This window comes from Elaeis guineensis, chromosome 7 (assembly GCF_000442705.2).
Source record: "Elaeis guineensis isolate ETL-2024a chromosome 7, EG11, whole genome shotgun sequence".
NCBI classification, from domain to species: domain Eukaryota; kingdom Viridiplantae; phylum Streptophyta; class Magnoliopsida; order Arecales; family Arecaceae; genus Elaeis; species Elaeis guineensis.
The window spans coordinates 91,188,607-91,260,695 of record NC_025999.2 but is presented as its reverse complement, the minus strand read 5'-3'; the positions used below and the strand labels follow the sequence as shown (position 1 = coordinate 91,260,695).

At 37.6% G+C, this 72,089-nt stretch overlaps 2 protein-coding genes across 3 annotated transcripts; both read left to right on the top strand.

Moving 5' to 3' along the window:
- Positions 1–22,546: 22,546 nt before the first annotated feature.
- Positions 22,547–45,988, top strand: LOC105048471 (DExH-box ATP-dependent RNA helicase DExH3). The gene is made up of 19 exons (XM_010927778.4): positions 22,547–23,142; positions 28,105–28,259; positions 28,344–28,431; positions 28,723–28,962; positions 30,574–30,669; positions 34,027–34,215; positions 34,328–34,487; positions 34,624–34,754; positions 37,096–37,263; positions 37,365–37,637; positions 41,309–41,503; positions 41,922–42,125; positions 42,423–42,492; positions 42,610–42,758; positions 43,465–43,773; positions 44,348–44,407; positions 44,556–44,708; positions 44,821–44,931; positions 45,226–45,988. The coding sequence occupies exons 1-19, from the start codon at positions 22,699–22,701 to the stop codon at positions 45,673–45,675; spliced, it is 3,645 nt and encodes a 1,214-aa protein (XP_010926080.1). The 5' UTR covers positions 22,547–22,698; the 3' UTR covers positions 45,676–45,988.
- A 9,589-nt stretch (positions 45,989–55,577) lies between these two features.
- Positions 55,578–67,110, top strand: LOC105048470 (CDP-diacylglycerol--serine O-phosphatidyltransferase 1-like). Of its 2 annotated transcripts, none has more exons than XM_073260171.1 (13): positions 55,578–55,756; positions 57,219–57,402; positions 59,794–59,859; positions 60,162–60,221; positions 60,902–60,992; positions 62,036–62,090; positions 62,188–62,267; positions 62,389–62,505; positions 62,602–62,686; positions 64,898–64,989; positions 66,007–66,260; positions 66,467–66,555; positions 66,661–67,110. In XM_073260171.1, exons 2-13 carry the CDS (start codon positions 57,239–57,241, stop codon positions 66,786–66,788), a joined length of 1,281 nt encoding a protein of 426 aa, XP_073116272.1. In that variant the 5' UTR covers positions 55,578–55,756; positions 57,219–57,238; the 3' UTR covers positions 66,789–67,110. The 2 variants fall into 2 exon arrangements, with proteins under 2 accessions (XP_073116272.1, XP_073116273.1); XM_073260172.1 differs by lacking the exon at positions 55,578–55,756 and adding an exon at positions 55,839–56,927.
- Positions 67,111–72,089: the final 4,979 nt, after the last annotated feature.

Sequence of the window (72,089 nt, the reverse complement as noted above, 5' to 3'; positions counted from 1 at the left end):
GATGTTTCGGGTCGACCGCTAGATGATGTTCCATGACTTCTGTGTCAATCCCCGGCATATCCGTCGGGACCCACGCGAAAACGTCCGCATTCCTTCGGAGGAAATCAACGAGACGCGTCCGCACCTCCTCCCCCAGGTTGGAGCCAATTAACACCACATGCTCCGTGTTCCCGTCATTCAAAGGGATCGGTACTAGATCTTCGATTGGACCGCCCCTCTCTTCAGCGAGGTCATCGCGAGTATCCAATCCATCGACCGGACAGAGGTCCGCTTGATCGCTTCTTTGCAAGGCGATGCTGTAGCAGTGTCTGGCCAGGGCTTGGTCTCTCCGGACCTCTCCGATCCCCTGGTTGGTGGGAAACTTCAATTTCAAATGGTAAGTTGAAACGACGGCTCTGAGGGCATTGAGGCCGGGTCGGCCAAGGATTGCATTGTAGGCTGATGGTGCCTTTACCACCAGAAAATTCATCAGAGCTTTGGACTGCTTTAGATACTGACCTGCGGTCACAGTCAGAGCTATCATTCCCTCCGTCAGAACGGCGTCACCGGTAAACCCTATCAAGGGGGAGCAAATCGGTCTCAGATGACCGCTAAGAGTGGACATTCTTGAAAAGGCGTCGTAGAACAAGATGTCGGCCGAACTTCCGTTGTCGACAAGAATGCGACGGACGTCGTAATTCGCTATGTTCAAGGAGACTACGACCGCGTCGTTATGAGGGAATTGGACTCTCTGGGCGTCCACTTCAGTGAAGGTTATGGGTTCTTCAACTTTTTGTCACTTGGGGGATGCAGCTGGTACGTTGGTTGCCTCCCGCCGGGATTCTCCCGAGACGGTATTGACGGAACCCGGCAGAGGCCGGTCACCCAGCCACTCCTCATCGGTGACCATAGCCGGAGGCAGTTGCGCAAAGACCTCGTGAGAAGGCATCAGATGAGGGGAGGAGGAGCGGGTGCCGGAAAAGATGGCCGGAAGCGGATCCGTTGAGCACTCCTTTAAGAACAAGGGTACTGCGAAGGTTCAGACCCTTCCTCTAGCGCCAATCCTGTTGGTGCGAAAATCTGCTTGCACCGGAGAAGCTGGAGTCGGGGAAGCCGCGGTCGCCGCCGGGACCTGCAAAGGAAGTCTAAACCGGAGGTGGGGTTGCTCCGGCAAGATCCTCCGACGCTCAAGTCAGTTCTCTGCCTCAACAAGAATGGAGTGCTCGAACAGAGAATTTAGCAGAGTTTTAAGATAATAAATGAGCTTAGAGAATAACGTATCTGGATCCCCCTTTTATAGACGGAGGAGGCAACGGATTGATGGCGACATTTGTAACCGTCTGGTAGTGGGCTGCCCATGGTCAGGGGAATTTATTGCGAAGGGTAGTGGAGTAGACCCGTGGCTATTGTCATGGCCTGCCACGTAGAGCCTGTTGCAGGTAGTGGAGCGACGTCCGTTGCCGCTAGTTGTCAGGGAGTAGTGGAGTCGCGCAGCACCTGCCGCAGGGAGCGGAGCAGAATCGTGGCCGTTGACACAGCCTGTCAGAGAGTAATGGGTCCGCCGCAGGGGGTGATGGAGCCGCACGAAATCCACTACAGGAAGTGGAACAGGATCATGGTTGTTATTGTGACCTGCCAGGGGGCGCGAATCTGTTGATTGAAGATCGACAGCGGTCGGAGTCCGACCTCTGTAGAGGTCCGGGAGGGGTCCTCCTTGCGGTTGGGGTCGTGGGTGGAGCCCGACTTCCGTGGGAGTCCGGGCAGAACCCTCTCGGAGCCGAAGTTGCGGGCGGAACCCGGCTCCCGTAGGAGTCCGGGCGGAGTCCTCCGCAATCGAAGTTAAAGGTGAAGTCCGGCTCCCGTAGGAGTCCGGACGGAGCTTACCAGCAGTTGATACCGAGAGCGGAGCCCGGCTCCCGTAGGAGTCCGGGCGGAGTCCTCTGCAATCAAAGTTAAAGGTGAAGTCCGGCTCCCGTAGGAGTCCGGGCGGAGCTTACCAGCAGTTGATACCGAGAGCGGAGCCCGGTTCCCATAGGAGTCCGGGCGGAGTCCTCTGCAATCAAAATTAAAGGTGAAGTCCGGCTCCCGTAGGAGTCCGGACGGAGCTTACCAGCAGTTGATACCGAGAGCGGAGCCTGGCTCCCGTAGGAGTCCGGGCGGAGTCCTCTGCAATCAAAGTTAAAGGTGAAGTCTGGCTCCCGTAGGAGTCCGGACGGAGCTTACCAGCAGTTGGTACTGAGAGCGGAGCCCGGCTCCCATAGGAGTCCGGGCGGAGTCCTCTGCAATCAAAGTTAAAGGTGAAGTCCGGCTCCCGTAGGAGTCCGGGCGGAGCTTACCAGCAGTTGATACCGAGAGCGGAGCCCGGCTCCCGTAGGAGTCCGGGCGGAGTCCTCTGCAATCAAAGTTAAAGGTGAAGTCCGGCTCCCGTAGGAGTCCGGACGAAGCTTACCAGCAGTTGATACCGAGAGCGGAGCCCAGCTCCCGTAGGAGTCCGGGCGGAGTCCTCTGCAATCAAAGTTAAAGGTGAAGTCCGGCTCCCGTAGGAGTCCGGACGGAGCTTACCAGCAGTTGATACCGAGAGCGGAGCCCGGCTCCCGTAGGAGTCCGGGCGGAGTCCTCTGCAATCAAAGTTAAAGGTGAAGTCCGGCTCCCGTAGGAGTCCGGACGGAGCTTACCAGCAGTTGGTACTGAGAGCGGAGCCCGGCTGTAGGAGTCCGGGCGGAGTCCTCTTGAGGTCGAAGTTGTCGACGGAGTCTGGCTCCCGTAGGAGTCCGGACGAAGTCTGTCTACAGTCGTTGGAGTCGTCGGCGGGGCCCGGCTCCCATAGGAGTCCGGACGGAGCTGTCTTGTAGCTGAAGTTGTTGGTCGTCGAGGATGAAGTCCGGCTCCCGTGGGAGCCCGGGCGGAGATTTCTTTTGAGGTTGGCCTTGTCGGCGGAGCCGTTGATTCTGTGGAGGACTTCGGCTGGGGGTATTTTATACCCAACAAGACTCATAATCAGCCATCTGATCAGAAAGGAACCACTAATATGTGTGACCCCGCAGGTTCGAACCTAAGCCGGTAGCACAGGAACCAATTCCTGTACTAATCGAAGTGACCATCTAGCAATGGTACCCGACGACCGGATAGGTCGAATAATCGCAATCGCAACATTCAGAACCTACGTGAATATGGTTACCGTATAATTCATCCCTTTTGACCCCTGTATTTAGGACGACTCAGGGTTAAACTGTCAACCTTGATGATATCATCCGAATCATGCTCAACTTAATTAGTCCTGTGACTCCTCACTAGGACTACCCTGGTCAAGGTTTTGCTAAATTGAAACACGACTGTACACAGCTCCTAAACTGGAGTGGTCAATTTCATCTTGACACACGCACCGACAAGTCAAGTACTTGACTACACCCAGCAGCCTTCCATCATTGAATTAGAAATTCAGGTAGTCCAGTGCCTAAGTGCAGTGAGTTGCTTGCAAGTCACCACGGCGGTCTCAGGTCGGAGGGACATTTATACCCATATCCCATCGGAGCAAATCTTGACAGCAGAAATAGCTCCAGAGTTGGTCACGTTCAGTGCAGATGTACCATTACATCTCACCTGTATGCCATAGGAGTGTCTCCACACTCTTTAGTTATGAGGACAACCAACCCATATTGCACACAACGACCTATGCTCGATAAACGTTGTCGTCCTTGGTAACAACGTATCATTTGGTCGCGAACATGTTTAAGGACTAAGCGACAAATCCTCCTTTGTCGAGTCTAAATAGTCCTAAGGACTTCACCACAACACAGGAGTTCATTAGAGGATGAAACATTTGTGATGAAAAAATACCAAAATAACTTTTATTTATTTATAATTCATGTACTAATACAAAAAGAGCACAACCGTCAACAGGCTGACGATTGACTTTGGGATACTATTCCCAACATCTCCCACTTGGCCTAAAGCCTATCGGTGCAGTATCTAATACCCATCTTCGACTTGTAGTCGTTGAACTCCTTCACCGCAATGGCTTTAGTGAATGGGTCAGCCAGGTTCTCCTTTCCGTCGATCTTCTGAAGGTCGACGTCACCTCGATCCACGATCTTTCGGATGAGATGGTAGCGGCGCAGAATATGCTTCGTCCGCTGGTGTGCCTTTGGTTCCTTCGCCTGAGCAATGGCTCCAGAGCTGTCGCAGTAGAGTAGAACTGGACCAACAAGGGAGGGTGCTACTCCGAGCTCGGTGATGAATTTTCTCAGCCACACCGCTTCTTTGGCAGCATCTGATGCAGCAATATACTCCGTCTCGCATACTGAATCAGCCACAGTGTGCTGCTTGAAACTCTTCCAGCAGGCAGCCCCACCATTAAGGGTAAAAATAAATCCTGACACACTCTTGCTATCATCGCGATCAGACTGAAAACTAGAGTCTGTAAATCCTATAAGTCTCAAGTCCGATTCACCATATATAAGCCACTGGTCCTTAGTATTTCTTAAATACTTCAGGATGGTTTTAACAACCTTCCAGTGATTCTCTCCTGGATCAGATTGGTATCTACTCACTACCCCTAGTGAGTATGCCACATCTGGTCGTGTACATGTCATGACGTACATGATAGATCCCACTGTCGAAGCATATGAAATCCTACCCATACGCTCTCTCTCTTGAGGTGTTGTCGGACAATCCCTCTTCGAGAGAGAATTTTCATGGCCTATCGGTAGATAGCCTTTCTTGAAATTTTCCATGCTGAACCTTTTTAGCATAGTATCAATGTACGTGGACTGGGATAAGCCAAGCAACTTTTTGGATCTATCCCTATAGATCCTCATCCCTAGGATGTAGGAAGCTTCTCCCAGATCCTTCTTGGAGAACTGTGACGATAGCCAAATCTTTATTTCCTGTAATGCAGGGACAACATTTTTGATTAAGAGAATGTCATCCACATACAATACAAGAAATACTACTACTGGACCATTAGCCCACTTATAAATGCAGGACTCTTCTCCGTTCTTAACGAAGCCATACGTTTTGATCGTCCTATCAAAATGTATGTTCCAACTCCGAGATGCCTGCTTAAGTCCATAAATGGACCTCTGTAGCTTGCACACTTTAGACTCATCTGTGGATGTGAACCCTTCAGGTTGTATCATATACACCTCTTCGTCCAGCTCTCCGTTTAGGAAAGCTGTCTTCACATCCATCTGTCAGATTTCATAGTCCAGATGGGCAGCTATCGCAAGCATAATCCGAATAGATTTGAGCATTGCCACAGGAGAAAATGTCTCGTCATAGTCTATACCATAACGTTGACGATATTCCTTGACAACCAGACGAGCTTTATAGGTCTCCACCTTTCCGTCTGCGCCCCTCTTCCTTTGGAAGACCCACTTACACCCTATGAGTTTTACTCCTTCGGGTGGGTCAACCAATGTCCACACATCGTTGACCTTCATGGACTCCATTTCAGATTTCATGGCCTCTAACCATTTCTCAGAGTCAGATCTCTACATTGCATCCATGTAGGTGATCGGATCCTCATCGTTTTCATCAAGTTCGACAGGATCACCATCTCGGACCAAGAAACCATAGTATCTGTCCGGTTGATGTGGTACTCTACCAGACCGCCTTAAGGGTGCATAATCAATGGGCTCCGGATTTGATCTAATCAAATCCGGTTCAGGTTCAGTAACATGTGTCAATTTTTTCACCTGTCGAACTTCGTCAAGTTCGACCTTAGAGGCAACAGTTTTTTTCACTAAGGAACTCCTTTTCTAAAAAAATTGCCTTAAGGCTGACAAACACCTTTTGCTCATCAGCAAGGTAGAAATAATACTCTTTGGTCTCTTTTGGGTACTCAATAAAATTACACTTGTCAGACCTAGGTCCAAGCTTGTCTGTAATTAAACGTTTAACATAAGCCGGAAACCCCCAAATCCTAAGGTACGAGAGTACTAGCTTACGTCCTATCCATATCTCATATGGCGTTTTGGCTACAGACTTACTCGAAACTCTATTTAGAAGGTAACAAGCCGATTCGAGCACATATCCCCAGAGGAAGATCGGCAGACCAGCAAACCCCATCATGGATCGAACCATGTCTAACAGGATCCGATTCCTCCTTTCAGACACACCATTATGCTGTGGTGTTCCAGGAGGAGTCCACTGAGAGAGAATCTCATTCTCTCCTAGATACGTCAGAAACTCATTGGAAAGGTATTCACCTCCTCGATCAGATCGAAGAGTTTTAATACACTTCCCAGTTTGTTTTTCTACCTCATTTTGGAATAGTTTGAACATTTCAAATGATTCTGACTTATACTTCATTAAATAGACATACCCATACCTAGATAGATCGTCTGTGAAGGTTTTGAAGTAGAAAAATCCACCTCTTGCACTTGAGCTCATGGGTCCACATATATCAGAATGTACCAGACCTAAGAGTTCACTGGCTCGCTCACCTTTTCTAGTAAAAGGTGACTTGGTCATCTTTCCAAGAAGACAGGACTCACAGGTTGGAAGTGATTCACAATCACTAACTTCAAGAATTTTTTCTTGAGCCAACCTGTTTATTCTGTTCTTATTGATATGACCTAGCCTACAGTGCCAAAGGTAGACTTCTGACACATTATCTATTCTAGAGCATTTACCGAAGTTTTGAACCACATTAACAGACTGTGATAGTAAGTAAATTTTATTATTTAATTATCCAACAAATATTGTAACACCATTCAAAATGATATTGTAAATATTTTTTTTTATTAAAAAATCATAACCGTACATGACCAAAAGGCCTACAGAAATAATATTTAATAAAAAACTTGGACAATAGTGACATTCACTTAGAATTATATTACGAGAATTGATTACAAGACTCATGATTCTTAAAGCTAGAACTGAAACTTTGCTTCCATCTCCAACATTCAGGAACCTCTCGCCTTCATCAAATCTCCTACTGACCTGCAGACCCTGCATTGAATTATAAATATGATAAGGGCTTCCGGTATCCAATACCCAGGCAGTAGTATCACAAATCGAAAAGTTGCAAGAAGTTATCATATAATTACCTCGCTTCTTCTTTGGCCTGTTCGGATCCAGGGAGGCAATGTATTGAGGACAGTTCCTCTTTCAATGCCCCTGCTTCTTGCAAAAGAAGCACTCCGCTTGGCTCTGGTCGTGCTTGCGCTTCTTGGTCTGACCCTGTGCTACTGTCCCAGCATGAGATTGCACCTTCCTATTTTTCTTCTTCTTGTTCTTCTTTCTCTTCCCAAAGGGTTGACGACGAGAAGAAGACCCTCCCACTACATTCACCGACTCCTTATGGAGTTGGTGATCCTTCTCAAAGTTCTGCAGCAACCCCAACAATCCGTGGTAGTTTACTGTAGGCTTTATCATTCAAAAATGAGTAAGGAATGGGAGGAAGGACTTGGGCAAGGAATTAAGGATCGCATCCTTACCGAGCTACTCGTGCAGAGGAAAGCCCAATTTGCTTAGGCGCTCAATCATCTCGATCATGTATAGTACATGATCAGTGACTGAAGCCCCATCCCTCATCCGAGCATTGAAAATGGCACAACTAGTTTTGTGCCTTTCAACGTCGTCAGGCGTGCCAAAGGAGTCATTCAACATTTGAAGCATCTCCTGTGGCTGGGCGTTGTCAAACCTTCGACTGAACTCGTCATTCATTGCTGCCAGCATAATACATCGAACGGTGGTGCGGTCATTGAGCCACTTCAAGTAAGTGTCTCGGATCGCCTTACTAGCGTTCGGAGCTGGCTCCTCAGGTGCTGGATCCGTTACTACATAAAGGATCCGCTCATGCTCAAGGATGATTTTCAATTTTCAATACCAGCTATCGAAATTGGGTCCCATGAGCTTGTCATTATCTAATAATGATCGGAGCGACAGGGTAGTGGCCATAGCTGCATAAAGAAAAACGAGATCTCTATTAGTACATAAATTAATACTAAAGACTTAGACTTTAGTCTAAAGTTTTTTCCAATATTTTTACGAACTGGTAGCCTCATCCTCCAATTCGAAGAATTATTTTAATTTCTTAATGGGTACTAGAATCCACACAGACTACACACGAGCCCAACTTTGGTTGGTCAACCCATGTGCATCTATGGGTAGGTTCTTAACCAGTTGTTTCTCTAAACAACTTCTAGTAATTGATTTTGCCTCAGAACCTAATCAGTAGGCTTTGGCCTCCACTGAAAAGATCTGGTTAGGTCCAACCATTAACATGACTTAATTTAGTGAATCGGACCAATAAATGATCAGGCCCAACTTTGGCCGGCCAACCTAACCACCATCAGAAAGACTCAATCAAATTATCATATTATGAATAATAATTCCATTAGCCAATGAGCACCAGGCCTTTGGGCCTCCAATGATCATTGAACTAATGGACTCATTATCATTCACTTAATGGAAGGCTATGACTTAGTTATCATTATAACTTAATCATTTTAGGGACCTAATAATTTTGAGGATTTTATTAAAGAATAGTAGAAAAAAAATCATCCAGCCAATTTCAATCCTCCCACTGACTTTACCAAGTCAGATTAAAAAAAAAAGATTTAATTAAAGCTGGCATTAGGAGCACCTAAATCAGTCACACTGATTTACCTAATGACATGGGTGAGCTCTAATCACCAAGTGATCTAATCAAAATCTAACTTACCAGATTGGCCAGATAAGTGAGATCAGTGGTGGAGATTTGCCATTAACTCGTCAATGATCGAATCAATGCGAGTAGCTCCCACTTAAGAACCACTGGTCAAAACTGTCGAACTTACCTTAGACACCAACCGGTTCATTAGTTTTAATTTTGATCAACTTAGTAAATAGGGCTCCACCGCATAGCCATGAATTAAATCCATCTTGGTCTAGTTAAAGACATGGACCCATTCAACTACAACTATTGAAGTTGAGTCTAGAGTATCCTTGACCTAATCTAATTCAACTTTTGATTAGATTTGACCAATTACTCTATTTAGTCCATTTTTTAAGGTAACCTTAGGTCTAACCCAATTATGGACCTAATTCATCTAACCCATTGACCCACAAGTTTATGCAATTGTCTTAGGTCTTAATTCACAATTCTAGACCTACTAGACAATACTTAATTTTTTTAATTAAGTACTTGGGCTGATGGGTTAGGGTTTGGTATTTCGAAAATAATTTTCAAATTTTGAAAGATTTTATTTTTTGTTCACCAGATGTGTTGACTCATTTCACAAACGGGTCAGTACAATTCATAAACAGCAATCCTATTGCTCATTTCATAACAGAAAATAACTCAAAATAAATCATAAATTTTCTTTTAGATCTAATCTAACACATTCATGATAAATTTTATAATTAAGTCCTTTCGCTGCTTCATCGGCATGGGATATAATTGCATCGGCACCCCTACCACCATAGGAGACCCCATCGAATGGGAAGAGAGGGTCTTTAAACCCTACTTTTCTCCTATGACCGGACGACCATGGCAACCAACCCAATTAGATTACTTGCTACTTGGATCAAGTATATCTAAATATACCAATTTCAAAATTTAAATTTTGAATTTCAAATTTCAAATTTTAAATTTTAAATTTTAAATTTCAAATTTGAGATTTCAACCAAATTTCAAATTTTAAATTTTCAATATTTGAATTTTAAATTTTAAATTTTGAATTTCAAATTTCAAAATTTGAATTTCAAATTTCAAATTTCAAATTTGAGATTTCAACCAAATTTTAAATTTCAAATTTTGAATTTCAAATTTGAAACTTCTAACAAATTTCAAATTTCAAATTTCAAAATTTAATTTTTTTTTGAATTTCGAATTTTGAATTTTAAATTTTGAATTTTAAATTTAAACTTATAGATTATACCTTAATCTACGCATGCATATGTATATCATATTCTAGAACCATGCTCTGATACCATTTGTAGTGAAAATTTTATGCAGGGGTAAAATGATAATTTTAAAATTTTTTCAAAATTATTATTTTACAGCGAAATTATTAATTAATCTCATTAATTAATACTAATTAACCCTACACTAGGATCTAAATATGATACAACAGCATGCATTTAAATTTGAAATTTAAATTTGAATCAGTAAACCTTTTACAGTACTATGTTCAGAACACATCACCTTTTGTGGGTAGTCGATCACCGCAATCTGATCACTGTCGGGGGGCTCTAATCATCACGTCATAGTCACACAAGTGTCTGGCCTCTGCAGATCATCCACACGAAGCTCCCGTCTGATCAGCTCCTCACGAATGCTAGTTCGTGATTTCACCCTTTTGATGGCAGATGTTGATCAAACTCCTTCGATCAATGTGTGCCGACTCCTCGGATGCTCTGAATCGTTTGCACGATTGCTTGAGAGGCTGATGGATCTCTCCCTAAAATTTGATGGACTCACGACACTCGTGGCACACCAATCTCACTTCCCAAACTCTAGGTAGAAACCCTAGGGTACACACTAGAAATCCTACGCTCAATTTTCTTTCTTTTCTTTCTTTTTCTCTCGGAAGGTGTTGGACCTTCACCTTATGCACAAACTTTCCTCACACCCCAAAGTTTCTCTCCTAAAATTTCTACGCACGTCCCACCTTTCTCCTCTTTTTAAAACAACGTCGAACGTGTCTTATCCGCGTGAGAGGATAAAGATAAGTGGTTGCACATTTGAATTCAAATCAAATTTGAATTTAAATGTAAAACCAACTCATCCGTATCCACTTGTGTGTGAGAAGAGAAGGGGCGTGAGTTGATTTGTTCATAGAGAGTTTACACGAGAAACATTTTCTCATGTAAAATATGGGGTGCACAAGATAAGACCATGGCGCATGGATTAGTTGGTTGCTCATTCAAATTCAAACTTTCTTTTGAATTTGAATGACCAACCAACTTATTTTTATCCAGATATTTAGCGCACAAGGGTGGGCATGGGATGGCTTCTGCGTGGAGAAAATTCACGAGAAGTTGCTTCTCGTGAATTTAAATATGCACAGAAGAAGTGAGGTGGCGCATGGAGAAAAGTCAAGGTAGTTTGAACCTAATTGAGCCAACCTAATCTAAATAGGTTAAGCACAATTAGAATAAATTAAATCTAACTTAATTAGGCTTAATTAGGCTCAATAAAATCTTAATCAAATCAAAAATTAACTAAACCTAACCCCTGATCAAATCAGGGACTAAACCACCTTAGCGATTAGGTCAACATTTAACCTAATCAGGTCAATCCAAACTGAATCCAATTCAATTGGACTTGATCCAAAAATAATTACTCAATCAAATTGAGTTAATTAGCGATCAAATCACTAATTAAATCTCTCATAAATATTGAGTCCAAATTCGATGGGCAATCAGGCATCAGAGACCATCGATATGAAACCCTGATCAAAGAGTTCAAATTTCAAATTCAAAATTTAAAATTCAAAATTTTGACCCCGGTACCCAAAATGTGTGGAACTCATGATCAGAGAATCTTAATTCTTAATCATAGAGTTCCAGACTCATAAGACTCATAATCAGCCATCTGATCAGAAAAGAACCACTAATGTGTGTGACCCTGCAGGTTCGAACCTAAGCTGGTAGCACAGGAATCAATTCCTGTACTAATCGAAGTGACCATCTAGCAATGATACCCGATGATCGGATAGGTTGAATAATCGCAATCGCAACATTCAGAACCTACGTGAATATGGTTACCATATAATTCATCCCTTTTGACCCCTGTGTTTAGGATGACTCAGGGTTAAACTGTCAACCTTGATGATATCATCCGAATCGTGCTCAACTCAATTAGTCCTGTGACTCCTCACTAGGACTACTCTGGCCAAGGTTTTGCTAAATTGAAACATGACTGTACACAGCTCCTAAACTGGAGTGGTCAATCCCATCTTGACATACGCACCGACAAGTTAAGTACTTGACTACACCCAGCAGCCTTCCGTCATTGAATTAGAAATTCAGGTAGTCCAGTGCCTAAGTGCAGTGAGTTGCTTGCAAGTCATCGTGGCGGTCTCAAGTCGGAGGGACATTTATACCCATATCCCATCGGAGCAAATCTTGATAGCAGAAATAGCTCCGGAGTTGGTCACGTTCAGTGCAGATGTACCATTACATCTCACCTGTATGCCATAGGAGTGTCCCACACTCTTTAGTTATGAGGACAACCAACCCATATGGCACACAACGACCTATGCTCGATAAACGTTGTCGTCTTTGGTAACAACGTATCATTTGGTCACGAACATGTTTAAGGACTAAGCGACAAATCCTCCTTTGTCGAGTCTAAATAGTCCTAAGGACTTCACCACAACAAAGGAGTTCATTAGAAGATGAAACATTTGTGATGAAAAAATATCAAAATAACTTTTATTTATTTATAATTCATGTACTAATACAAAAAGAGCACAACCGTCAACAGGCTGACGATTGGCTTTGGGACATTATTCCTAACAGGCCCTTCACATAACGAAAATTTGACATACTTGGTCCTTTTCCTCCAGCATCTGGTTAAAGAAAGTTCATAGTGGTCGCTATTGATTACTTCACAAAATAGGTAGAAGCTGAACCTCTGGCATAGATCACTGAAAGTAAGATGGAAGATTTTATTCAGAAGTCAATCATATGCAGATTTGATCTACTATATACCATCATCACTGACAATGATCGACAATTCGACAATCAAAATTTTAAAGAGTTCTGTGCGAAATTTTACATTACGCACATGCTCACATCAGTCGGCCATCCACAATCCAACGGTGAAGTGAATGTGACAAATCGAACAATCTCGCATGGACTCAAAACTAGACTGAATGAAGCTAAATACCTCAGGGTGGAAGAACTATATCCGATCTTATGGATATATGGAACAACTCCTCGCATACCAACGGGAGAATCGCTATTTAATCTGACTTATGGAACAGAAACGATGATCCCACTTGAGATTGGATTACTATCAGTAAGGGTGGAACAATACAATGAGCCAAACAATTCAGAGTGTCAGAGAGCCGATCTAGACTTACTTTCAAAGATCCGACAGCAAGCTCAAGTCTAGATGGCAGCATATCGGTAAAGAGTAGTCCGGTATTATAACGCAAAAGTTAAGCCGAAGGTCTTTCATCCAGGAGATCTGGTCCTAAGGAAAGCAGAGGTTTCAAAACTTCTGGATCAGAGAAAATTATCTTCAAATTGAGAAGAACTCTATAGAATAATTGAGACACTTAGACCGGATGCATATTGGCTGGAAACTCTCGAGGAAACAGCAATTCTTCAAACGTAGAATGCTGACAACTTAAAGATGCATTATCAATAAAATTGTTCATATGTACAGTGCTCAGAATGAAATATTGAATTTCAGAATTACAAAAATTTCGATCAACTATAAAGTGACATTAGATCGATAAATGGACGGTCAATTTCTGTCGACTATATTTCGATTTTTCACTGAAAAAATCGATACATCAATTATATCTCGATTTTCACTGTAAAAGCTGATATACCGACTGTATCTCGGTACCGACTACATCTCGATTTTTTACTGTAAAAATTGACTCTAGTCGAATGACTATTTATGCTGACTTAGTTTTAACTAAGTGAAATGCTATGCCAATACGATCCAGATTGAATTAGAACTATACCGATTTGACTACGGTCAGTCGAAGGATATTTGGCTTGCCACTGTTTATCAAATAACTAGACATACTGACTTGACTACGGTCAGTCAATGGATATTCGGCTTATCACCATTTATCCTAATACCTAAAAGATAAAGTATGTCAATTGATATTTGACTAGCAAACAATTCTATAATTACTATTGAATGTTCGACTCGTCGATCGACATTCGGTAGTCAAACTATGATTCAACGATATTGCAGATACATAGAGAGGAAAGAGTTGGTACTTTAAATTTTTTTTTTCATTCATTATAAGGAAGTTACAAAATTGGACCAAAGATCCGATTACAAAATTTTTGATTACAAAAAGAAAAATAAAAATACTACACCAATCATCAATTGTTGTCTTCATCTCTTTGCTCTGACGCAGCATCGATGACTGGAACAGCTTCTGGTGCAATCAATGCATCATCTTCAGTCGGTGCAGTCCCTTCTTCGATAGCTTCATCTCTGAATAAGGAGAAATGATGCTGCTCAAGTCTAAGTTTGGGTATAATTTTTTGATTATATCTCGACCGTTCTTATATCCGATGCAATAGGAAGCATATCTGCCTTCAAAATTTTCTTCTTTGAATTCTTTAGAATTTTTGAAGTTCTTGACGGCCAGACTCAGAGCTTCCCTTGCCAACTCTGCTTTAGCTCTCACGGAGACCGACTCGGCATCGGCTAGTGGCAACCTTTCCAAGGTGGCCCGATGCCTTTCGCGCTCAGCTTCAAGTTCACCAATGCATCCATCCCTCTCTTACCTAAGCCAATAGATGGAGTGCTTCTTACTCTTGATTCACGACTCAAGAGATGAGATATTTTGACGAGCCAACTCAAGTTTGGCTCTAAAAGACTATAGGTCGGCCGTCATTTGGAAGATCTGCTCCAAAAGTTTCTTCTCTCATTCAGCTACTGCCTGGAGTTGTTTGATGGTAGTATTCTTTTTGACGGTGATAGCCGCCACTTTATCCATCCATGATCGATGAAAGTCGATAATCTTCCGATAGTCGCTTTCTAGATCGTGCATGTCATATGTCCACTGAAAGCAGAAGATAAATCAAGTCAAGTCAGATTAAAAAAATATTAGAAAACTTACTCCGAATATCATCGGCTAAACAGAAGAAAATATCTCAGCAACAGTTCGATTCTTCCTATTCTCCCGATCAGTCGAGAGAAGAGCAACTTTGATGAGCCGCTTGGCCAATACCGGATTGGCCAGGGCAAACTCATCCTCAGAGATTTGAATGTTGAAGAGAGTTCGGAGGCCTGCAGACGATCCGTCGTTGGCTGAAGCCACTGGTGCCTTCCTCCGATCGCCGATCGACAGTCCAGCGCTTGAGAACAGTGAAAAGTCGAAGCTCGACTGCATCCGAGAATGTTTCATCGGAGGAACAGCTGGTGCAGTCATAGACTGCTCAGGTTCGGCCACGACTCCTGCCCCAATCCGAACCTCTACTAATGGAGCCATCGATGATATTGTTGTAGCTCCATCCTCTCCCGCCATCCCATCTTCAGCAGACGGTACCTCAAAAAGCGTTGTTGGGGCCGACAATGTCAAGACTGGTTTGAAAATCATCTCTGATGGAATGTCGGATTCCCTCGCCAGTGGACTAGTGACCCAATCCTTCTTCGACGGTCGGGAGGGTCTAGCTTCAATTGCTGCCTTCTTTTTGACAGTGTGTGTGTGGATATCTGCAACCGACACTCATGCTTTTGGCTGCATAGCTACAATCAAAATAAAGAAATCAGTATAAAATTCAAAAACAGACAAGAAAAATAAAGTAATCAACTATGTTATACCTAAAGAAGTGACTGAACTAAGTCTGATATCATGCTTGTTCAGTCATCAGCTCTCGCTGTGGTGGAACTGTCATGTCCTTCAGTCGGAAGAAATCTTTTCGATCATCGACCTCCATCCGACTATTCTCATTGGGGTCAATCCTTGGATCACCCCAGTACGAAAAAAAGCTCCAGGGAGAAGAAAAAGAGACGAAGAAAAATTGATTCTTCCATCCATGAATGGACGATGGAAGATCGATGATAAAAGAAAGACCTTTCCTCAGGTTGAAGAACCACCAACCTTTAACCTTAGGATGAGGATAAAGGACCAAGAAAGTTTGAAAGAGAGAAGGACGAGGCTAGATCGATATAAGCTGACATAACAAAGTAAAGCTAATGATCAACCGGACGGAGTTCGGAGCCAGCTGAGCAGGACAGAGACCGTAATAGTCAAGAAGATTCTAGACGAACATCGAAATCGAAAATCAAAGATTGGTCCGAAGGTCCTCGACATAAAATATGACCTGGTCCAGATGAGGAGAGTTAATCCGACCATTTGTGTCAGGAGCAAAAAACTGATACTGCTTCGGGATACAGTACTGTTCCCGGAGCCATTCAATATTGGGTCCGGATAAGGAAGAAGCTTTCATTTTTAGATTCGATGGAGATTCATCAGTTAGATTTTCCGACCGACTGTCTCGAGAAGAAGAAGCCTTCTTACTGGCCATCAAAAATGAAAAACTAAAGAAGAGAAGAAAGCCTTAAAACAAAAACCTTAAGAGGAGAAGAACCCAAGGACAAAGATAAGAAAACTTGACCTAAAGCTAAAGAGGGGTGAAGAAGAAACTCAGAGCTTCTAGTACTTGGGTAGCCTTCCAGCAGAACTTTTCATTGCAGAGGATGGTGACAAATGCAAGAAAAAGTCTAGCTGAAAGCGATTTCATATATATAGGACCCCTCAACGGTCCAGATGAAATCCATCGAATCAAGATTCCTCCTGATGTCGATACGTGATGACATCAAGACTGATCATTGGTCGGATGGTTCGACGCACCTGCTTCTAAATCATGCCACCTCATCATTATCCGTATGAACAGTTCCGACCCAATGATTTTTGGACACATGGCTAATATCTACTAATCAAAATCAAATCGTCCGGATGTCCTGGACATCGAGTTATCTTACTAAAATGACAACCCAATAATGATTTCACAGCTATCGAAACAGCAAAACAGTCAAAGATCTCTCGTATTTCAAAAACTCTTTAATATCAGCAGCCAAGTCGGGGCTCGAGACGACATGTGACAACTCTCTTCGTCCAACATGATAAACGACGTGATAATATACACGTTTGACCATTTTGGACTTAAGAGTGGGGGACAACCGTTGGAACTATTTAACCGACCCCCGACTCTGACTCTACATCAACCTTATAAACATAATACTCTGACTAACAATCAGTTAACTGACCGACAGTCGGCTATTATCAACCAACAATGGACAACCACGATGACTCAGTTAAGATCCGACTGATGACCATCGACATATCAAAGTCACCGTCTGATGCTCATTCAGATCTCCACAACTACCGACCTATTACTATTATCGATATATAGTCAGTTTATCTTTCCACGATCACATAAGATCGGAATGTGCAGAACCTATATATCTAACCGTTATAAAAGGTTATCGATTACATATCACGGTCATTAGTAGGCATAAACAATCCATTAACTCTATAATTATGGTCTGATAATTTAGTGCCATAAAAAGTTGGACCACGTGCTCGACGGTTACATCAGAATCATTTATAAAAGGGAGATAAATGAATAGTATGGATGAGATAATTCTGGGCTAACACCTTACCATTTTGATTACTCTTTATCTGCGGTTCATCAACCCCCCACTAACTTAAGTATCGAAGGGTCTCCGTCGGACATAATTTCGGTTAGTGAGGACTTCTTTTGCAAGTGCTCTTCTCTAGCGATGGGCGCAACAGGAGATTGGCCGCAACAGTAATTTAGATTTATTTATTTTTAATATGCACTATACATAAATAGTAATTGAGCTAACTAAATTATACCTGCTAAGAATGAAAGAGCTTAAATATATAAAAAATTGAATGAAATAAATTTACATTATACATTATATATCATATATAGAATAACTAAATTATATGTTACATATTATATATCATACTTTTGGAAATGCATCATTGGGCCTACTACAAATATTTCAAGGAGTCTCAATGATGGCTAGTTGACAATAGAAATTTGTTTTCAAGAAAGATAGGCTCTACGTACACAACATCTATATAATTTTAATAATCATCCCACCAAACTTATGCATGCATGGAATGGATTCATAACTTTACTAGTGGCCAATATTGAAAGCAAGAGACTCATAACTTTATTAATTGTACATACATCGAACGAATTTAAAATTTTGATTTACCAGTAATGCTATTAACATCACTAAACAGGAAAAGAAGTTGTGTTTGTGGATGCAATATAAAACCACTTGAAAAATGCAGGATACACCAACCTAATAGTTAACTTCTTCAAAAAATAATAATATTTTATTATATTCTTTTCTTTATATTTTATATAATTTTGATAAACTCACTGACCAAATCTTTATTATACATGTATGTATGCATGCATGTGTAAATTTGTTCCTAGGTTTTAAGTTTTTATCAATCTTCCAAAAGAAATTGCTTATAAATAATGGTCTACATTATTGGTTATGATGTGCACATACCATTCTTATGATATCGGGTATTATGATATTACATATCTTCGCCTGTTTATACAAACATTGTTTATGGACAAAGTTTTACATAAAAAGTTATTTATTGGCAAAATTTATCAATATTAACTGGATTACATAAAGTTTATTAATTATGTGTATGGCTTAAAAAGTGCTCGAAGTTTGGAAGGGTATCCATACGAAGCATGCTGATGTCTTTGTCCAAGTGCAAACCTTAATGTATAAATGGTTTTTGACAATTAATTCTAAAAATCACTCTCCCATTCTCAAAGTTCTTGCTAAACTTAAAAACTAAGAATAAAATACTATTCACACAAAGAATTGGGATCTAGTTCAAAGCAAAATTTCAATTTTGTCCTCAAAGATTCATACATTTTAACTTGTTTGTTGTTATTGGATACATTGAGGCATGACTCTATCAATAAACGACCACATGCTGCAACATCTCAATCATTTTTAGCAAGTTTTGAGTAGAACATTAATCTAGAATCATGAGAATGATAATTTTGAATTTATGTGTTACTTGTTTCTCCTGTTTTCTAAATAGCATAATATTTTATATCAAGTTTTCTTTTCCTAAATTGTTGCTCTTTTGAGTTAATGAATGATTTCCATATTATCAACATGCATATTTCACTAAAAAAAAATTATTTTGCCTTACTTAACAATTAATATAGAAATATATTGCTAAATTTTACTACAATAGCGCACCATGCTACAAAATGAGAACAATAACTATCCAATGTCATACAAATATGAATTATGTTACTCATCTACTTATTTATTTGTGAAGTTTATATACCATTAATTAGGTGTATTATATTAATTTTAATTAACAGTCTATGAGGATATCTATTTTTATATTTAAGAGGCTTATTGTTTTGCAGTACCTGATGAGTTCCTTCTTTTTAATTGAAAAAAAAAGGAGAGAAATCGATGAAAATTTTCAAGAAAGTTATATTTACACCGCAAGTTAGTTTTAAACTATACAATCATATGTATACATTGGCAGATGTAAGTAGGAAATTGTGGGGTCAATTGACCCCACAAAAAAAAGAGCCCCATGTATATATATACTAGACTATTAGTATAAAAAGTCATTGATTAGTAAAAAAAAAGTTAAAATTGAACCCACAATATTAGATATAAATATATATATATATATATATATATATATATATATATATATATATATATATATATATATATATATATATATATATATATATATATATATTAGTAGAAAAAGTCAAAATTGATCCTATTAATTTTATAAATTGACTCTATATCTCATGTAAAGTCTTGAAGAAATAAAGAATAAAAAAGATTACATCAAAAGAGTAATTATGACCTATATTCTTTCTTTTTTATGACTCTCATATTCTACCTCTCATTTTCTCTCTCCTTCTCTCACACCATTTTGATCTCTCTTTATTTCTCCTTCTTTTTTATTCTTTATTAATTACTTCTTTATTTATCTTTTAAAATTCTACCCTAATCCTATCCATCCACCTTTTATATTTAAATCCTATATCAATTTATTTTTATATTCTAAAAGGATCATATCAAAAGATAAAATATAACATATATTTTTTTGCTTTAATGACTCACATATCCCATCTCTCTCCCTCTCTAAATGCTACTTTGACCTTTCTCCCTTTCTCTCTCATTCTTTCTCTTACTTTATTTATTACTTCTTTATTTATTTTTTAATACCCCCACCTCAATCCCATGGTCCCTATCTATCCATCCCTTACATTTAAAATCTACATCAATTTATTTTTTGTATCCCAATTATTGGTGCAAGAATTCATCTGGCATCGAGACACTAGAGTAGACAGTGGAAAGAGTCTTCTGCGGGCATGACCTGCAAAAAAGTCCTAATCAGAGATGGCTCCAATGAGGATCATTCGATGCTCAAGTCAAAACTCTCGTTCAACGGAAAGAGGAGCGTAAGAGACAAAATAATGACGTCTCCTTTATAGTGGAGAGTTGGAGCTTCAGTTGGTACGATCCCACATGATTAGGATGTGATTCGTAGGGCACGAGATTATCGTGCAAGATTTTCAGCATGCAACGATTGTAGTTGCCTTATCAGTCCAAAGATAGTTGTTGTCTGGTGGGCACGATATTTCAAATGAAGTTATCAATTGGAGACTGTCGAGAATTAGTTGGCGACGACTAGGGTCAGTCGCTTCAGGGTATTACTAGATGCTGTTGTTTAGAGACGCACGATTGGTTGGTTGACAAGGGGTCATCGATGATAATATGTAGGGATCGTTGAGTAGCTGTCAACGAGCTCTTGCTTGCTTGAGGGGTAAGGCTTATGTCAGGCAGTTGCAGAGAGCTAGCTCAGCAAAGGTAATAATCGATCTTGAGTCGGCACAGTGTTGCTGTTGACAGGCCTGTTTGGCGCAAACACTTTGGGTCCTAGGCCTTTTCATATAATCGGTCCCTGCAGAATTTCTCCCAACACCAATCAATACAAATGCAATAAAAAACTATATATTGTTATCTTTATTCTCAATTTGAATTAGATATGTTTCTTTTAGCTTCTTTTTATGGCAACATTCTTTGAGTTTTTTATGTCTTTTCATTTTTTTTACTCATATCAAAAATATATAATTAGAATAATTTTTAGTTAGTCATTACAATTTTAATATTTAATAATATTTAAGATTTTACTATGATACTTATTTATAATATTTTATTATAAAAAAATTAAGATATTACACATTATTATTTTTTATATATTTTTATTATTTTAAAAAATAATATTTATTATTATTTTTTTCTTTTTTCTCTCTCCATAGCTCCTCCATTTCTTTTATTATATTGATTCCACAAAGAAAAATTTTTGAATCCACTATTGCATGTATTTAAGCTATAGCAAAGAAAAATGATGAGGCTCAATTTTTTTTTGGTAAAAGATTAAGCCCAGTTAAACGTAAAGTTAATGCACTATTATCAAGCACCTGGTCAGAAATTTTTTTTTTCCCCTTATAATTTATTTACAAAATCAATGAAGCTATCATCAAAAGTACATTGAAAATGTAACCGTTAAAAATCTTATATCTTGGTCACCATCAATCGAGTGATGACGCACCCAAAACGATCCTTAAAAATTGGAATCAATGATCTTGAACTCCCGTTATAAAGACCAACCAGTTGGTCATATTACAACAAACCTAACCCAACGCATGGCGAGTAGGTCAAATTTGATCCGTAAATTTGATCATGCTTGTATAAATTGTAATGCAGGAACAGAATATTTTATTATAAAGAACATTCAAGATATTATATATTATTATTTTTTTTATATTTTATTATTTAACAAATAATATTTATTATTATTATTATTATTTTATAATTTTTTATTTTTTTATTATATTAAATTTATAAAAAAATTTTTTGGATCCGTTACTGTACATATATAAGCTATAGCAAAGAAAAATGATTAGGCTCAGTTTTTTTTTTTTGGATAAAAGATTAGGCCCAATTAAACATAAAGTGAATGCACTGTTACGAAGCACCCGGTCGGAGTTTTTTATTTTCCACCTTATAATTTGTTTACAAAATCAATGAAGCTATCATGAAAAGCACATTGAAAATGTAACCGCTAAAAACCCTGTGCCTTGATCACCATCCACCGAGTGACGACGCACCCAAAACGATCCCCAAAAGTTGGAATCAATGATCTTGAACTCCCCCTATAAAGACCAACTAGTTGGCCATGCTACAACAAACCTAACCCAACGCATGGTGAGTAGGTCAAACTTGATCCGTAAACCTGATCACGCTTGCGTAAATTGTACTGCAGGAACAGAATGGGCTGCCTCTCGTCCGACGAAGATCACGCATCGAGACTCAATTGCCTGGGTTTATGTCGCATCAACCGGTGTCCATTAAGGCCGTCGTGCCAACGCCACGAGCACCGGGCCCAGCCTCACGGCAACGGAAAAAACACAGCGGTAAACTTACGCCGTCCCGAGCGCATCCCAAAACCCGCCGCGCTCCCACATTCTTGCAATCCGAACCCTATCGTAACCGTCCGATCCGCGCTAACCGGCCTCCAAACCATCCCAAAGCGGTCCGATCGACCAAGCTTCTAAATTCCCACCTCCGCAGTCATCTCCTCGGACGTGCCCCCATCCATCCCCCTTCCACTCCCTGCATCTCATCACCCACCGTTTTCCAAACATAGAACATTCTTCTTAGCCACTACATGCTCGGCACGTCGACAATTTCAGCAGGCCCCATCCTGTTCACGCCTTCGAAAGCCCTCTTTCATGTCCTAACGAGAACAGCAGAAACACTCGTAGAGCCAACAAAACCCTAACTCCCCCATTTTCCCCCACGCCCAGTTCCAAGCTCTTCCTCGTCTCCGCCCCACCGCCACCACCTCCTCCCTTAAAAGGGAAATTCTAAAAGACATATTTTTGGTGGAGATATTTTCTTTCTCTCGGCGGCTATAAAAGGAGGGTGGAGTTCATGAGATGTAGGAGGGTATCATGCCTTACGCCGCGGTGCTGCGGGGCTGCCTCCGGACCCGCCCCCGCATGACCATGTCTCTGGTCCCCTCCGCCACCGCCCTCCTTCGCTCCCCGACGGCCCCTCGAAATCCTAGCTTTAACCCCACTTCGGCACCGATGAAGAGCCATTCCGCCGGTGGCGGCGTCTATGTCCCGCCCATCCCCCGCCTCCGCTCCGTTATCGCCTCGGCCAACGGCACTCTCACCACCGCCCGATCCGTCGACTACGACTGGCGCGACACCGGCGCCGGCGGTGGACAGGGGGCCATCACCCTCAACTCTACCGCCCCAGCCCCCACCGCCGCCGACGGATTCCCGCCCTATCTCCGACAGCAGAGCTCCCACTACGCGCGGTATGCGTACGATGATTACTCTGACGACGACTCAGATCGCGACATGGAGGTTTCACCGGCTTCGAACAAGGTCGGTTCCCTGCTTTCTCGAATTCATGGGCTTCTTTTTTCTATGGTTATATATGGTGTTTACATTACTGCTCTTGGATAGAAATTTGAACTTTTGCGTTGGCATAGATATGAACTGATGACGCCTTCTTTTTTGGTTTCATTCTTTAGCACAATCAGGTGGGAAGTGTATCGGTTTAGTTTTTGCTCAGTGACCTAGTTTATGCTTGCAGAAAGTATTGGTGGTCTGTGTGTCGAATTTTACATCACCGTGAACTGTTCAAGAGTCAAGCGTGGTTTTGTGTTGTATCAACTGCTGGAATTGTGGTTTATGTTTGACCTTACTCCTACACATCGTGCTAGAATGCAAAGAACCAATAAAAGCAAGTAGAAGTGCCAAGTCCAGATATGTTAGATAGCCTGCTTTAATGGATTTCATATATGCTAGATAGCCTGCTTTAATGGATCTCATACCTTTAACCAAATTGCTTTATACCATCACACTCCTACCTGATTGAAAGTTTTTGAGGAGTTAGGGATGCAAGTAGCAGTGAAATTAGGTAAGAATAAGAGTTGAACAACCATCAGTTTAATATATCTTTTTGACTCTCAAGCCTTCATTGATATGGAGTTTGGATGTCGGTCCAGTGTTTCATCATGCTAGTCATGTACCATCGGTTATTCGAATATTCTTTGTGGATGAGATAAGTTTTAAGGTAATTTATTTGTTATTATGTTGCATATTTTGATGTAAGGGAAGTTACAATTACTAGAGGTTTTTCTTTTGATGATCTGATTATGTTATCTTGTTGCACACCTTGTTAAGGCGACAAGATGGTGGATGTTTTTGTTGGAGTTGGAATTGCAAGTCCGACATTTTGTATTAGAATTTTGATATCCTTTTTTGCGAGGAATCTTATTTGTGCATAAAAATGAGAAGCAAGCTTTGTAGACTTGAAGCTAAGAAGGGGGCTTAAGCATACATACTGCCAAAATTTGCGTCGCTTGAATTGTGTTTTTTATTATTTTCAAAATTCATTCCAAATTAATGTACAATGGATCAAATAAAATGGCTTAGAATTAGTTTTGTGAATGGTATATAAAAGACAAGGTTATGAGTTCTTGTTTGATACATTTTAAGATGAGAAAACAAATAACACGAAACAAGCCATTGATTAGGACTAGAATTCTAACTTGACAATTTCGGTCCATGTTATGTTGCAATTAGATCTTCTCTCTTCCAGATCTGAGCTACATCTTTTCCAAGCAAAAAATGACTCAAGATGAACCATATGATATTTGGGCTTTTGTTTAGGGATGCAAATCAGATGGGTTGAGTTGGGTTAGAGGTAACCCAGTCCTATCCCAAGCTACAAAATTGTCATCCCATTGTTCAACTTGATCAACTTCTAACTTGATCGCTTCTGTCCCAGCCCACCTAGCACAGTTTTTAGAATTTGGATTAAGAGTGAGACTAGGTAGAGTTGGGTGTAGTCAGGTTTATTGGGCGAGTAAGAAGCACGACTAGAGAGAAAGAGTTGTAGTGCAAAGTAGCCAATTCTAAGGTTTTGACATGAATACCAGTCATTTCCAAGTTAGATTTGTTTATTATTGAAAAACCCAAAAAAAAGATATAATTGAGTTTAAGATATAAGATTTTATCAACTAAATCTTTTAGATGTTTGAGACATAATTAAGGTCCAGATTGAGGAGAAACAGTCCAAAAGAAAACCCCTTTATGGTGCAAAGAGATGGCATTGAAGGAGGCAAGCACGTTGTTTTTTGGGGGGGGGGGGGTGGTTTGAGTAGAGGAGGTTGGCCGTGGCATCATGGATGAAGGATGCTAGATAGAAGTAAAGCCAGAAGCGGGTTGGATTAGTCAAAGGAGGAAAATGGTGAAAAATGTGGCTGGTGGGGGATTGATGAGGTTGAAGGCGGAGGGGGTGGATGGAAGGGGGCTAATAGTGGTGATGCAAGGCTTGTGGTGGATGGATAAGTTGAAGGCAAAGAGGAATGAAGGACAGTGGTAGTGTATGGAGGAGGCTGGACACTTAGGTTGCTGCCTAATATTTGGCTTTGACTAGGATCTTTCATGTTTTGACCCGATCATGACTTGATTGATCCTTGAATAAATTATGAAGTGTGTTATGTTGCTATACCTAAGTAACCAATTTGAGAATACCCGATCCTGCCTCTCCCTGCCTTCCCCCAAACACCTACACTGCTCATATTATTCCCTAAGGGGAACCAATTATGAAAATTGATCCAGTTACTCAAGTTTATATTTGTTTAGTCATGATATACACCTTTTCATGAAATGCAAAATATGAAATCTTCAGGCCTTACTTTTTGTCCATAACCATGACCCAATCTTTGTAGTTGGGCTAAATAAGCCCATTTTTGTGAAAGAGTGGGGTGCTTGGAGCTATGATGTGGGGATTGTAAGATTTTGAGTTTTCAATGCAGTATAAGTTACAACTCTATAAATTCATTATCTTTACTATCTAGTTTCTTTATCTCACTCATACCAAGAATTTTTATAGAAACTTAATGCTTGGCTTTCCCTTTTCTTCCTTAATGTGAGATAACCTTAACCAATCCCAGCTCTAGAAATATGGTTTCATTTGGATCTGAATTAACTATATCCAACTTGATTTTTCATTGGATCAATATAAATCTGTTAACCCAACCCAACTTGATCAATTTCCAGTTGGGTACATTTAGATGTTAAACCCAAATTAAAATGGATTTGATCTAGATCAAAAAATTTCTTAGACCAAGCTAACCCCCTTGCAGTCCTAATCTTGGCCAAGGAAGTGTCTTTATCCTTGCCTAAATTGATACGGATCCCAAATTTTCTAAATTTCCTGAAAATGAAGGATCTACTTGCAATACAACACTCTATGTCTTATAAATCATTGGAATTGAAAGATGAGAAATGTGGAAAGCGAGAATTTGGGATATCTTTGATAAAAGATGTGTGCCTATCAAATTTTTAGCTTAAGCCTTAAGCAACCAATTTGACTTTCTGTGGCTCTAATAAAATAGTCCTAAAAGAATCTCCAGATATGCAAGTTTGAGAAAGAAATAATTATTCCTAACACTATCTTATCTTTTTGTTACATCATTATATGCTTGCTGCATGAATTTCACCTGAGGACCGTGTTGTCAAATTCAATTTTCTTCATCATCTGGTCTCCAAGATTTGATGGTGAAGACCAGCATCGATCCATAAGCAATGCGACCATAGATCTTGATTCTTTTTCATTGTTACTTCATTAAGTATCTCTTCATGAGAATCTTTGACTATTATTCATGTTTGTTAGACCTGTTGATGATTTAGTTGCATTATCATTTTCTTCAATTAGATTGGATGGCCACCTTTTTAAGTTGCAATGCTAGTGGTAGGATAAGTTCTTCACAAAGGCACCATCCATCATCTTGTCAAGGAGGCAAAACTTAATCTTCTTCATAACTTCTGTTGTAATAGCTCCAAAAGGAAAATGTTGCTCTGATACCAAATTTCATCTGATTATGTGGAGTTAAAAGTCAGATTTTGAACAGATTTGTGAAAGGAATAGGAAAGAGAGAATAGGTTTCAATCATGTTCATGATCACAAGGGTGAAGAAAATATTATTGAGTCATCATTTTTATCGTGTCAGTGTTTATTTTGGCCATGTGGAACCAAAAGTGGTAGTTGTATCATCTGTTCTTAGATTAGTGACAGGCTAGTATCTTTCGTAGCTGCTGCATTGTGTCTATTTGATGCTTGCAGCTGGCAGAATTTTGGACATCTGACCAAATACTAATTGGTCCATTTCATACACAATATATTAAATATGTGCATTTTGAATTACTAATGCCATTTATCATAGAACTTATATTTATTCAATCATATCCTTGGTGACCTTTGGATGTGCGTGGGGTTGCACTGCCATTTTCACTCCCTCTAGTGAATTCTTTGGCTGATTGGCACCATTTAAATTGTTTGTGCTACAGAATTTGTAGGTTGACATTCCAGTATAAGGTCTTCCACATGACTATTTATGTTGGACTACTTACAGGTTGCTAACAACAACAATGGAGGATCACATAGCTCTTTGAAGATTCTTAACTAGGTATTTTTATGCAAATTGTGAACTTCTGCACCATGTAACCTGGTGATATTGCATGGCCAGTGCATTCATCATATCCACAACCAACACACCTAGAACTCCTATATATCCCATTTATAAATGAAGCATGGACAAAAAAAAATCAAAACTTAAAATTAATAGCTTAAATTTTCACATTTTGTTGGGATTTAAGGGTTCCACCAAGCATCTGCTTGATTAGGGAAGTGTAGGATTTGACAAGATTGTGATTCATGCGCATATATGGTATGTGTTGCATATGTATTTGGATGGCATGCAGTGTTAGGAGTCCACTTTGCATGTCTCCACATGCAATATTCACCATATGTTCATACAAATGTATGTGTATATATGCATGCCTTTACTTGTCCCCTATATTCTTAGACATTGATATATTTTTTATAGTTGCAGATATTTAAAAGTTATATGACAACAATATATTAAATTTATTGCTGACTTAGTTTTGTTAGCTTTATCTATCTTCAATTTGGGCAGGAGCTCTTTTAGTTGTTGGTTTATATAGTTTCGCTACTTATAATATTAGTATTAGTTTATGTTCTCATTGATGGGTAGGGAACAGAATGAGGTTAACATGAATAAATTGTTTCTAGTACTTCGGCGAGATGTTGCTTAATGATGTGGAAGTTTCTAATGATCAAGTCACTTTAGAAAAGAAAGTCCTTTTTGTGATAAAAATAAAGGCTGTTGATGTATTGACATTTTCAGGACTTGATTCTTTTCATGAATGGTGCTTGCTGGATTATAGTTTTGATTGCTTTCTGTATGTATACATATGCTTACATATTCTAGTTCTCACTTTTGCAAGTTTGTTTCATATATATCTCTTCAGGGTGCCTCCACTCTAGATAATGTTGATGAGTGGAAATGGAAACTAAGTATGCTTCTCCGCAATGGAAGCGAGCAAGAGGTGGTATCGCGGGAGAGAAAGGACAGGCGTGATTATGAGCAGCTTTCTGCACTAGCTGAAAGAATGGGTTTATATAGGTCTCTCCATCTCTCAAATTTTTTAACCTATTATTTACACTAATTTAGTGTCAGTACACTAAACTTGTTTGGTATGATTTTCAGCCGCCAATATGGAAAGGTGGTTGTTTTCAGCAAGATACCTTTGCCAAACTACCGATCAGATCTTGATGATAAAAGACCTCAGAGGGAGGTATTTTGCCAATAACTCTTCACATGCTCTGCTGTTATATCCTTTGTTGAAACATTTATTTACTTTGAGTTGGTTTAGTATTTAATGTTAGTTAAATTGTTTGGTGTAATAATTGTCTTTAGTTTTACCCATCAATTTTAGATATGCTTTTTCATAACTAAACAACATGTGAGAATTATTACATGTGTTTGTCAGATGGAGGAAAGCTACTAAGGATATGATCTAATTACTTGTTCTGGTTATGCGTGGTAAGTGCTTGTTGTACTGACATCATCATGTATTACATGGCAGGTCTCTATTCCTAATGGTTTGCAAAGAGAAGTGGATCATTTGCTTGGAGAATACCTTGCTCGGAAGCGAACAAATCGAGGGAGCTTTCCCAATATTGCCTTTTCAAGGTCAAGTAGCACTGACAGCTTCACCACTGATGAAGGTCTCTCCGAGCAACAGGACCCTCCTACAAGTGTTGTCATGGAGAAAATTCTGAGGCGAAGAAGTTTACAATTGCGTAATCAACAACAGGCTTGGCAGGTTTTGGTTATTCCTATATGACTTTTGAAGAGCATTATCAGCAGCTAGCATGTGAACACTTGGTTTCCCTACTGTTTCACTCACAGGGTCATTTGTTGGTTTCTTCAAGATATGCTATTTTTATTTTTTAGAGTTTACATGCCCTAAGCCCAGTTTATGTAGTCAGCCTTCTTCTCTATACTTGTTCTCGCCTTGTTTTGCTAAGTGTTCATTGATCTTTTAAGCTCAGCTCTGAAGTTGAGTTTTTATTCAACTTGACTGAGCTTGATAGTGGTGCAATCAGTAGTGCACTTTAAATGTGGGGTGAGCCTGGAGCCAAATGTGGAGTTTCAAACCATAGTTCAAATCTTCTTGTGTTAGTAGAATATCCAAAGTATCAACCAGTTGTACTTGTATGCAAATTAGCTAAATATTTAAAAAGGTCCTTGCAATCTAACAAAAAACTGTCTTATGAGGGTCATTTAATTATGGTCATGAATATATAATCTTTTGGTGCTTGCCCTTTGCTCTTTTAAATTTCTTTGTGCATGTGACTGTAGTTTACTTATGCATAGTAATAGTGCATTAGGCTTGGTTATGGAGGAAAAGCATGTCCAAATTGCGAAATATAATATATTATAATATGTTTGTTAAGGGACAATGATAAATGATGCAAAAACAATTGAGTCTTGCACATGCCTGTTAGTTTGCTTTATGATTTTTATCTTGCAATCCCTGGCTACCTAAACAATAAGCATCCCCAAATGTTGTTGAATTTTCAACTGCAAGCTCTTGCATTTTTTAAAAAAAATAATTTATGTATATGTGGAGATGATCCTTTGTCAATAAGCAGAGACTTGATCAGTATATATTGCATGAAGATCAGTCAGCTTTTAGCATTTTACACCTATCTCTTATAAGTATCAATCATTTCTTAGTATTAAGGAACAATGATAAATGATGCAAAAACAATTGAGTCTTGCACATGCCAGTTAGTTTGCTTCATGATTTTTATCTTGCAATGCCTGGCTACCTAAACAATAAGCATCCCCAAACGTTGTTGAAGTTTAAACTGCAATCTCTGGCATTTTGTTTAAAAAAATAAATTTATGTATTTGTGGAGATGATACTTCATCAATATGCAGAGACTGATCAGTATATCTTGCATGAAAATCAGTCAGTTTTTAGCATTTTACATCTAGCTGTTATAAGTATTGATCATTTCTTAGTTTGTTATCTTTAAATGTGGTTAAGGATCGATTATTTCTAGTTTTCTGAGATACAATCCCTTTAGCCATTTTGTATATTCATTTGATAAATTCAAAGCTGAGCAACTCTTTAATGCTTTTAGGGCAAAATATTTGGTTCTCTTGCTATATCTATAAAATGAAACTGATACCTCATTTTTTAGTTTTCTATGTTATGTGCTATCATCATTTAGAAGGAATCCATTAAAAGAAGGGGCAAAATACCTTCCATTAGGTGCCAAGATTTGATTAAATGGTGTCATGTCCTGATGTTTTTGCCAATGCTAATTTATGGAACCATCATTTGCTTATGTAGATTGTAGTTTACAATGGCTTTAGCATCCAATATCAGTACAAGTTCTGAAAATTTTGCTCACTTCTGTAGGAATCTCCAGAAGGACAAAAAATGCTTGAATTTCGGAGAAGTCTTCCTGCTTATAAAGAAAGAGAAGCACTGTTAGCAGCCATATCTCAAAATCAGGTTTCTTTTGAACTCTGTTGTTTCAATATTAACTGCGATTTTTTTTTTTTTGGTTTACTTCTTTAACTTGAGCATAACAGCTTTAGTCATAATGAACAAATGACATGTTATCACGCGATTCAGTGAATGTGAATCTTCTAACAGTTTTACGCATTTTCTTTCTTCATACACTAAATAACTATCATAGTGTGGAATGCTGATTGATTGAATTGATGGAAATCTCATAGCCTGTCTATTAGTCACAGGGTATGACCTCTGCATTATGCTGATGTATCTCTGTCACAGGGTAAATGGAGTTTACACTTAGTGCTCTTGAAATATTTGAATGGTCTCAGCTGTTTGCCATGGGCAGTTTGAACAGATCAATTTTTTCCCATAGAGATGGGTGGCCTATTTTATTGAAGATGTTTGTTTCCTTTTGTTCATCTCGGTTAATGCTTCTTCGGTTATGCCTTCTTGAGAGTCTTTGGGTGGTATTCTTTATTAGTTCAAAAGAGTATTCTATGATTTTCTTGTGCTTTGGCCTGGTAGTTGATGTACGGATACATACCTTCCTTTTGGAAATTGGCATGGGGTGCTCATCTCTGGCCTTACATTTCATAACCTAAACCATTTGTTTTCATATTAATTTTCTTTCCTCCTTTATCCTTCATGCTGCCATCCTTATCTTGTTTAACTGTACTGTCCTTATACCACACATCCATATTAGCTTTATATATATATATATATATATATATAAATATAATTTATTTTTCTTTTGTTTTATTTTCTCAATAGGATCACCTTATGCTCAAAACTCTCTTCATTATTGACCTTTCTGGTATGTAGAACAAAACAGGCCTTCCAACAATTGTACAAATTATCTCAATGTGGTATTGACTATTGAGAATCATTTAACATTCAGATTTTGTCTTGTGACTTCCTTATGTTGATTCAGGGTATGAAAGGAACTTATGTTATCAATCCTGAACAAGACTTTGGCCTTTTTTCTCCAATTCCTTAATTTTAGGGGTATACATGTTGTGGATTTTTTTTGTTTGATTTCTTGTGTTACATTTTCGCTCTTTCCTCACTAACCTATAGTGAATTTTGTATTTCTTTTATTATAAATATCATTTATCTTGGTCTTTGAGTGCCGGATTTTTGCATCTGAATTTTTTTCATGTGTTTGTTGGTTACTTGGTTGTTAAAGTGGGAGGATACCATTCAAGAAGTTCCATGCATTAAAGATAAAAAGACCTATGGGTTTACTATAAGTTGGTCAATTTTTTTAATATTTCAACCAAGGTTCTTTAAATTAGTATGTACCACCCCATAGCGAGTGTATAGTGCTGTACTAGTACTGAACCGAGATCCCGAACTGACCCCTGTATAGCTGTATCGACTCTGTATCAGCATGGTATGGGTACAGGATTTGGTACTGAGATTGTGAACCTTTTCAACTTTGAGAACTATAATTATTTGAACTCATAGACGTTTGTCTATTTCCCTGTCATAATCATTCTTTATTTGTTTCTCGCTAATCATCTAATTAAAAGGTTTAGATGCTAAGTAAGATGATGTATCGATAATAAGGATTTATGGAAGTGCTCATAAACGTCTTATATCTGTTGAAATTGGCAAATTTCTGGACTTACCACTAATTCGTGGACAAATTGATGGAGATATAAACAAAATGTTCTTTACATTTCCCTAGTGCATGAAATCAAACATCAATTAGGATTGTAAATTGTTGTTTACTTTTGAAGTTCTTCCTTTTTATTTTGCTGTTCTTGATTTTCTAGCTTGTTCCATCTTATGTTGAAGAATGATGGTGCAGCAGTGTTTTTCCTCTCACCATTGACAGCTTTAGCCATGAATGAAATTCATGCCTCTTTTGTAAACATTTTCTATCCTTTTGAGACTTTAAAGAAATTGTTCACATGAGAATATAATAATTACAAAATTGCATTTAACCTTAGAAAGGGCATGCCCAACTTATCAGTTTATGATCACATAAATCCATTGAATATCATAGATAATGGTGTTCCAGTGTGGTTGTTCGGGCATGTGAAAATTAATAAAGGGCAAGGTTTCCTTGTTCCATCTAGTTAGGTTTGATTTTAGTCCTTGGTTTGTATTCAAGACCAAATCTAGGTAGGAAGCATCTTCAAATATCATCTTATTGTATCTATCCAAGCCTAATCTACTATGTCATCCTCTTTTATATCCTTTGATCTGAATCCTTCACCTCCCTCCCATCTTGGTGATGTTCCTTAGTTGCTAGAATCTTCTATTGAATGTTTGATCCTGCTTTAGGAATTGCTCTCCAACTCTAAAGGCTGCCCGCTTTAAAAATAGAATCCATCTGAATTGAGTCTTCTAAGGTAATGTATAGCTGGAAGGTAATATTTCACCTTGTAAATTCATATTAGAGAGTAGAGACTGCATGGAATTTAGAGGGAATAAAATTAAATTTATTCAGTTTGTTGACTATTTTATCCACATATAAGGGTGCTTCTAGAGGGTGGGCCTATGGGATGGGTGGGAATGAGGTTCTATGTGTGTGCTTTTGCACCTTCCTATCTAATCTACCCCTTTGTTTGATCTCATATAATGCAGCTGAGACCATCTCTGGCCTATCAAACATACTAGAATTCTCTGCTTTATGCTCTATTGGTTCCACAACCAGGCTTCCAACTCGAACACCACAACTTCATGTTGCTATACTTTTTGTATTCTCCCATACTTCATTCCTGTTTCCATGCTCTATATTATCTAGCTAAAGCTACATTGTTAGTATTTCACTGAAACTATAATGTTATTTAATATTCACTGTTTACTTTTAAGGTGCATCTTGGCTCTATAGGAACATTTCCACTTACCCATTTTATCTCTATGAGCTTCCTTATTTATTTCCATCCTTTCATATGGACTAAAATTAAGGTAATAGAAACAATCCAGTCAACTACCTTTTCTTGATTGGTTTGGTGCATGTTTTTCCTTTTGAACTTATCTTTTGGACCCAAAGTTCGCCGTCTCGATACCAAACTCCATATTGGTACCATCCTATTATAGTGTTGGTACGCTGTTCGGCATGATACAACAGTATTGCTACAGTATTGGTATGGTACAATACTCTCCATACTGGGCGGTATGGGGTGGTACAGCAAACGCTGCTTGGACCATTATTTTGGTCAACTGGTTTTACCTGTGTATGCAAAATATTTAATTCTTCTTTTGTCTATAATTTATTTCTCCTGATTTCCTTATGATGTTGATATTGTAGGATGCTTGCTCTTAGTAAATAATCCTTCCTTTATAATAAAATTGAACATTACTGGATATTCATATATTTTTTTTGCTTTGATTCTACAGGTTGTTGTTATTTCAGGTGAAACGGGTTGTGGTAAGACCACGCAGCTTCCTCAATACATTTTAGAATCCAAGATAGATGCTGCTTGTGGAGCAACCTGTAGTATCATTTGTACTCAACCAAGACGAATCTCTGCTATATCTGTATCTGAAAGAGTTGCAGCTGAAAGAGGGGAGAAGTTGGGTGAATCTGTGAGTTCCTCAGATATTAAAGGCTCAAAATGGTTGCTTTTTCTTTCACACTTAAGTTGGAGAAGAATATATATTCATCTGTTGCATCTATTATATGGACTTGCTTCTTTAGGTTGGTTATAAGGTTCGACTAGAAGGCATGAAAGGGAGGGACACTCGCCTACTTTTCTGCACAACAGGAATTTTGCTGAGGAGATTACTGGTTGATAGAAACTTGAAAGGTGTGACCCATGTCATCGTAGATGAGATTCATGAACGTGGCATGAATGAGGGTAGGCTTTTCAATGAACAAATTTCAATTACTGAAGTCATTTTTTATGGAGACAATTTAACTAACCTGGTTCTGAAATCCAAAACTGGACATTTGAAAAATATTTGATATTAATCTATTGCTTGCCCTGTTGTCAGATTTTCTTCTGATAGTCTTGAAAGACCTTCTTCCCCGTCGTCCGGAACTTAGGTTGATCTTAATGAGTGCAACATTGAATGCTGAGCTTTTCTCTTCTTACTTTGGTGGGGCTCCAATGATACACATCCCTGTAAGTAATTAGTGTAATTTCGAGGACTGCCATTTATTTATTTATTTATATTCTTTTGATGGGGACTGCAGTTTTGTTCTTTATGCATGTGGTTTAATTATTTTATGTGATTCTGTTTCTGCTTACTGGGGTTGGCTTTTTTTTTTTTTGCCTCACTTTAGTTTTTATTTTATTACTTTGAAGCTTGCATTTTATTCTCCTGTCACAAGATCTCTTGCACAATTTTGATACTCTTGTTTTTTTTTTATTTCTCCTCCCTTCTGGCTTGTATATGATGCAATGATTTCTAATGGCTGTGCGCTCATATATTGTTTCATGTTTGAGCATGGGTATGAAATCCCCACATGAGTGTTAGGTTTTTAAAGCAATAAACATCTGTGTTCAATGATTCAGAGTTTGTGAGTTCTCTGATACCATTAATAAAGTGTGAACTTCATTGTAGTGATTATGGACCAAATTATCCACATGATGGGCTATATTTGTGGTTAAATTTAGATGGTCCAATGGTGGTGAGTAGCCTGAGTTCATGTAATATGCTTCCCTGTGACAAGTGTTGGGATTTTCGGGGGCAGGGCATTGACAATGCTTGAGGCTTGTTGACTTATTGTGCTTTATTGCTGATGTTTATAGAAAATGCTTGAATTATATGATGATGAGCCTCTTTAACTTACCCCTATCCTCTATGGTTGTATTAATGGTTAACAGAAATTGTAAAACCATCACAAGGTTGTATGAGTTCAACAAAATTCTATCCAGAAAGGTGCATACTTGTGATGTGAAAGAAGGATGTTTGCGAGCTGGTTGGTCAAGGAGGGGCATGGGATTGGTAAAAAGAACCTAATAGTCCGAGCTTCTTTTCGAATAACCTGGGGAACTGAAGAAATATGCCTGAAATCTGGGGAAAATGCTATTAGAGAAAGTGAATCTAGTGGTCAGACACTCCAAAATTTTAGGAGGCACTGATACTGTAAAATAGTAGAATTCTTTGCTGAGCATTTCTTCCTAGTTGGCTTTTTTGCTGTTTAGTGGCTAGGATCATTAATAAGTGCAAGAATTGATATGATTTATTGGTTTCTCCATTCCTTTGAGAATGAGTATTTGTTATTGTTGGTGGGAAATGGCTTGTTGAAAATAGCTTCTTCTAGTTATTGTAAAGAAAGTTAAAAACTGATGTGAACATCACCACCTTTGAGGCAGATTAAGCTCAATTTTAATAGTAATCTCCATGGAAATCCTGGCCTCTCAAGATTGTTGCATTGCATTTTCTGGGTGTGATGGAAACAGAATATTTTATGAAGGCAAAGATCTTGCTGTGAAGATGGTCTAATTTTGACTGTCATCTGGGTTAAGAATGATTTTATGGTCAAATTTGATTCGAAGAACATCACTATTTGGATGAGGAGAGGAGCTTCAATAATTTATATACAAAGATCTCGCTCTCGCATCCGGGACACAACTTAATATAATGTTGCTGTCTCACTAAGGAATTTAGTTGTTAATTTGGGCATGGAGCAAAAGGATCTTTCATAATTCTTCATTCTATTTGTAGAGGAGCTCTTCTCTGCATGTAATTTTATCTCTTTACGTAATCATCCCGCTAACTTTATACACAAAAATAAATGTTTCGTGGATTGCCTGTTATTTCTCTGATTCTTTTCCCTGCAGCCATGTGTCATCCTTGAGCTGCAACTGTTATTTCTTGGCAATCCTTGTGTTTTTCACATAGATTTCCAAGACATGACTGCTTAGAGGTGCAATTTCTGAAAGATGTGGTTAATAAATTATAGTAGAAGCATATTTGTTCCCTCTTAGGCCCTTCAGGTATTTTGAAGTTCGTAACACTGAAGGTCTTGCTTATAGATTCTTTAAAAATAATCTACTGATACTTCATGTTTTTTCGCAGAGTGGGAGGGCTGTTCTAGTTTAATTTACGTAACTGGGAGGAGGCCTTTCATGGTTCATCTTAGAATGCTGACCAGCACAATAGAGTAAACACTGAAAGAATATAGGCACATATTTGATGAGCAAATCATCCCAGAAGCCTCTAAATCTCCCTGTATGGTATTGCTAAGAAATTGCATTAAATGATTCCACTTCTCAAGCTGGAGTTTGGAGTCCTTATACCTTCAAACTTCTCGAGATCATGTGCTTGTAAAGAATTCTGCCTTTCCACAGGATATATTATTCTAGCACTCTCTTTGTTTTGCTAGTGGGAACAAAAAAAAAAGTGATGTAGCAATTGGGTGATGTCTGCAATTTTTTTTTTGTTGCATTTCATGAAAAGTGATGGTTATTCTTTTTTATGATGCTTAATTTGTGGGTTTCCTAATTCATTTTACAGGGATTCACATACCCAGTGCGAACTCATTTTCTGGAGAATGTTCTGGAAATTACTGGGCATAGATTGACTCCGTACAATCAAATTGATGACTATGGACAAGAGAAGATGTGGAAAATGCAAAAGCAAGCATTGAGGAAGAGGAAGAGCCCAATTGCTTCTGTGGTGGAAGTATGTAAATTTTGTAAACAGCAGCTTTTGTTGTAAATTTTTTCTTAAACAAAAACTTTGATGAAAGAATTTATACTCATTGTTTTCTTTGAAATATACAGGATGCACTAGAAGCTGCTGATTTTAGGGAGTATAGTCCCAGAACCCGTGACTCACTATCTTGTTGGAATCCTGACTCTATTGGCTTTAACCTCATAGAGAGTGTTTTGTGTCATATTTCTCGAAAAGAAAGGCCTGGTGCAGTTTTAGTGTTTATGACTGGGTGGGATGACATTAATTCTTTGAAAGATCAGCTTCAAGCTAATCCCCTTCTTGGAGATCCTACCAAGGTTCTGCTTCTTGCATGCCATGGTTCTATGCCAACCGCAGAGCAGGTAAAAAATGCTGCTTTTCGTAAGTGTTTGATATGTACGGTTTGTTCTTTTGAGATTATATGAGCCATTAACATGTTGCCACCATATATTATTTAGCATATTTGTTGTGCTATCTATCACAGATAGCTTCTGCTTTCTATACTAACTACAGATCTAGAGTTGATTTTATGAATGATGTATGTTGGCAATTGCATCCTCTCTACCTTTATTCTGTTGAATGGCAGGTCCATTTTATTGAATGGATGTTAATGTGTAAATTGCGAATGCAGACTTATTAATGCTGACTTCATATGGTGATATGAATCTGGATGATAAACTTGGGTGTATGCACCTCAAATTTATAGATAACCAACATATGTTTTTTTTGGTAGGTTTGCGTTAATGTTTCCTAGGCCTGTACGTGAAAAGCCTGCTTACTTTGTCATTAATTCATTTGTTCCTATCTATTCATAAATTTTAAAATTTGCTGCATCTGATGTGTGTTATGCACATTGATGAGGTAATTGGTTCAATCATTGTTCATTCAAACTAATGATGTAGTAACATAGTAATTTCAATTATTTACATTGTGATTAACTCTAATTTTGGTTAGCATAGTGGTTTGTGCAGAATTCTCAATTGCAACAATTTTGTTAAAATATAGCAAAAGCCTTAAAACATTTTTAGGAACAATTCTGAACAAATCAAATCTTAAGATGCTTAACTTGAAGCACTCTAGTCTAGTGGGTTCCATCATTGTTCCTTCTAATGATGTCTTAACATACTGATTTCAGTTATTTAATTATGGGCTCAATAATTAAATCTAAATTGTAGATAATATAATGTTTGGTGTGTAACAATTTCGTTACAAAATAGCAAAAGCTTTACAAACTTTTGTAGGAGAAGTTCTGAATAAATCAAGTTGTGAGATGCTTTGTTTGGAGCACTCTATTCTGGTGTTTAGGAACTGATACCACTAATTTTTACATTAAACTAGGAAAAGTTTTTTGAAAATCTTTAAATCAAATCACGGTGTTGGTCTTGTAATATGTTAGACTTGAATGAGCTTACAGTTTTAAAGAACAGAACTTTTGATGAATTTCTTTGATTAAAAAAAAAAATCTAAGTCTTTAGGGAGGAAACAGAAACTCAAGGTGGATTTTGCATGTCTTTCTTGATGAATGAAGCCATATGAAAAAAAAAATAAAAGAATTTGATTAGGATTTGGTTGTAGACCTGCCCCATGTGCATGTCTGATTGGATTATCTAAGTGAAAATGCATCTATTATATTTGTGTTTATATGTTAAAAAAAGTAGATATGTTTAGTGTCATATGTTTGTTTGAGGGGTGTTTTGAAACTGATTTTCATGACCACTATGCAGTCATTCAAGGAAATGGGTTTCAGTCAGAATAACAAATGACCCTATAATAACTAGTCTAAGTTTTAGTTGTTACTTTTTTTTCCTTATTTATTATGCATTTTTCCTGAAAATTCTAACAAGAATTTTAAAGTAGCTTAAACTAATCAATTGTGGATAAGTATAATATTGAAGCTTAAGAGCAACATGATTAAAACGTTGAGTAGCCAAATATCTGGAAAGTGGATTTTTAGTTGTTGAAATGGTGCAACTCTTCTCAATCATGCAGCTGAGTTGGGTTAGAGTTTGAGTTAGATTTGTTGAATATATAGTATAGATTATTTACATATATAAATTCTTTTCTGCTCTCTGGCTATATGGAATTCATATGATGGGGTTGGTTAGGTTTATGAATCATTAAGATTATAGTAATATTCCTGGATATTATATAAAAATGGTTAAATCATCAGATACATTAGCCCTGTTCCAATTTCTCTTCAAATGGTGTTCAAGTGAGGGATAGAAACGAAGGGGAGTGTGTTGTGCAAAAGGAGGGCACATTTAGTTATTCCTTTTCTTGGGAGAACTGGAGAGTGGTGGATGTGATTTTGGAGTGGAGATGCAACCTGAGCCAGAATGCTATGCAAGTAGAGTAGCTTCAATGGAAAAGCTTCCACTGTCAGTTTAAGTAATGTATATTTTGACCACTTTTATGAGATCATTTATACATGAGGGTAGAGTCCTAAGCAAGATCTTGCAGACTCTTGGAATCTTGGATTACTTGATGATCGTCATTTAATGGATTTGGTCTGTTTCAGTTCACAGTTGAGATGGAGAGGAAAGAAGTTGGGAGATATCTTTGCTTGCAGGCATGCTTACTGTTGGTTGATCTGGTTGGTGGTCAAGACTCGAGCTTCCTGAGGAAATTTTTTAGATGATTCTCCTTTGGTGTTAGTTTTCTGAGGAGCTTCACTGCTTGAATGTTCAGCAGTTGGTTCATAATAATTTGGATTTTTCTCTCTGTGCTGCTGTAGTCTCCCCAAGTATTGTGGATTCTGGTGGATTCTGGTTGCTTCCTCTACATTGATGCATTGTGGAATTCACAATGATTCCACCATTTGTGACACAAACATGTACATAATCAAGGAGAGCAAAATGAAATGTATGTCACTATTTTAATGGTTCGAGAAAACTGTCTTTCTCTAATGTGATACCTATATTTTGACTGTACTTGCACCATCAAGCTTTGACTAGACCTGTTACATTCATAAGCAATTTTATGGTGCCATTTAGAATATGCCTAACCATTACTTTGTGCATGGGCCCCTGAGATTTAGGTGAAGAGTAATTGTGATTTGTGAATTGCTGAATAACAAATTTGACTATTAAATGAAAATTTTCATGTACTTAAAATCTCTGATCCCTGTTTGTACTCTGTTCATGTGGACAACATGTGCTTCTTACTACTATGACATACAAAATGCTTTCCTGCTTGCACGTATGTTTATGGGTGTCTTGAAGGATCGCTTTCTAGTTTCATGAGTTTAAACTGTGAATAATGAGGTCTTTCTAGCCAACTGGCCTTCTAAATCAGGTTCTCTTGCCTTAAGTTTCTATGACCAGGAATGGCACCAGCGGGGAGAAAGATGATATCAGAATTGTAGATGTTTAGACATGCTCGATCTTTATGGAGCCTTACTGACTTACAGTCGTGCTCCTTAACCAACCTTATTTTGGGAAATGGCTTGTAGGATGATAATGCTAATGAAGACTACCCATAACATTAATGTATTTCATGCAGTTAACATAGTTTCTTTTTAGTAAAAGGTCAATATGTTACTTAAGAGGATGACATACCCTGTTAATTTTGGTAATAGGATTTTCATCCATATATCTCAGAGCTCATCTTGTTTTTACTATATAATGTGGGTGTTTTCTAAGGTTAGGACTCGAATAAATATGTTAGCAAAATTTCAAGCCAGATTTCTGTTATTAGTGTAATACTATTTTCTGCCAATTAGTTGTACTTGAGGGATTCTTAGCTGACACGTCTACTTTTTATTCTATAAATTCCGAACCATGTTATTTGTTCTTCTCATAGTGATCTAACTTTTGTTTTTTTATTTTTTTTTGTAGTTATAACTTTGGTAGGAGTTTTGGTTACCTTTCTATCATTATATTTTTAGTTAAGCTTCCTGGATTCAATTCAAGCTTTATTTTTCTATCGTTTATCACATATATTGTAAACTGTAGAATGCATTATTATGTCAAATCTGCTTTCATTTACATCGTTCCGCTTGTTATTCAATTTCATATATTTTGTTTCTGTGCAGAGGTTAATATTTGAAAAGCCCAATGATGGTGTGAGGAAGATAGTTCTCGCGACTAATATGGCTGAGACAAGTATCACAATTAATGATGTGGTGTTTGTTGTGGACTGTGGAAAGGCAAAAGAGACATCATATGATGCATTAAATAATACCCCTTGTTTGCTTCCAACATGGATCTCTAAAGCTTCTGCTCGCCAAGTAAGAATATTTTAGATAATATTATCCCTTTCTTTTGGCTGATTATTTGATGTCTTCTAGATACAAGAGTAACTAAGTTCATCAAAGTAAGACTAAATGACTAATTGTCTGATGCTTATCATAGATCAGATGTAGATGACATTAAGCTTTTTATATTAGCATAAACATGGAATGCTACTAGGGGAACCAGTCTTTGGCATCTGATGCAGCAACAGCTTTTGCATCATTAGTAATGTTAGTGTAGCTTGTAGAAAATAATATCTTAAGTACATGGTATTCTCTTTCACATTCATGGTTTGGGTAGCGTGAACTGGTTACCCAAGCATTTCTCTAGAATATTTTCTTCTCATGTCTCGTGCATATTGCAGTAATTTTTTTTTTAAAGTTTTGTATTAGCTTATAATGGTTCATTATGCAGAGAAGAGGAAGAGCTGGTCGTGTTCAGCCGGGGGAGTGTTACCATCTTTATCCCAGATGTGTATATGATGCATTTGCTGATTACCAATTACCAGAACTATTAAGGACACCTTTACAATCTCTTTGTTTGCAAATAAAAAGCCTACGGCTTGGAAGCATCTCTGAGTTTTTATCAAGGGCTTTACAGTCACCAGAACCATTATCGGTACGTGTAAATGGGAATTTTGTGACATCATTTATCTCTAATAACCTCAGTTTTTTCTAATTAGTTGGGTGGGCTCTCTTCTTATATCAAAAGGGGACAAGAAAAAAACTTTGGATTATTTTTCTTCTTTTCGAAGCCATCATATTGCTAGAAAAGTAACCAAACGTGTTATGTATGTGGTTTACCTCTTTGTTATGAATAGCTTCCAATATTCTTGAACCGCCATGCTATTCTTCTGCTATAAACTCAAATGGTTTTTTTTTTAATCCCCATCTTAAGTATAGATCTATCTTGCAGGTGAAAAATGCCATTGAGTATCTGAAAATTATTGGGGCATTAGATGAGAAGGAAGAGTTAACTGTTCTAGGTACCAGAGTTCTCTTCTTCCCATTATTCCCCATATTTCAATAGCTTTTCAGCAGTTGATCTTGTAACTTGTCAAAATGATGTATTAACTGCAACATGTATTCAATACACTTGGCAGGACGCCACTTGTCAATGCTGCCAGTGGAGCCAAAGCTGGGAAAGATGCTTATTTTAGGGGCCATATTCAACTGTCTTGATCCTATATTGACTGCCGTTGCTGGTCTTAGTGTCAGAGATCCATTTTTAACTCCATTTGATAAAAAAGATGTAAGTAAATCTCTCAAGTGCTTGTTATTAAAGGTCTGCTTTCCTGTAGGCTTTAGTTTTTGTCTCTCCTTGTGAACTCCTACCCTTCTCCTCCCTCTATTCAGTTCATTTTTCGAATTCTGCTTTCCTTGAGTACATACTTTATTGACTACTCTTGTTGGTATTTTTTTTAGGTTTGATCCATGAATACTCATCTATTGTGCTTATGTAGCTACCATGAACAAATAGCATTGCTGTAAAATAGTATTAGTTGCATGTCCATTCTTGATATTTGCATTTCGTAATGCTTAACCTCTTGATTTTTGGTTGCATCTTTCATAAGATAAGAATTATTATTGGTGTTAATAGTTGAAGGGTTTGATTTTCGAGTGGGTCACAAAAAATTCAGTGAACTTGAATCAGATGCCTATGGTTTTTAATAGAAAGTGCTGTTTAACTATGTGCTTGTGGAAGAAGATTCGGGCACATGCATTAAGAGTTGAAGACATGTTTTGTTTCACTTTCTTGGCAACCACTCAGAGCCCTAGTGCACTTTAAGCATGTATTCTAAAATCATTGGTGGTCATGCTGCTTATTTCACTTTCAGAAATTTAAAGTAGTTGTGTTCCTCTTTTGTCATTGTATGCTGGAGTAAATTGATAAACTGAGAAATATGATCAAAATGCTTTTAGTTTGGTCATGTAAATCACTCTCTTTCTTGATGCAGCTAGCTGAATCTGCAAAATCTCAATTTTCTTGCCGAGACTACAGTGATCATCTTGCATTAGTTCGTGCCTACGAAGGATGGAAGGATGCTGAAAGAGAGCATTCTGGATATGAATACTGCTGGAAGAATTTTCTTTCTGCGCAAACATTAAAGGCTATTGATTCTCTTAGGAAGCAATTTCTTTTTCTGCTTAAGGATACCGGTTTGGTCGATGAGAATTTCAGCACATGCAATAAGTGGAGTCGTGATGAGAACCTTGTCCGGGCGGTAGTATGTGCTGGCTTGTATCCTGGAGTCTGCTCAGTTGTGGTGAGCGTTTCCTTTACCTTTTCATACATTACTACTTTCATGTTTCCCCCCAGCTTCGAAGTTAGTGAAACTTTATTTTGTGTTGAAATTTGGCCAAATTGCTTATTCTGGCAGAACTCAAATCTATCTGTATTCTTTTGTACATTGGCAAAATTTACTATACATAATATGGAGTTGGGAGGAAAATGTTGCTAATGTACTCAAATCATCTAACAAATGTATGAGTTAATATTTTTCTATACATTGCCTTTTTTTTTTTTCTTTTCTTTTCTTTTTTTCTACTTGCAAATAACCTATGTTACCTGGACCCTTGAATTTAGCCTTAAGTAATACTTGCATCTGATACTTTAACATGGATATGGGTATGGCACTTGCACAGGGCTCTGTAAGAAGAAATTTCTAGATATTAAAAGAATCTTGATGCTTAGATGCACCTGCTCATGACACGTGGACCCAAGGCCATGTAACACGGAATAACACAGCATGCCTCAAACATGTTTTTCTTATCTGGATGATTTAACTGGTTTTTTGGGCCCCGAGTTGAATATTGATTACTTTAACCCACACTATGCAGAACAAGGAGAAATCGATATCTTTGAAGACAATGGAGGATGGTCAGGTCATGCTTTACTCAGTAAGTTTATTCTTCTCTTAAGCTCATTTTATAGCTAATTGTAGCGCTGCATCCTTTGTTCCACTTAAAGAGTGTCATCCTGTATAGCTGCCTGAGTTTCTTTAAATAATTGTATTTCTTCTGTGCTTCTTCGTTCTGTTGGTTTCAGAATTCAGTCAATGGAAGGGAGGCTAAGATTCCATATCCATGGTTAGTTTTTAACGAAAAGGTGAAGGTTAATTCAGTATTCCTACGAGACTCAACAGCAGTGCCCGATTCTGTGTTGCTGCTTTTTGGAGGGAACATCTCACGAGGGGGACTTGTGAGTTCCTTTCCATGGACCATATACTGTCAAATGATAGAGTGACTTGTACATTTTTTCCTCTTTTGCTACTGTCAGATTAATTTATTCATATCTTTTATATGCCTGGCAGGATGGACACTTGAAAATGTTAGGTGGCTACTTGGAATTTTTCATGAAACCTGATTTGGCATCAACATACTTACACCTCAAGAGAGAGCTTGAAGAGCTAATTCAGAACAAGGTAAGTGGAAGCTTATATTTTAGCCAATGTCAAGAATTAACCTGTCCGTGCTATCTAAGCACTAAAAACTGGAAAATAGATCTTTCTGGTCTGTGCTTAACTACAAAACAAGGATGATAGTCGTCAAACATTTCTCCCAAATGGTTGTTACCATGACATCACAGAACGGATTTTATTGCATTTCATATATTTAAAGTGAATGCAACCTTGTGGGCTTGTTCTCATGATTACTTGTCTGTCCTTTATGAAATATCCGCCTTCTGGGCCTCCACTAACTACTGCTTTGGGTAACAGCTTCTAAATCCTAGAATGGACATCCAGACCAGCGAAGAACTCCTATCAGCCATTCGGTTACTTGTTACAGAGGATCCATGCAGTGGCCGGTTTGTATTTGGTCGTCAGGAGCTCAAACCTAAGAAGTCAAAATCCTTGCTTCCAACAAACTCTGGAGGTGGGGGTGATAACCCGAAGAGCCAACTTCAGACGCTCCTAACTAGAGCTGGGCATGACAACCCAACTTATAAAACAAAGCAGCTGAAGAACCACCAGTTCAGATCTATGGTCGAGTTCAATGGCATGCAATTTGTTGGGCAGCCATGCGGCAGTAAGAAGCTAGCAGAGAAGGACGCGGCATCTGAGGCGCTGGAGTGGTTAAATGGTGGGGCCTCATCAGGTTCCCGTGACATTGATCACATGTCCATGCTGCTTAAAAAGAGCAAGAAGAAGCATCACAGAAGGACATAAAATTACAGCACCCAACTGTACACCTTTCATGCTGACGAGACCATAGTCTTGATTTTTTTCCCCCCCTTCCCCACTTCAGGGGGTTGGAGGTCCTTACAAATAGCTATCCAGCTGCATGATTTTGCCCGCCCGCAATTTTACAGGGCATTTTGATTTTGGGGTGGTATCTTTGGAACACCAAAGATAAGTAGGTTAGGTGCATTGGAAAACATGCTCTCAATGAAATCAGAAAAATCACAGTAGCAACATATAATTGTAACCTGTCAGGTGGCTATATTTATTGTATATTATATAACTTGGCCCTCTTATTGCATGTGCTTCTTGTTTACAGGGATTATGTTTCATCTTTCTGCATAGACCTATGGTGATGCCAGAGATGAATTCCCGTTGCTTTCAATGGCATATTCTATGGAGTCTCCAGCATCTCAGCCTCTGATGGCGGATCAAACTCAGCAAGTGTGGACCAAATAGCTTTCGTCAGATGATGAGGGCAAATTATATATGCATCATATGAAGCTAAAGTTAGATGCCATTGGTTCAACTTTTCAAAAGAAAAAATGAAGAAAGGATGAATTGATGCTATGGCTACACAAACAAATGGGGCGACTTTCTTGGGTCCTCTACTTGTATAGCCGTTCTTGGGTACCTACTAGTCAGTTATGGTGCTTGCGGAGTGAATGTTCCATACAAGGATAGCATATGTTATCACAGTTCGAGCGACATTAAAAAATTACATTTCCTCCACAAAAAGTGCAAAGCACGAACCAATAATGACGTATAGACATGAATGGATGGCTTCTTTCATTGGGATGCAGGCGAGTTAGGTATACATAGCAGCCAAAACTTCCTTTCATCCGTGAGGCTCCATGTTGGCCTAGTTGATGATTGAATCCCTTTCCGATCTCAACGGCATATGCTATGGAGTTACAAGCATCTCAGCCTCTGATGGTGGACCAGATAACTTTCCACCGCTAATGAGGACAAACCACATATGTATCATATGGAGTTAAAGTTAAATACCATTGATTGGCTCCACTTGGAAAAGGAAAAAGAAAGGCGGGACCAGGCGTCATGTGGCACTGTTTGTTTACGATTTCTTCCCGAGGAAAACTTGGTGCTCCAGGCTATTCCTTATTGGTACCACTCCTTGAGTGACCTCCCAGCTCACGTTGGTCGGCCGGTCGCTCCACGGCCCATGCCACGATGAGGGGCACAAGTGCTGGGAAGCACATGGGCTGTGTTGTGCCGCCCAATATCTTGGTTCCGAAAGAGCATCGGTTAAAGTTGACTCGTGATCTACCGAATGTATCCTGGGCTGGGGATTCCACTGATCATTTTCTTCTGATCAAAATCCAGCCAGATGATGACAGGGAACAGAGTGGATCATGGAGACATTGACCGGTCAATTATTCTGTCTTGTACCGTAGTTGCTGTGTCGGATGGGCCCATGTGGCTGTTCCAGGCTGTTCATTGTTGTCAACATCCGGCGATGACTGAGCACCGTCCGATGGAGATCAGGTTGGTTGTTACAGAATGGTCCTGGGCACTAATTCCTTGCATGTACCATCAAATTCTCTTTTTATAAAGTAGTGATTTCCTTCTCCCTCACCAACAAACAAGCAGGGGTGGGCAGTTATCAGCTGCAAGTGTTGCACTTCCCTGCCTAACAATAATTCCATCAGAACCAAACTTAAACCACTCTGGTTAGAGATTGTTTGGTCATCACGAATTTATGATGATGGTCAGCAGCTGAATGGTTAAATAGTTTGTCATTATTCTTAATCAAGAAGAAAGAGCAATTATATGTAACTCAGGAAAAATCACTTAGAAAGTCACTCGCTAATCATCTTGTTCATGAAATGGCACATTTCTTGATACTAATTCAAAGGAGCAATATGAAAGCACCACAGCAATAAAATGCACCTGGCCTCTTTTATAAAGATAGTGGTGTACATCTGATGAAGGACTGTATAATAAGAAATCTAGATACACTTCTTTTAGATGCAAATATATAAATTACACAATATTATTTATTTGGGAATTAGAAAGTTTTATCTTTATGTAGACTCTGGAACTAGAATTTTATGAATCCTATAATTAGAATATTATGAGGACTCCATTTTAGATTATCTGTATAAAGTTATTACTATGCTAATAAGAATACATTTCAAAATACAAAATACTAAGTTGTCCTCTTTCCATATCTTCCTTTTTCTCTTATCTTTCCTATTCTTCTTCCTCCTCTTTTTTTGTTTTGTGTCAATTTGGCATCAGAGCTTGTTCCATTCTATGTTAGCATCCCAATAGGTGAAAGAGCTCATCCCAAGAGCAACTATAAGCTCTAACAAAATCTTAACCTCATTCAAGTTGACAATCCTACACATATTGGAGATTCTTCTTACAAGTCGCTGGTGGACCTTGCTGCATTCGCCGAGTCCAGGGGGAGATGCATAATGCTTAAAGAATTAGCAACAGTCTGGTACATTATATACGAAGGAAAGTGTAGTAGAAAAAAGAAAAAAAATCACAAATTGCTTATTATTCTTATAAGTTGTGAGAGTCGGTTATCCAAAAAGATCTTGGCACTGAAACCTAAAGAAAAATAATGAATGAATCTCTTTCCAAAAATGATGCATCACGTGATCTGTTCTTAATTGGATTTCGCGCAATCTTTCACAGTTATAGCCATCTAAACTGTATCTCACATCCACAAGATTGCCGCTTAAAATCCAACATGGCTGGTGCACAAGTTGACAAACGACAGTGCTCTACTCGGTTGGATTGGAGAAATATTATACGGTACTGAAACCAATCCGTGATCAGAAAACAACTAAAAAAACATGACATTTCAGTTTTCTCACCATATCCAAGGATTTTCATGACCGATATTCGTAGAGGAGAGGATTTGAGTTTGTATAATTAGGATCGTACAGTTCACGGATGAATAATTAATCTATTTTTTTATACATTGATTAGGACGACTAAATTAGTTCTTTTGAGATTGGATGCTTTTTTTTATTTACTAATTTGGTTGGTCATGATATTTATATGTGGAGATTCTGTGGAAGCACCAATTATTTGAGGATTTGATAGATCATTAATTTTGAGACATATTTATTATCATCGAGATTTTAAAAATGACAAATCCAAATCAGATCATACAACATATTACTATCAATTCCAAATTTTTATAAATATTTATTTATTTTTTAATTATCTGTCTCTCCTCGTAGAATGTACGGGTCATGCTCCATCTCTTCTCTGCTAAATAATTTTTGAAAAAAAAAAAAAAAATCAACTACCTCAATAAAGCGGGTGCTGTGATACAAGTATGACGGGAGAGTCTGCTTTATCCACACGCGTGGGTGAAAATCACATGATCAAGGGTGCACGGATGCAATTATTTTTGGTGGCTACGGGCCAGCGAGTCCTTATCTGTGGGACCCACCAGCCTGATCAAAGGGTCACTTTCTTGGTCCCCGGTTAGGTCCAGTGAGAGCAAAAAGGTCGTGAGGCTGTTTGTCGCCGGGTGGGGGCTTTGTCCTCTTGTGGCGGAGTTTGGGCTGGCAAACATTTGACCCGCCCCGCTGCCTCCTTTTTACCGTCTTCTGCCCTCTGCCTGATCGACCTATTTCTTGGTCCATTTTATTTTCGCCCCGTAACATTTAATAATTTTATATACCATCGTTTGTGGGTCACATGCACGCGGAGCTTAGTAAGTGGGCATCGGGTGGCTTCTGTGGATCGCCACGTCTCCTTCCTAAACTCCTCTCCCGTTGCTTTCGTCCGTTCTCCCGATTTTTTCGGCTACCAACGGGATACTGGGTCTGTCGTTCGCTCGGCCACGTACGTCTTTTCGCCATCATTTCTGAATTTCCTTTTAATAATATCATATTTTCCATGAGAAACGGGAAACGGGATCTGGGACTGACGTTCGCTCGGCCACGTACGTCTTTTCGCCGTCATTTCTGATTTCCTTTTAACAATATGATATTTTCTATGAGAAACGGGGGAAACGGGATCTGGGACGGGCGTTCGACCGGCCACGTACGTCTTTTCGCCATCATTTGATGTTCTATGGGAAACGGGGAGAATCGTTTAGGCGGGTGGAAAATGGGCAAGGAAAATGTACTCTCTCTCATTCCGCTTATTGAAATCCTTTAAAGATATCGAGATCACCATCACCATCACCATCATTGAATTGATAGTTCTTCCCCATTTCTCTAGTTTAAGTTTTATTGTATTTTATGGTGTTTCTCCATTTATCTAGTTGCAGTTTTAATGAGATTTTCTATATTAAAATTGTAGATTCGTTTTTAAATTCTCAATAGCAACTGGTAGTCTTGGATACCGGATGTCCAGTGTCGAGACTTTACAACATACTAATGATGTCCATAGAATAAAATATCAGATAATATCCAGGTTCCTTTGTTTACCTAATAAATTTCTTGAATGGATGCAAACCCAATTTTTTAGTGCCAAACACGACGGTCGATAGTTTATGAGGTCAAAGTGCTACTTTCATAATATTTGTGTTACTATATTACTAATAATACTTGTTGGGAGAAGGACCACTTCCCCCTCTTTCCATAGGGAAAAAAGAAGTTAATTTTGCCCAGATAAATTTTTTAAAAGAAGTTGAATGACATTTGGGAACTCTTTTTTTGGAGAGATGGAGCTTTTCTGAATAATAATAGTAACTTAATGGCTTAATAATGATCATTTATAATTATGCTAATCTATAACTATAACACAAGTTTCACTGATTGTATGATTGCATGCTTGATCATATGTCAATATATGAGTACATTTATGTGATTCTTTTTATAAAACTATCTTTGTATTTTTGAGTAATGTGCCATTCTATCTTGCAGTTTCTGGCCGGTAAGTGAGGCCAAGAAAAAAATAGAGCATATATCAATTAGTGTATTAATGATCAAATATAATAAAATTACAATAGGTTCCATTTGGTTTCATCTCACCTGTGGATATGTCTCTCTTAACCATTTAACATTGTGATATTTTCTTTCTTTTTTATTCTATCTTTAATAAATAATGGCAACTTAATCATTTGGAACCTAATGTTTGTGTCATTTCTCTATATATGCCAATTGATGGAAATGGCAAGAAAATATAGAAACATAAATAAGAAAATTCTTGGTGCAAAAGAATCTTGGATGGGAGAAACAAAAATATTTGAAATACAAATGAAGAGGTGAAAACCGAGAAGATCATTGAGAATGGCATTAGTGTATTAGTGATAGTACTAGAAATGGACGCAGGCAAGCTTAAGACCTGTTTATTAATGTAACCTCTAAAAAATATTTTTGAATATTTTTTAAAATAAATTATATGTCGTATTTATTTTCAAAATGTTAAAGAGATTGGGAGAGGTTTGAAATTGTTATAGCCATTATCTATTTAAATCACGATCAAAACTAATAAATGCCAGAATCCTGTGACTAATTTGCTAATTTTTTTTACCTCAATACTGTCAAAGATTCAAATTTTAAAAGACTTTTTATTTAGAAACACCGTCTTATAACACACTTTAAGAGTGCATTTGGTTAGTCATTAAAAAAATATTTTTTTTACTTTTGATTTTTAAAAAATAAAAATCAAAAAGTAATATTTAGTAACATTATGAAAAGCAAAAAGCAAAAATCAAAATAATTACTTTATATGTAAAATATTTTTTTTTTATTTTTTAAAATTTATTTTTTTATTTTTTTTTGCTTCTCTATATTTAAAATATCAAATCAAAAAATAAAGAGTCCGAATCTTTCTCTTTCTTCGAGCTCTTTATCTCTCCACCCCTTCTACCTCTCTTCTCGAATTCTTCTTCGTCGAGCTCTTCACCTGTCATTTCTAAACATTGCTTTTTGTTTTATAGCAATGCAGTTATCAAATATATTTTTTATTTTTTATTTTTATTTTATAATAAAAATAAAAAATATAAAAAATATTTTTTAAATCAAAAATTAAAAATAAAAAAGTGTAACCAAATGCATCCTAAGTTTATGAGGAATTGCTTCAACATATCTAGATTATAGATAAAAAAATTTATCATTCTAGCAGTCAGAGGTCTACAATATCTTGATTATCTGTGGCTCCCTGACGGAGAAGTAGATGAATGTTCTATTTCTTGATGTGGTGGGCTAATTAATTTTTTATTTGTGGAAAATAAAGAATTATTTTTCCATAAACAATGTGCAGATGAAAGAAAACATATTTCAATCGGTAAGTGAATGGAGGGAGCTTTTCGGGTCCATAGTAAAAAGATACGCGCCTTCCCATTACATCATCAAATGGTATAAAGTACGCTTGAAACATCCTCCATCAGATCCCAACGCTAATTCAATTTTGCTTTTGTTTCTCTAAAAAGCACATGGCTTGGTATCATGGCCATTGAATGCACCATGTATCTTAACCATTTAAAGTTGGTCTCATGGGGATGTTGCAAGGAAAACTCTGGCCTTGGCCATGAGGTTGAATACGGTCAAGTCAGCTTCATGACATGATGGCATGCTCCCTTCAAAAATAAAGGCATCTGTGGACACTCCCATCTTTTGTGGATGCACTCATGAAAGAGAGAGTGACAGAGTCCAAAAGGGTGTCGTACTAAAACGAGGAGTATGCCTATCAATTCCCTTGCATGTGGATACCTCTTTTTTATTAGGATTCCACGGCGTACGTTCATCAGAGTATCACTGAGTCCACTTGAGATTTGAGAATCTTTTGTACGTGTGAGGGCATTTCGGGAAGAAAAGTTCTCATTGGAATAGCGTTTGTAATGACACGGTACTTTGAAGGGATCGTAGAAAGGTCTCCGGGGGAGCCCTGTTTAGTGTCAGGAGCGTGGAAAGATAGGACGACGCTGCGGCCTCCCCGTTCTATCTTCCTTTAATGACCCTCGTCTTCCTCTCCCTCCAAGCTCAAGATTTCCCAAAATGACCTCACTGCTTAATTTCTACCAATTTATAACCAACCACTCTTTTCTCTCACGCAGTAGATGGGACTGCCAGACGCCCATATTCTTCTCTGGTAAAAATCTAAGTTCAGTACATGTTAGAGTAATCTTTGTTTAGAATGATTTTAATCTCAGCGACCAGCATTTACCCATTTTTTTTGTTTTGCCATGCAAAAAGTATGGTTTTGTGTTGCCAAATAATTAGTTCCGAAGTATATTAAATATTAACCATAAATTGATCAAGAAAAATGAGCAAGTAGGGTGCTATAAACATAATATTTTCAGAATCATGTATAATTAGTTACTATGCTCATGGCTATTAAGATAAGAAATATTATTTTACTAATATTTCATTAGTTTAATCATGGTCCTTATTGCTACAATGCCTAATCACAAAAGAAAAAAGAATTCCTTGCAATACCACATCAAAGTGTTGGTGCAATTCATGAGTTTATTTAGATGAACTAAGGGAAACCAACCCGCATTATAATTACCTAGGCTCAAATGCTTATATCTTTTCTCTTTTTTTTTGGTTGCTTTTCTTTTTATGAAAGAAGGTGGTGATAAAAAAATTAAAGATAATATACAACTAACAAATGATATTTTATGTATCACATTTTTGGTTTATAGTAATATGAGAAAACATCGGTATTAAAATTTTGACATCTTGGCCAATTCATCTGATCATTCACCATAATCACTGTCACATCTATTTTGGTGTTAAACTCAAACTCCCAATTGCATTTATGAGGCTCTGTATTAGGGTGTGGTATGTCCGTTTACTAATTTATTTTAATAAATATATCTTTTAGTTTAGTTTTGAGATCGATAGATAGGAGAAGCATACTTATTTTTCAGAAAAGAGAAATCCATATTTCAAGTTTAGGATTTAGAAGTATATCTATCAAGACATATATATTCTAAAATCTTTAAATAGATTGAAAGATCATGAACATCCATACTACCTTCACATATATACACTAGTCTAAGTCTATTTTTATTAGAATCATGATACTCTATCATTATTGACTATCACCTTTTACCTTTAAATATTTCTATCAACCATCAGTATCCTTTTTGTTCATATGCTACCAACATTCTATCCTTTCTCCAACTATACCTAAATTTGCTATATGTAATTTTATCTTTTATTGCACACCAAGTGCTCAATCTTGTATTTTTTGGTGATGCTATAATTTTGTGTATTGTTATTATAGAAGCCTAGCTAAAATTAGGTATACCTTTTTCAAAATACTCTTGTAAGTAATGTTATATTGTTAAAAATTTTTTAGCCATAATAAATTATTGGGATTCGAATACTCCAGTAGATAATAGATAAAGCAAAAGCAAAAAAGAATTATGCTAATGATAATACCAAAAGCACAGAGAAATCACAATAATCGTAAGAATATCAGAATTTAACATGATTCGACCGAAATCTATATTCACATAAGAACCAAAGTAAGAAGAAGCTTTCACTATAATAATAATTTAAAATATAAAAAATCTTCTTTAACACTATACCGAAAATACTTTTTATAATATGAAAAAAATAAATTCAAGATTAAACAAATCTTCTGTAGAACTTTCGATGAAATAACTTTAACCCAAGGTTGAGCAAATTTCTTCTCCAATTTTCTTTACTTGAATGAAACATCCTCCAAGTCTCTTTTCTTTTCTCTCTCCGTCTCCTTTTAGTAGCTTACAGCCCCCTTTTCATCATTTTTTTTTCCCACGTATCATCAATATTTAAATTTTTCTTGGGAAAAATATTTTTCCTCTCTCTCTATGTCTGTGTCCCTCTTTGAGATTATTTTCTTAGAATTATGCCAACTCGATGTGCCAAATTAAATACTTCATATAGTCCCATTTAGCATATATAATTTTTGTTGTTACTCCTAAATATGTGCTACCAACATTCTACCAAAACTAAAAGTATGTTTCACAATATTAACACACTCTCTCTTCCTTATGTTTATCCCATTTTATTATGTATATATTATCTTTTCTTTTATTTGAAAATGTAAACGGACAATTAGCCTTGTCAATAATCTTACATAGCGCTTTCTTGTCATGTTAAGATACATTAAAGAGACCAATGGAGTTTTGTTGCATGATATGTTTAATTAAATATGAATAGTATGACAATACGGAAAGTGAGGACATTATGCCGGCAAATTGGTCAAGGTACTCTCTCCAACATACATTTCTTCTTTTCCGGTGGGGTACATCTTGCATTATATCGCAACACGCATTCCATTTTAATGATTACCTACTTATATTTAATGGGATGGGTCCGGCATACATATTCAATGAGGTCTAAATCAAATTCCTTATAATTTGTTGCCCCAAATGCATGCAATGATAAATGAGTTTACAAGTTTACCCTTGATGAGCACTAACCTATGGCCTACTAAGAAAAATTGCAAATGCACAATGTGTAGCATCAGTATATTTTTTATGAAAATATGCAACCATCAGTATATTTATATTATTATTATTATTTTCTATATCTAATGCATGATGATTGAAATATGCCTAAAAATATTTTCTAATTCTCAAATATCTAAGAATATTCAAGTTAATGTGCTTGGGTGCATGCATAAAGAGTACAGTGGAACTATGTAATATATTTATTTTTTGTTTTAAAATTTGTAACCTAACATGTGAGGGCACTTTTTATATTTTTCACATCATGTGCTTGCTTAACTTCTAAGCTCATGTTATGGACCCTCATCATACATGCTAGAGGGTCTCAAGCAAAACCCTTGCAAAATTAAGAAAAACCAGTTAAAGAAAACAAACAGAGTGGTCTCTCATGTAAATACACAAATGTTCAGGGGTAGTAGCCTGCACCTTATTCCGATATCTTGAACTCCTCCTCTTTGACCGTCGTACTCTCCCTATCTCTCTGAGCTTTTGGCCTTTATAAGCCTTCAGGCACTGTTTCCTCTCTCACCTCGCACCCTCCCTCTTCTCAAACGGAAGGGAGGAAAAGAAAAAAGAAAGGAAAAAGGGGTGACGCCTTTGATCTCGTAGGACGCTTTCGGCGGCTAGGATCTCCTCGTCTCCTGATCGTACGGCAGGGACGGGCTTGTCGGCTACGTCTACGTGAGTATTTACGGAGGAAATCGGAATAAAAGAACCATCTTTCCTTTGTTTATCGTCTTATTTTACGCATTTGATTCGTCATTTTCATGACTTTTCTTGTTATTTATTTTGTTTCGAGTTATACGGTTTCTCTGCGACCCACTGTATCCAATAAATTTTCCGTATTTTTTTATCAAATTTTCTGAACTGTTTTTGTCGATCATGCCGGTTTTCTCGTTAAGCAACTCTCCGCGATTTGTTTGATTTGTTTTTTAAGTATTATTTTAGTAACGATTTGTTTTTCTGATAATTTCTTCCTTGTTGGATGATCCCAGATTTATTTTTAGTTTTTTAAAGAAAGATTTGTAAAAAAGACGGTTTAGTTTTTTTTCCCTTTTGATTGGAAGTTACGATGTAGACTTTTTTCCCTTAAAGATCGTATCTTTCTGTTTTTCTGTTTGATGCTTTGTTCGTAGATTAGTTTCTGACCTAATCTGGGTGATTTTCCTGTATTCTTGGTCGAACGGGCATTGTGGCCTCTGGGTTAGAGGCCCGGTTGGATAATTTGAGTAGAGCTTTCTCTTTAAGGATTTTAAAATAAGGGAATGATCACTTCTTCTAATGTTATCTTGTGATGATTTAATAGTTATTGAATCGCGTTGCTCTTTGTTGCCGTCCAATTGGTGTTTTGTATTCTTATGGGGGTTAGAATTCAAGAAGTACTCTGTTGGGGATCTTGTTTATGCTCACCTGCATTGGTTTTGCAAATAAATCTGCCTGTCTGTTGCCCCTAATAATTTTTGCTTGATGGGACTTTTAGTGGGCCTTTTCTGACTAACATTTCTTTGGTGGTGGTGGATTTGTACCCATAAAAGGCATTTCTTTAGTAGATGTTTTCTTCACCCAGAATATCTTTGTGTTGTGCTTGGTAGCTTGCTGAATGTTTGCTCTGAATCCTGTTGTTATCTTCCATTTGACAGCTTGATTTTTCAGATGTCTAAGTTTGCTCAATAGTTGAATTCAGTTAAGTCATGAATATCTGTTTTCACCTGCTATTCAGCCATTATTTTGGTTAATATGCTCTGCTTGTAGTTGATTTCAGTGACGTTCGGTTTCTACTCAGATTGTTATGTTGTTGACCAAATCAGATGCAATTGTTGTGATGCTCCTCCACTATCAATTGATCTAACTGGTCAATCTTCTTCATTTTTTGGTTTTTTCCAGTCTTTTAAGACATCATGGTGTTATCATTTTTGACTCAAATATTTCACTGCCAGAATGCTGTGATCATTACAATTATTATTTTAAACTTTTTATTCTTTGAGAGAAGTGCTTGTTGCATAGATCGTTGGACAATATATTTTATTATACGCTTAGAAAACTTGGACAACCACATTGGTTGTTAACTTGTTAAATGATCTGTTTATCATACCATTTCATGACCATATTTTCTTACATCATATTCAATATTTTTGGAGAGCAGATTGGAAGCAACTGGTGCTCATGGAGGTTAATGTCCAGAGGAAAACCAGGAGAAAATATTATATTTCTCGAGAGGGTAATAATGCAATATCTCTGTATGATTTTGGTGAATGTGATCCATGGACAGCATGGGCGTACAAGCCTCGCACAATTTCTTTGCTACTTATTGGCACCTGCCTTTTAATGTAAGTCTCAATTCTTGTATTTTCATCAAACTGTTTGGTGTATTGATTTACTGGTGGATCATTTTTTTGATTTATGATTGATGCCTTCTGTATTCTTTTCTGTCTGTACCCATTATATTCTTTTATATTACTGTATAATTCTTGTTAATGATGCGATAGTTTTTTTCAAAAAGTTAAATGTGCCACAGTTTTAGTAGGTTTTTTTAAATTTTTTTTGATAAATTCTACTAAGAACTTGTAGGATGGATGATGGACCAAATGCATATCTACATAGATAACTGTTAGGAGGGAAAAAAGTTAGTATAATTTAGAGAGTTTGCATAGGGATCAAATTAGTAGATGCTTATATAGTTGCATAACTAAAACTTGATTGTACTGATGTAGCACAGATCACCAGGAATTATTGGAAAGTGCAATGTATTTACTTCCACTTTTGATGAATAAAATAATGGAATGAAAAACATGATTCTAGTAAAGTAGAATCTTTGGAATTGAAGTTCTGCTTCTTCTATGACACTTTCCACTCTTACGGCGACACACCGTGCCAGAATCTCAGTCTTGTATGATCATTTGCTGTGCGATGCCTCCAAACTACTCTTTCCTCAACCACTTTTCATTTTTCAACATCATATTGAAATCCCTATGTCTACACTCTATGGGACAACCCTTAAGTTTACTTCTAGAGAATCAACAATTAGTATATTTTATATCTGTTATAATATAGAACACTCATATATTTGCAGATACTTCTACTTTTTAGAGTCCTGTATGATTTCCACTTCCTTGCTTGCAAATCCAAGTATTTACTTGTAGTCACATCCGATCTCTCCCGCTAGTGATCCAGGATACTTATGATCTTATGATATATGATGGTAGATGTTATGTCTGACAAGGCAACGCTTGGAGAATTCAAATACATGCATATGTGTTTGTAAACATACATGCATGTGTACATGCACATATGTACATGCTCTTATATATGCACGAACGTGGTTAGCTTTTGATTTTTCACCCATTCGCCAGGCCCTGATATGAGGATAAAACTTTGTAGATGGAGAAGTTCTTTTTCTTTGTTCTTTCCCCTTCATGGTAGATGGGTGGTTATGAGATTTAAGTTAAGGCACATCCCCGTGCCAAGCAAACAGGTCGGTGATTTAAGACACATTCTGACAATGGATTGCAATAATTTATGCCTTCTGCTTAAAAATCGTACCCATAAGGATGGATCAATTAGCAAATCGAGCAAAGCTTTTGAATTACAATGATGCAATATAATTTGATGATAAGTTTGGGATGGTCTAAATGTGCTTCTCTCTAGTAGCAAGAAAGGTGTGTAGTTGACATTGAGATAGCGTAAAAATGGTAGTATTTTCAATACTGCGCCAGAACAAAAAGGACAACAGAAAAGAACAAGTTGTCTACCCATGCTATTCTCCGCAAGACCATTTTGCTGAGCCATATGAGGGACGCTATCTAAGGCGGATTTACGTGAAAAAGATAAGAAATGATCACTTGTAGGAGATTGAATTTAACTCCACAATCTGATATAAGGACTTGATTTCAGAAAGTTGATCATGGACTGTGATGAGTTCTTTGTAGACCTGGGAAGCATGAAACAGGATGCATGAGACAAAGCTACGCGAACCATGAAAGTTATTAACATATGATATTTTAGCTATACATGTAATCTATCTATCTATGCAATAACTATTAGGCTTGGCCTCAAGTATCAAGAACTCCAGATAAACTACTGAAACCTGATTCAAGTCTCATGCATGGTGTCCAAAATCTGAGACAGGGCACACTCGGTGACTGCCGTGATACAGTCTTCCTTTTTCTCTGTTGTCTTTCCCCCTTTTCTTGGTTCTTTCCAACATTATAATGATGTATATCCATTCCTCCATCTGGGAGCTCAAATATGCTGCAGTTGTGAAGTTGTTTAGGTCTATGACAACTTAGTGGAGTTGCCGTTCTGTTAATGTTCAGGCTTGTGCTATGAAGAAGGTTTTGATTTAGCAGATCTGGCTACCAATAATTTTACAAATGCTTTAATAGCTTGTGTAAAATTGCTACTAGACGTTCTTTCTTTTTTTCTTTTAGCTTTTACATACAAGTATCTCATTAACTTCAGCAAGGTTCATTGTATGAGTGTATTTGCTTAAGGGTATGGAGTGGAAATAAGTTGTCTCTTGATTTTTTTTGGTATTTTTTTATATTTTTGTGGTCACTTAAGAGGTTTTTTGGCTGGTTTTGTTACCAATAATTATTGTTTAGGTATGATAAAATTAATTTTGGAAAAAACCTTGACAGTCAAAAGTTCATATTTGTTTTCAACTGGAATAATTATTTATTATAAGTTAAATTGTCGGTGTTTGCTGTGTGTTTTCTCAGTTGGGCAAGTGGAGCACTTGATCCAGAAAGCACTGCCTCCAATGATGTTGTTACATCTGTGAAGAGGTATGCTAATTATTTTTCAGCAAAAACTTGGTGATTTTTATGAGAAGTTTAACTTCATCTAAACTTCCATTATTTTCTGGATGTCCCCATTATGTTGTTCAAGAACATCTATCTGTCTATATTTGAGTCCGATTCTTTCTCTCAAATTTCCTGTTCCTTTCCTTTTAAGATTTATGTCATCTTCTGTTGTTTTCACAGACGTAATACTCCCTTTTTATCTGTTTGTGTGCTTTCTTGTTTTATTGTAAAAGTGCTTCTGAGAAAAAGGAAGCATTGCTGACTCCTCATCTTTTTTGCCTTAGGGGGGTCTGGGCGATGATTGCAGTCTTTCTAGCTTATTCATTGCTTCAAGCACCTTCGACGTAAGTTATTGCTTTTTGTAGTGGTCTGGTCTTATTTGATAGCCATGATAGATTATACCTTCTTAAACTTTTGCTCTGGAGTAGTGTAATCTAGGCTCACTGAAGATGGAAAATATGAATCTATATGCTTTTTCTTACTGTCGTGTCACTTCCTTGGATGAATCCACTGTATATCAATGTGCAAATATGACTTTTCTACTTTTTTTTTTAATCATTTTATTGCCAATATTTCATTTTAATATATGAATAACACTGTTAATGCATTTGAAACAGTTGTCAGGAAGTTTAATAACTCACATTAATTAATTGTTATTTTAGGTTGCTTATCTTCATTGAGTAAAATTCTAGTCTATGTCAACTTCTCTATCTTAAAATACAGCTTAGTTGTGTTTTTCATTGGCAGTTACCACATATATCATAAGATGGTAATGGTCATGACAGACAAAGCCAGCTCTGACGTTTGTCTAAATTTTAGCAATGAGCTGTTAACATTACTGGCTATCATATAATATTATATTGTCCAGGAAATAATTTTTGATTATGAAAAGAAAGAGGAAATCAACCAGACTTTTACAAAATCTTCACAATGTGGGATAGATGCACATAACCGATTGATTTTGGTTATAAAACTGGACCAGGTGCATTATTTTATGCCTTGTTAATTGTTATGGTGATTGCAGGGTACTTATTAGGCCACATCCTGCTATTTGGCGCTTGGTTCATGGCATTGCTGTTGTTTACCTCGTTGCTCTCACTTTTTTGCTTTTCCAGGTTTGTTTCTAATTTTAAACTTATAATCTTAAAGGTTTAAACCAATTCTTTGCGGATGTTCATTTTTTTTCTCTAGCATTTTGCATTGTTGATTTGAATGAATTTTGACTGAATTAAGACATATTAGGGTAGTTTCTTCTTTTTTTTTTTTTTCCCTTTCACTTTTTTGTTGGCACATTCTCATGCCAATTAATGTCTGATTCAAGATTTAAATCCCATGGGATGGGGTTATCCTGGTTTCTCCGTGGAATGGAATTCCCCACTGTCCTACCTCATCCCAGAGGCAGTCTCGGTCAAGCATCTTGATAGGTACCCTTCATCTCTCTCCCTCTATTATTTCCTTTCTCTCTTTTTTTTTCTTCATTCTTTTCTTTCTTTCCTTTTTCTTCTTTTTTCTTTTTCTTATCCCTTCCTTTCTTTCTTTCCTTTTTCTTCTTCTTTCTCTTTCCTTTCACTCTTCTTTTCTTTCTTTCCTTTTTCTTCTTCTTTCTCATTCCTTTCTCCCTTCTTTCCTTCCTTTCTTTTTCTTATCCCTTCCTTTCTTTCTTTTCTTTTTCTTCTTCTCTCTCTTTCCTTTCTTTCTTTTTGTTCTTCCTTTCTTTCTTTTCTTTTTCTTATTTTTCTTTCCTTTCATTTTTTCCTTTTCTTCCTGCTTCCTTCCTTTCTTTCTTTCCTGTTTCTTCGTCTCTGCCCCCTTAGATGGGTTTTGGAGTCCCGTCTCTTATTACAGTCCTATTTTCTCATAGGAACAGGATGGGTCAGCTAGGATGTGCCCCTTCTTGCTAGCACTTAAAAACTCAATCTCATTCCTAGTTAGGTAATGTATTTTTCATTATAAAAATTGAGATTTCATGTTAGGATTATGCTGCCTTACAAATACTTTATTTTACTGGAAATTATACTACCTTCTCTGACTGCTTTGTAGCTGTTATATTGCACTTCATTCTTAAGACTGTGATTTAATGTACAAAGGTTGGTCATTTTGCCTCTTATCATTTTCAGAATGGTCAATCATTATGTGAATATTATCTTCTATATTTCAGAACCGTGATGATGCGCGGCAGTTCATGAAATATCTTCACCCTAATCTAGGCGTTGGTAATGCATTTTCCTTTTGAGAACTTTTTATTTTCTGATATGACAGTATCTTATTTTCAATAGAAGAAATTCAAACACTTGGTTTACATTTTCACAGAACTACCTGAAAGATCATATGGAACTGATTGCCGTATATATGTACCTGAGAATCCAAAAAGCAGGTTTAACAATGTTTATGTATGATGTCTTCATTCACCAACCTAATTTTAATTTTCACTTTCATATTTCTGAATCTCTTCATAATTGACGTATACTTGGTTTTCGCATGTTACTGATTTGGGGTTTTAGGTTTCTCTAGGAAACATTGTTTGATGAGTTTGTTCTTGCTCATATTTTTGGATGGTGGGGAAAAGCAATAATGATACGAAATCAACCCCTTCTATGGGTTTTGTCAATTGGCTTCGAATTAATGGAGGTTAGTTTCCAGAAATATGTCAACAATAACTAAAAACATATTTCTATTTATGATGTTTGATTTTCTAGAAGTACCCTGAATGTTAATGTTTTGCAGCTAACTTTTCGTCATATGTTGCCAAATTTTAATGAATGCTGGTGGGATAGTATCATTTTGGATATCTTAATCTGCAATTGGTTTGGTGAGTCCCGAGCTTGTCAGCTACCATTACTTATATTCTTTTTAAGAAATACAATTGTTTTTACTCTCCTATGTTATTGTTTTTAACTTAAGTCTCTTGAATATTTAACTCAGACAATATTCTTTGAAGGTTATACTCATTTTTACATCGACTTGTTGCATTGTATGAACAACATGAGCTTAAACACAACAGGGTCATACAAGATTAATTGTATACGTATTTCACATAGTCAATCTTATTTTTGAAACTTATTTCAATCTTATTTCAAACTTATTTCAATCTTATTTCTATTGTTCTATGAGATGCTTTGCAATGTATCTTTTAATGGTCAATAAGTTCTCCCATATGTTTGCATAAACAAAGACAGCTAGCGTACAATTTCTATATACATACATCTATGTATATGAGTATGCATTCCCTACCAACCATGCCCCTTTCAGAGAATATTGCATACCCCTTGCCTTCATCCTTTTGATATGCTTTCAGTTCATGCCTCCACTCTCTAGTTTGTTGTTGCCTCTTGGGTATGCTTTCTCTCTTTCATTCTCAGGAGGCTAGCTGGCCAGGCAACCTCATGAAGGCGGGGAGGAAACCCAAAAATTTTGCCCACTGGTCCAAGGTATTGGGGTTCAAACCTGAACTCCCAAAATTCCTAAAGTTTGGTCCCGGATTCATGTTCTAGATCATGAATTTAAGCATCAAATAAATTTTAAATGGTTCTCTAAAACAATTGAACATGGATTTATAGTTTTATTTTTTTTTAAATTTTCTTTAAAGAGAGACACAAGAGCAAATACATTGGATCTGGTGATTTTTAGCCACAATTGAAGAAATCTGATCTCCAATGGAGATTTCAAAGCTTCCCACAAGCCACTTGTCTCCTCGATCTCTTTGTTTTCAACTAGAAAGAGTGGATATGGGAGGACAAAAGGTGAGAAAAAAGGTGTTGAGTGTTCCTGGGCAATGTTGCTTGATTCTTGCATGAAACATCCTTTTTTTGGGGTGAATTGAGGGTGGTACCACCCTGAACCGCTTGGTCTGCTAGCAGTTCGAGCAGTTTGAGTTTGCTTCATCTAATTTCAATCTTGAACCAAAGGTACATGTGCCAAGAATTTTCAGTCCAGCACGAACTGTTCGTGCAAGCTGCTCGACATTTCAAACCTTGACTAAATTGTCATGGTTAGGCATCTCAAAGGTTGCACCAAAGTTATAGATACTTGAAAGCAGAACTTAAAAAAATAAAACTGGAAAAATTGTATTGCGCAATGTAATAGCTATTAGACTAGAAGTTGAAAGAATAAAAATGGAAGAAATCTAGGAACATTGTGGAAGGAAGATGTTTGTTTGATGCGATTACTAAGATGGGGTTGAGGAGGATAAAGCTTATCTAGGGATGCAATTACATGTTAAGACCTTGTAAACTTAAAAATAAGAGTTCGTGACTTGATGTGGCATGTGGATGCAACTTTTTCGACCTCAAGGGTTAATAAGTTGAACACATTAAGCTTTGCTTTTGAGCATGTGAAGGATAAAAGCTGGAGAGCCTTTTGGTAATGTGATACGCAAGGAATGGATATGATTTATGGCACAAATTATAAAGATTTTTTCAAAGATCTACATCGTGCAAGGCAAGAATTTAAGTGCCTTTGGCATGGGGCATGTTTGGCAGTGGGTAGCAGGGCATGTGACATATTGTACTGAATCATGTGGTGTGCTGTTTGAAACACCCATGTTGTGCACTTGATTAGTAGTGAGCAGTATTGGCCAAGTTCCACATGCTGCTGTTGGCTTGGTACAATAACTTCTGGAAGGCATGGGCTCACATAGGCGGATGCTTGAAACCCTCATGCAAGGGATACTGCATGTTAATAGCTCAATGATGCTAAAGGCTTAACTTCAGTTGGTGAAGACTTTGTAATAGAGTTTGGGGAGGTCATCAAAGTCTTGATGTTAGGTGGATAACTCATATGAGAAAAAGAGAGGCTTGATGTCTTTCTGTATGATGCCTTAAATGCTTCATTCTGCTGTTATGCTTCTCAAGTTTTATTTAGTATCTTTATAATTTGAAGTGAGATCCTTTTCTTTTTTTTTAATTCTCTTATCTTCAATGTACTTTTCGAGTCCCAAGTAGTAATCCATGAATCCAGCACAATATTAATGTACTTATTACTATTTCTTGTCATGATGATAGCCATTTGGTCCATGATTCAGGTATCTGGGCAGGGATGCGTACTGTTAGGTACTTTGATGGGAAAACGTATGTGTGGGTTGGTATAAGCCGCCAACCAAATATCATTGGTAAGGTATGTTTTATTATAGGCATTTCACTTCTATTAGGACCTATATTTTTTTTGTGCTACAAACTTACAATATATGCTCCATTTTGCACCTTGGTTTATATTATATAATTTCTTCAAAAAAATTATCAATTAAAGCCATTGTTTTAGAAATAAATGACATGCAATATTGACATTTTATTTTCTCATCTATGAACAAAGGTTTGAATGTACATTGGATCCTGAAAAAGAGAGAATCCTCTAATGTTGGGGTTTACCCGAGCCAAGTAACATATAATTCCAATTTCAATGACCTTCTATCGCACGAAGAAAATGTAACCTTGTAAAATATGCATAAAGGTAAAACAAACAGTAGACGGACTAAATAAATGTGATTACCAGAAACCTTAGCTCTTTACTTGTGAATGGGATAAAAATGTTATATTTGAGACAGATAAAATCCACCCGGGGGTCATCTTAGGATTGTTTTCCTAACTGTGATTTAGGTAATTGATCCACAAATGGTTATTCTATTGAACAATATTTTATTTTTCTTCTTCAACTGCTTAAGGAACTGGTTTTACTTCTCAGTTAAAACAAATATTCATGTTGCATATGACAAATTCTCTAAAAGGAAGACAACGTAGTGATGTGGGAAGATCATCATATATGTTATATATGGGGTTGGTTGTTTCCCTTTTGTTGGAACTTCCATTAAATTCCCATTACATATACTTTTTTTGGGTCAGTCATTTTATATGGGGAAATGTATACGCAATCTTATTGGTCACATGTTAATTAAAGTTTTCGCTAAATTCACATGCTTCAGAACATCTGGTTTTTTAAAAGGAGTGTCGGTACTGGTTTATCGAGCATTGGTTATCCATATTTGGCTCGTACTCCATCAAATATATGATATGAACTTTTGCTTGCATATCTTGGACCTTCAGGGATGCAAATATGATTGCTGAAATACAGCATTTGCTCTATATTATATCCTTTTCATTTATTTGACTGAATTTCATTTTCTTCCTGGCTTTCAAGGTGAAAAGAACATTGGGCCAGTTTACACCTGCACGATGGGACAAAGATGAATGGCACCCTCTGCTCGGGCCTTGGAGGTTTATCCAAGTGCTCAGCCTTTGCATTGTGTTTATGACTGTAGAGCTTAACACCTTTTTTCTCAAGTTTTGTCTCTGGATCCCTCCTCGAAATCCCTTGGTAGTGTATAGATTGATTCTGTGGTGGCTAATTGCAATACCAACCATCCGTGAGTACAACACCTACTTGCAAGACAGGTATTCATGTTTCTAGCAAATCAGAAGAATGTTTATGTGCTTGCCTATGAAACAAATAATCTCAAATTGTGATTAACGATATACTTCAAGCTGTTAATTCAAGTAAATTGAGATGATCTAAAATTACAAAAATATTTCGTCTCTCAAACAAGCATACTCTCATGTTTTGTGTGGCTTAAAGATTTGTCTTATAATGATGATTTCAGAAAGCCTGTGAAGAAGGTAGGAGCATTCTGTTGGCTTTCCCTGGCGATATGCATAGTGGAACTTCTTATATGTATCAAGTTCGGCCATGGTGAGTGCTCACTTTCATTTGATTCTGGGTGCATACTTCATTTTGTGGACCATAGAGTTGTTTGAGGCTGATTTATCATCATCATCATCATTTATTTTTAACCAGGTCTGTTTCCCAACCCAATGCCCCTATGGCTGATAATTTTCTGGACATGTGTGGGTTTGACGCTGGCAATTTTCCTGCTTGTTTGGTCATGGCAAATTCATCGGACAGTGATGAGAAAAAGGTTATGATCACCATTGCAGTGGTCTCTTTTATTGATTCTTTTTTTCTTCTTTTTCTTAATTTCACAACATATATCATGTACATGTGTGTTACCTTCAGGTTCCGTAAATGCCCTAGCCATTGCTTAGTCTGGCAGGCAGTCTGGCATGTAGAGGATAAATTTTCAGTTGCCAGATTCCTATGTCCCTCACCTTTGCTTCTATTTTTGAACATTGAATTTGATCTGATGTAACCTAGGGGAAAATGAGCAAAGTTCAATTTGTCTTCCTTTTTGTTATGGAATAATCTGGTTTATCTTAAATGACATCATTATTTCAATCTTGTCTGCCATATGTTCATGCATCTTAAGCACAATTTATTACTTGAGCATTGCTTCATGGTATCTTGTGGAGGCTAAGATACGGTGAGCGGCTGTGTTTGTCTTCATGCTGCTACATAGCATTTAATGAGTGGCTGTTCTTAAACTTATGCTACAGTTCCACTGAAACAAAGAGTCAGATTTGTTCTTGAGGTGTTTCGAGTCCAATTAAGGACTTCTTCCAGTATAGAACATTCTAATGGCAGTACTAATAGAGTTAAGCTCTATTGTCAAAGAGTTAAGCTCTAAGTCTGTGCTGCTGCCATCAATACAATGTATGGAGTGTTGGTGAGCGGAGGAATCTAATTTATAGGGTGTCATGCTCCAAACCCAACACTTGGATTGGCCATATGACACGGTCAAAATAAACTCTAATGTCATTCTCTAGAGATTGTGCATGGCCTAAATAATAAATAAATTTTTAATAATATCAAAATAATCATATTAATTATAAAAAAATAATTATATTTATCAAACTAAATCAATCTATCGATGTTGAATAAAATTCACAAAATTGAAACATTCATTTGATATTAGAAAATCAGTTAACTAACTAATGACTGTTTTGCTTGAATTCATGCCTAATCTGATCGATGCTACTCATCCTGTAACTCTGAAGGAAAAAAAAAAAGATGTAAGTTTTACAGTCCAGTAAGAATCTTCTATACTCGTATAAATATGAAATATCTTTGAGTTAATATTTCACTGATAAGAAAATAACCAGATTTATATATCAATAATTTGAATAAATGCTTCACGGATCAATATATATGCCATAAAATATACATATATAAGCCGCACTAACATACACATCAAATTTAATCTTATAGCTATTCAGTTGCATATATATCACCATAATAGAAGGCTCGAGATACCTATCATATATATGACTCAAGCAATAATTCAATTTAACAATAATTCAGTGAAATTATTTTTTAGTATCTGATTAATACAGTTAGATCATGATCATATTATCACCTCGGTACTGGACTAGTCCCACTCATGCTCCAGCTCGTGGTAGACCAAAACAGACACACACACACACATACCATGTTTTTGCCTGTGGTCAGCAAACGCATTTCAACCCATAGTTGATATCACATGTACCACATTTCACACGTGCCAACTAGCTTAGATGCCCTTCAATTAAACAAAATTAATTATCATGATTTGATATCAACATTGAATTAGTCATAATCATACTTCAACCTGAGGCAAGCCAAACATATACTATGCTTTCGTTCATAGCTGGCAATCATAATATAACATCTCAATTTGCAGCTGATGTGTCATGTTTTATACATGGCTGATTAATCCACATACTTTTCTTTTTTCACTCTTATGATTATGTGAAAATTATATTTATTTTTTTGATTTTAGTCTAATTATAATCATGCTTCAGTCTGCGGTAAGCCAAACATAATGTTACACCCCAGTCCAAGACTGATCCAGCATATATCATGTTTTTTACATGGCCAACCCTCTAGATGTCTCCCATGTCTTATTTATTATGTTAAAGTCATGATATATTTTTTGGCATTAGAATAGTCATGGTTATGCTCCCACTCATGGTAGGCCAACTACAATGTTGCATTCCAATTCAAGATTGACCTAGTATACATATCACGTTTCTTATATGACCGATTAATCCAGATGCCATCTACCTCATCAATTATGTTCAATCGTGATTTTTCTTTACTCAACATGATCTTTATAACTAAGTACTAATTAATTACAAACTATGCAATATCAACTTATCAAAGCATAATACACATGCCAGTATATACAAAATATATAAAATCACGCAAGTATATCTATATATATAATTCCATAATCATGTAGATGATTGTATTGAAGAATCCTATCTACTAAAAATATACTTAACATAATAGATATAATCCCACATCGGAACCCACGAACCAGAATGTCGTATATATTGTTCAAAACTTTCTTGCATAGATAACTTTTCCTCTACAAAATCAACCCAAACATCAAAAGAAAATTATATAATAGATATTAGAAATTAAACCTTCTATTGAAGTCCACCAGGGTCCATCACTAAGCCCTTTAATGCCTTCACTCAACCCCTCTAACCAACTAGAGAGAGAATGGAAGAGAAAGGAGAGAAAAGGTAGAAGAGACAGAGAGAGCAAGAGAAAAGGAGAGAGAAGGCAGAAAGAAGAGATAAAAATATCTTTTTCCTTAACACAGGAGAGAGCTCTGCTCTCTCTTCTCCAAGAACATGGCTAGCAACGCATAGTACTGGCCCATGGCAGTGACCACCGCGGTGGCAGTGACCCTTGATGGCTACAGTAGTGGCAATAACAGTAACTAATAGTGTTATGCACGAAAAAAAAAAGAACAAAATAAAGAATTTTGGTCCAAAACATGGGGTAGCTCATTAGTCAACAGCCAAAATGTCATCATGAGGCTTTATAGAACTCAGGCAGGGTAGTAGTGGCCTCAGCAACTTATCGTCATGAGGCTTCATAGTACCCAGGGAGGGCGGTAGTGGCCTCAGCAACCTTTGATGATTGCTAGAGATGGAAAAACAAGAGAGAAAGTAAAGGACTTATGCTGAACATTGGAGTTTCTAACCTCTAAGTTTTCGGTGACTCATTGGTCCAAATTTGCTGCAATGATGGCTGAAGGGTCAAAAAAAAATGGAGAGAAGGATTTGAGGCCCTTTACCTCAATTTCCTGCAAGATCTCACAGCAATCCAAGAAAGTCTTTCGATTGAAAAATCAAAGGAAACATGATGAGGATCGACAGTGATGGAGAGGCCTTTCGTGGTATAGTTTTTAGGGGGCAATGGAAACAATTTAGAGGCAAAAATCTAAAGGTTTTTGCTAAACTTGCATGCCCTAGGTCCCCTCTTCCTTCCCTCATTCACGTGTGCAAGCCCTTTTTTGTCGGATGCTTTAAAAGTCATGCAAAATAACTCTTTGGGCCTATTTTGAATTTTAAGGCCAATCCATGGATCAGGCCTTACATAGGGAAGACTCGGTGTTTAAAAATTTAAAAGATATGAATCTTGCTCTCTTTGGTAACTTTTGGTGAAGATATTTCAAGATGATTTTAGATGAAGCCAGTTATGAGAGCATATATTATAGAAGTAAGGCACTCATTCATAGAAGTTCCTAGACTTTTCGATTTAGGGATGGCAATGGGTGGGGTATAGGTCAGGTCAACCAATCCGTATCCATCCTGTTTAATAAAAATCCATACTCATATCTACCCCGTACTCATCTCAGGTCAGATTGGATCGGGCAAAATAGAGATCTGGGGATGGTTGGTTTGGGTCGAGAATACCCAAAATCCATCTTCCATCTCTTCCGATCAAAAATCCCGAGCCTCTCCAATCTCTGATCAAAAAGAAGATAAAGCAAAAAAAAAAAAAAAAACAAAAAAATGATCAAACTATGTGGGAAAAAAAATCTTACTTTAATTACCTAATCGGGTGAGAGGCTGGAGGTAGGAGGCTTGGAGCGATCGAATAGAGAAGCTGAGACGATGGCGCCTCCCCCGAGCGACGACGGTGCCTCCTCCAGTTGACGATGCTCGATCCAATGAAGTGGCGAACAGAACCCTAGCTGCCACTTTCCCTAAATGAACTTCCGATCCCACTTTCTCTCCACCACCAGCACGGTCCTAGTGCATCACCAAGCTAGAGCAAGCTCTCGTCACTTCCTCGCTACCGTTGGCACCCTCTTTGTCCACCACAAGTTTCCGCTGGGCCACCATTAGGGTTTGGATGCCAGGATGGAGAGGGGTGTCGAGTGGGGACCCGTCAAGCCACCGCTAGGGACCTAGGGTTGGGGTGTTGGCCGTCAGGGTGTTGGGGGAGGGTGGGGAGCTGTTAGGCTGCCGCTCATCTAGGGTTCGGCTTAGAGTTGCTTAAAACTCGGGCCACTTGCTCAAGCTCGGTCCTCTTAATATGGGCTAGAGCTATGATTTTTCAGCTTAGCAGGTCGGGCTAGGCTTAAAAATAGTGCCTGAATTTTCAAACTGGCCAGGCTCGAATTTATATTGACCCGACCCGGATTAACTTTAAAAGGGATCTTATAGCCCACACCCATAGCCCGTACCCATAGCCTGTAGCCCATATCATATGCTCCATAAGGGCCGTAACTTGTAAGCCGTCCTTGATTCCCCAGACTCAGGATCAAGAGTCCTATTCCTCTTCTTCTCGAGAATCTTGAGTGCTGACTCTCTCAAGTCTTAAACCCTAATTTTCGATTTGTTGCTTCAGGTAGCCCATCCCCATCCTCGATTCTCGACTCCTTGACATCGGTGCACCACTCGTGAGGTCGCAACCTCCACCTCTACCTCTACAAACCCTACTACCACCTCACCACCCTATCGATGGCCCCAATCTCCTGGTCTTCTACTACTTCCACAGAGGCTGGCTCCTGCATCTGGTCTGACTGCTGGCTCCACCTCACCATCGAGCTCCTCACCATCATCGTCGACTACCACCTCGTATTCGAGCATTGCCTTCCCTCTTACCTTGGCATGCTCGGCTCTTCTCGAGTCCCAACTAGGCTAGGACTTTTCCTCACCATTGTCATGCTTTCTCCTCACATCTCCGTGCTTCCTCCTCACACCTCCACACCTCTTCTTCCCACCTCCTCTCTGCCTCCTGGGCCTTGACGTCCTCCCTACCTCCCCATCTTCTCTTAGCTAGTGATGTCGGCTTCGTCAGATAAGTGCGATTAATTATATTGATCCCAAATCTTGATCATATGCCAATTAATCAACTGAATAGCTAATGGATGAGTCCGAGAACTTCTTTCTTGAAAATCTACTTGGAATATCAATATATCGTGTGCTAATTAATATTGCTCTGATGGATTTTGATTTTGAGATTTGGATATTAAATTATTTTATTGAAATATCAGTTTGAATCAAATTATGTGGCCCATTTTAATTATTATAAATTTTTTTGAG

Excerpts from the sequence above, each read along its gene's own strand:
- LOC105048471 (XM_010927778.4), top strand. The coding sequence starts at position 22,699 with ATGCCTTACGCCGCGGTGCTGCGGGGCTGCCTCCGGACCCGCCCCCGC. Across the intron at positions 34,216-34,327 it reads GGGAGAAGTTGGGTGAATCT|GTTGGTTATAAGGTTCGACT; the intron begins GTGAGTTCCTCA and ends TTGCTTCTTTAG. Across the intron at positions 44,408-44,555 it reads GTCAGGTCATGCTTTACTCA|AATTCAGTCAATGGAAGGGA; the intron begins GTAAGTTTATTC and ends TGTTGGTTTCAG.
- LOC105048470 (XM_073260171.1), top strand. The coding sequence starts at position 57,239 with ATGGAGGTTAATGTCCAGAGGAAAACCAGGAGAAAATATTATATTTCT. Across the intron at positions 57,403-59,793 it reads ATTGGCACCTGCCTTTTAAT|TTGGGCAAGTGGAGCACTTG; the intron begins GTAAGTCTCAAT and ends GTGTTTTCTCAG. Across the intron at positions 62,268-62,388 it reads GCAGGTTTAACAATGTTTAT|GAAACATTGTTTGATGAGTT; the intron begins GTATGATGTCTT and ends AGGTTTCTCTAG.